Raw genomic sequence first — 72,089 nt, forward strand, 5'->3', positions numbered from 1 at the left:
ACAAAAAGATCTCAGTTCTTTAGTTTGCAAACAACAGTAACTCATAGTGAGATTCAGAATCTATAGACAGTATAAATAGTGCAACAAAGTGCACACCTTTAAGTGGCAGAATTAACAAGCAATTACATCAACACGTCGGAATATTGCCATTATTATGATGTGAATTGTTTCATATTGTAAATAAAAATGATCTTGGTTTTATTGTGAACGATATGATCTTGCACACCCTACTAATGTTGTGTTGTACGTACAGGTGCAGCTCCCTGATATCGAGTTCTTTGTAAACCTGGGTGACTGGCCGTTGGAGAAGAGGAAACCCACTGAGAAGATTCATCCTATCTTTTCCTGGTGTGGCTCCAACAATACTAGAGATATTGTCATGCCCACCTATGACCTGACCGAGTCTGTCCTTGAGACCATGGGAAGGTAAGGCTGTGCATCCATAAAATAGGATAATCCATTTAATTGAAATTAAAGTAAAAGATTTGTAGTTGGTAGAGTAAGCTATGTTATCAAGTCTGTACAAAAGTCTACACAGTCACCGCTGTGTAACTAGTAGCACGAATCACACCTGGGCACCCTTAAAGATAACACTGTCAGTGGAATGTTCCTTTAAGTTTCAACTTCTCTCTGCCTGTAGGCCTGCAGGCTCCAAAAAGTTTGTAGCTTGGTTCCTTATGAAGGGCAGGAGTCGTAGTCAGCTTGGACACATTGCAGTCCTGCAGTCATAAAGATGATTTAAAATGTGATCTTCCTACACAAGCAGATGGCAGTGGGGGCTTGTGTACACAGACTAAACCGTGGCACTGTCACAGAGCAGACTGAATAATGTGGAACCAAAATAAACCGGTGTCGGGACACTCATTATATCCTCAGCATCGCTTCATGCATTTTTATGCACTGCATGATGGCCAATTTGTGTGTGACAGACAAAGAAAAAAAGTTTGCTAGCAAATCTTTATTTTACATTTAGACTACGCCAACACCTCTCCATATAACACATACGTTAACTTTTTGCCCTGCAGAAATTCTCACTTTGTAATGAGGGATACTCGCTCACCAGGTGTGTCCACTAACATCTGTAGTTGTTATTCTATTTACTGCAACAATAAACTGGTGAAGTACTTTTTTATGAAGCGAAAGCAAATGTGTGGGGGCAAATTGTAAATGGGCACTGAAGTTTATGATTCTGCTTGTCATTACCTACATATATGAGTCTATAACTTTGACCAACGCTGAGATGAATAACTTCCAATCCAATGAACAGAGTAAGTCTGGACATGATGTCAGTGCAGGCCAACACAGGGCCATCATGGCAAGAGAAGAATTCCACAGCCTTCTGGAGGGGCCGCGACAGTCGTCAGGAACGTCTAGAGCTGGTCAAGCTCTCCAGGGCACAACCCAACATGATAGATGCTGCCTTTACCAACTTCTTCTTCTTCAAACACGATGAGAGCCTCTATGGGCCTCTGGTCAAACATGTTTCTTTCTTTGACTTTTTCAAGGTGAGAGTGCTCCGGTGTGGCTGGTTTCTCATTTCACTAAAACATTAAATATCTCGGCAGTCTTCAATAAGTGATATTCTTGAATAACATTGAAACAAGTAAAATCACGGAAAGGGCAGGAGATGCTAGTGCTACCTGACCCAGTAAGAATTAACACTTAACTGGCTTTGCAGCTTTTAGCTAATTGTATTTGGGAGGCATTTTCAGCAAACGACCTCAGATAAGCTGAGTGTAGCCAATTTGCTTAGCACAAAAGATCAGAGAGCTTAAGTAACTAGTGTCTGTTAAGGAAAGTAAAGACCTAGATATTTTTCTCAGGAGATGATGGATCAAAAAGTGCTCAAGGGCCAGGGAATACTGGACCTATTTACATTATCTACGTTGCTAAAAAGACATCCCTGATGGGATGTAGCTCTCTCTGCTGCGTAACATGACACACTAGCTGTGAGTTGATGTGCCTGATAGTGTGCCAAGGCTTACTCTTTATGGTGTTAAATATGATTTAGTCCTCGTCCGTTGTCATTTCTTCTAGCTGGCCTTACTAAGCAGGTCAGAAGTTAAGAAAAAGTAACTCAATTTGTATTTCCATTTCATGTCCACCAACAGTACAAGTACCAAATAAACATTGACGGTACTGTGGCAGCGTATCGACTGCCCTACCTACTAGCAGGAGACAGTGTGGTCCTAAAGCAAGATTCAGTCTACTACGAGCATTTCTACAATGAGCTTCGGCCGTGGGAGCACTACATCCCAATAAGGGCGGACCTTGGAGACTTGCTGGAAAAGATCCAGTGGGCTCGTGACCATGATGAAGAGGTGATGATAATATTGATTATTGGCATTGCCCATTACGTTTGGCTGTAAATGCTATATGCACTTTGTGCTCATTTATTGGTCTCTTCAAAGTTAACATAGATTATTTTGCAACATTTTGTAAGAATTGAGTATATTTTCTCTTATTAAATTTAAAAGACCAAGTTGCCTGGATTTTTGCTGTCTTTCAGGCACTGAAAATTGCACTGGCAGGTCAGCAGTTTGCCCGCAATTACCTTATGGGAAACAGCATATTCTGTTACTACTACAAACTTTTTCAGGTAACCTTTCTACACTTGGGTCGAGGTCCTCAGGCACTGTGGGGCCTTATTTATGTGATGAAATAGTTTCACATGATGGAAAAATGTGTTATTAATGCAATATTTGTAAATATTTGGATCTCTTTCACTGCCTTTAAGTTCAATGTTCTTCTTATAGGAGTATGCCAAACTCCAGATCACAGAGCCCAAGATTCGTGAAGGCATGGAGCTTGTAGAGCAGCCCAGTGAGGACCTGTTCCCATGTTCCTGCCACAGGACCAAGGTAAGGTTGAGTTTCCTTTGCATCAGAGTGACTTTGTATTATTTCACCTAACCTGAGCTTACAGCATTAGACAAGACACCACAGTAACACCACCAGTGAGAACCTAAACCAGAAGCTATAAGCGGCTGCTTGGTGTTCTTCTGTAGATTTGATATATTTTCCTACACCCCAAGCTTGCATTGTTTGCAAAGATGCACTTTAGAAAACTCAGAAAAAGTGCTGCTTTGCCAAACACAATACAGTAAATCATTGTATGCCATGCACAAGGTGAATATTCCAAGTGACGTCCATTTAAACTGTTAACATGGATGTAGTTAGTGCAAGGTTTGCCTAATGCTTAGAGGTAGAACTCAAAGGCAAAGTAGAAGCTGTGATAAATTGCATGGTAAACTAGTATAGCTTCTACCTGTGGCAAATACGTTGCTGGGTTTGAGCGTTTCAAAGGTAATAGTAATTGGAAAAATACAGTTTTAAAATTAGTACTAAAGACTGTTCCAATTTACAGAGTGGGGCTCCCTCTGGTGTAGGTAATGTGTCACTGCGCCTTATTAAACAAAATATTAGACAAATTATTGAGAGTACTGCACACCCACACTGGCGTTTTCAATAACTCTGACCCATTCAACCTCTTTTCGGGTTGATATGATGGAGCTATGATGGGAATTATGTGATGTCACCAAACGATATGCAACAAAAATCTTTTTGTTTGTTTTTCAGGCAAAGGATGAACTTTGATTGACCTGTCATCCATTTACAGAGCAAGCCTTCATATCTGATGTACCGCCAAAAAGAGTTCATTCTTTTATTGATATGGATATCACATCTCATTTTTAAAATAAATATCTTTCTTTTTGTATGTTAAAAATAAATGTTCTTTTTTCTACTGTTTTTTAATACAGGGATCAATGGTTGTTTGTTTGTTTGTTTGTTTGTTTGTTTAAGCCAAGGACCGCTTAACTGAAAGAGAGACGGAGCAGGGACCCTGTCTGTAAAATTAAGTTGCATATTAAACTTGGTCTACAATAACGTTTAGGGCGTCCTAAAGCCTTTATATATACATTTTTAGTGTAAAGAATACTACGCTACAAAAAGCCATGGTTTTATGAATTGGGTTTTAATGTTAAACATACAGTACAATTGGCACATTGAATTAACATGAACTGGATCTGTGGGTGACTATCTTAGTGACTAACCTTACCTATAGACTAGTAATCCTATCATGAGGGTGTTTTTTTTTTTTCTTCATAAACACGTTGATTTATATTTTCTAATGAAATATTGGATTCATGTTAAGACATTTTACTTTTTGGAAAAAAAACATTGTTTTGGTGGCCCCTCTGCGGTAACTCTGAGGAGCGGTCCCGGACCTCCTGTTGAAGATCTCTGGTTTAATGCACTCACACACGTACACACAACCCCACTGCAAAAGCCACTTTAAAAGGCTGTGGGACAGGGTGTTGTGGGTTCTCCATCCTGTGACATCACACACTCAAGCATTCAGGCATGGGGTCTTTTACTCTGATGTCATTTCAAGCCACTGTGTCAACAAACTGGTCATGTAGGCCTACTACTACGAAGCCAGATCTGTTGTTAACGAGGTGACTTCAGGTCCAGCCCGGGGTTTCCTGTATCCCGACGGTGGATTAGTTGTCACCGGGTTAAATCGCCGTGGTAATTTATGCTGAACACTTAAACTGGTTGGGAGCAGGTCCGGTTGGAGATTAGAGGTCAACTGGTGTAAGAGCACCGCCTCCCGACCAATCAATACTCGATTGATAACAGCGTCCCAATTCTTAGAAGATCCGGCGAATCCGGTATGACTAATGCTGGAGCTCTGTGAGTATAAAATAAAAAAAAATAAAAAATGTAGGTAGCCTAGGCAAGATAAAGAACCTCGTCCAGCTCTGTTCTGGAGCTGACCCCTCTTAAGGAAAACCATCTGTGCCACGTGACTAAGTTGCTGACGTGTGGTAGTAGCAGAAGTAAAGCTGTAATGATCCCTCCTGAACAGTAGATGTCAGTCTCATCAGTCGCCTGTATCCAGGTTCAACTCTACTCATTTCAGAGAAGAAACATCTCATATGGACACGTTTGATGAGGTAAATATATTTCCAACTGCAAAAAAGTGACGCTAGTGAACGTAACTGGATGAATAAATCCAGTTCTACGATTAAGCGTGCGTAGACACGGCTAACGTAGCTCGTTATAATACCTGAAGCTGTTACGCTAAGTTACACTGATGATTACGGTGATGAGTGGTTCTGTTGTATATCTATTAATTACACAGTAGACTGAATCCATTCCCACAGTTGTTGATACCCTGCTTGATTTGAACCGTCAGTCTAGAGATAGCGCTCACTGACTGTACACTGTCTTTCAGGACACAGTGAAGGTGCCATTTGGGTCGAAGTATCTGGATGCTGCCTTGTGTTTCCCTGCTTCACTTACAGATGTCCACACCGCTGTCATTCTCACACATGGGGCTGGTGGAGACATGAACTCCAAACATCTGGTTTCTCTGGCGCAAGCCTTAGCTGCAGATGGCTCCCTTTGTCTCCGTTTCACATGCAAAGGTTTAAACTTGGGTTATAGAGTGAAGGCTTACCGTGCAGTGTGGGTAAGCATCATCATTCATCCATTCAAAAATAGCAGTCACTATTTTATTCTTTCTATGCTACTTCAGATTTAGAATCGGTAAGATGCTGTACACACTTGTGCTTTATCCCTAGGAATACTTGAAATCTTTACAGAAGTTTACCATAAGGCACATATTTGTTGGAGGTAAGCAGTAAGGCTAGACCATGTTAGTTGGTGTGCATGTATACAGTTTTCTCTTATATTCTTTCATGTATATTCTGTTATTTTCTCTATGATACTTGCAGAAAGCTTGTATTGTTGTGATTCTATAGTCCAGTCCTCCACTATTTAGTATGGACAATGTCCTGCCACGTTACATGTGCTAGATTCTAACTATTCAATTAATCCTTATTGTCCCAGTCTGTGCAATGTCTCGTTTTTTATGACCTGACATTTTTCCCCAGTAGTGATTTTGCTTGTTGCTTTCTGTCTTTGCTCAGGTCCTTTTTGAAGGGATGATCAAAGAAATGAAAGGTCAAGTAGAGGTGTTCTGGCTAAAAGGAGGCAACCATGGACTGACCGTGAAGGGAAGGTCGGAGGATTCTGTGTTAGATGAAGTGAACTCACATGTCATCACCTGGTTGAGTAAACAAGGGAAATAAATTCATCTATATTATCGGATGTTTTATTTTCTTAGTTTTGTCATGTTCTTTCTACTAGTTGAATAAAGGATAAATATTTTAACACAATGTGGTCAAGTCGATTTGTGCGTTTTTAATCAGAAATTACATAAAGGAATGACCCAGTGCAATCCAAAAAAAAAAAAAAAAAGTCTTACACTCTTAACATTAAGCCTGTTTTGCTGGTCACCCACACCACCCCAGCCAGAAACTCTTTGCTTGTGCTCACAATCTCACCTTAATGATACCGATTTCCCATTGAGTCTGATTGTACTGTAGGCCCACGCCATGTGAAGTAAAGGCTTACTTCTGATTTTGTAAGCATGTATTTGTTTCCTCACAGTTTACAGGGGATTTAGTGACCTCAGTGAGAACTAAAGCTATTTCATGAAACCAACACACCAGGTTGATCATGGGAGTAACCCTCGTGTTGTCTTCCCATTAAATATGACCTTGTCCTTCCAGGTCAGAATTGAAATTGAACATTCTTGTTGTGCTTTTCTGATGTTTTTGTAGCTTTTTCTGATTTATTTTTTACTTTTTTCATGCTCTTGTTTTTAGTTTCTTTAAACCTGTGCTTGTTTAGTAACAGGTTTTACGCTTGTTCTTGGAATTCAGGGTCAACAAACCATTTAAATCAAATTATACACAAGTTAGTTTAGTTAAAAAGGCAGAAATTATGAATTATTTTGACTAATAGCTAAGATCAGAGGATGTTGAGTGGTTCACAGATGGGTATGTCAAAGTTTAGTCCGGATACTGTTTTGAAATCATAAAAAAGAAAGAAAAAAAAGAATTCAAATGCTATCTGATTGAATAAAACACCCCAAAAAATTCGGTGGAAACCCTTCCAGGACAACACAAGGGTGAAGGTTAATCTCTACATTAGTTGTTTCACTCACTGTTGTCAGAAATGCAACCGAATTCACTGTGTTTACTGTGCCTTTAAGGCACTCTGACGTATTTAGTATAGTTGAATACAATTGGCTGGCCGACATCCGCATGTTTTGTGGTAACTGTCTACGGGAAGTATCCTAGGGAAGCATGGCAGGAGAACCGTGGAACAGGGTAAACATTGCTTTTCCCGGTGCTGTTTCTAGTGTCCGTGTACATTTCAGCTCAACTACAGGTACGATTAGTGTTCGCGTTCTGATTTGGCAACACTTATGTTGATTTTGTTACGTGATGTCCGGGGCAAAACTCTGCGCTCAATGCTCTATACCGGTGTACGATGCTTGCAACCCACGTGTGCAGTGTTGATCTACTTGTGTCGTTGAATGTAACTGTGATGCAAACATGTTTTTGCTGTTTTGCAGATGCAAGTGTTAGAGCCCTGCTTGTGGAAAATGACAAGGTGCTTAAGCTAATTCGGAGTGAGATTCTTCAAACGGAGGTACGAGTTCTCTACGAGCTGCTGTACTTCCTCAACAACAGCTCCAGAGGCAACAAGACGTTCAAAGGGTTAAAGCAGGTGAGGACTCCGGGTCGTTATTTCCACATCTGGCCAGGTCGGGATGTGTGCTCTGTTTGAGCCTGGTCATGCCATGTCATTCTGGATTCACGTGAATTTCACCGTGGAACTGACAAAAGGTGAAGAACTAACTGATTTGTCATTTCCATGTTACATGTTACATACATTGTCTTATTTCTCTCACAGGTTGAACAATGCTTAAACAGGCTGAAGAGCATGAAGCTTGATGTTGCTCTTCAGGAGCTGACAGAGCTGTGTCCCAAAAGAATTCAAAGGTATGTAGCAAGCCGTATTGGTTGCCTGGTCTCAAAGAAGAACAGGACTTCTGCAGTTTGGCAGCATTTGGGGTTCCGACCTAATGAGAAGGGAGAGGAGGTTCAGTCTTAGTGTGTGGTATTCAGTTTCTGAACGCTGTAGGCACAAGCCAACAGTTTGAGTCTTGCTTCATCATATTTAATTAGTCACTGTAATACCGTATACCGCGGTAAAATAGGGAGGAGGTTTGACAGTATCAAAATTTGGATACCGCCCAACTCTACTCAAGAGTAACAAAATGAGTATCAATCTGATAAAGAAGGTTGTTAAAGAAGAGCACAAAGTTACACTGAGAAGTGGTGGAGCCTGAACCATAGGGTGGCCATCAGTATTGATGCATGTGTGTGTGTGTGTGTGTGTGTGTGTGTGTGTGTTACGTGTAGAGGACTGAGCATCAAGGCTGGTGAGTGTGATGTCCCCAGTCAACCCATGCTGGAGTGGCTCAGTCTCAAAGTGCTTGGAGCCGCCCAGCTGATGAGCTGCACATTGAATCGCTGCAGCAGAGCTTTCGTGTATCCTTTTCAGAGGCGCCACCACTCAGAAACCCAAAGAGTAAGCTGATGGTAATCTCTGGAGAGAGACTCTGTTTTGTTTTTGCAACTTTGAGTCTCCTAGTCTGAATTAAGTTTGGCGATCTTCTGGATGTTACCGCTGTTTTTTTTCCTTAAGCAATGTGTGTTTCAGACTGGCAAAGCAGCAGATGAAATGGGAAGAGTTTGTTATCTTGAATATGGTGATAACCAGCATGCTCAGTCGTCTCTGGTGAGTCCTCTTTCTTGTTCATACATCTAAAAAGGCTGAGAAATGTAAAAAGATGCTGAATTAATACTGCACAAGGCAGCTATGCGTGTTTGCATGTCCAAAGTTATAAAAGAACTGAATTTACAGACTGATCTCAGGAAATGGCGTATGTATGACATTCGTATGCCGTTATTGGTGTGTTATCAAGACGCACCCTTGCTTTTTAGCGTGTTTATCAATGGCGTTTAGCCTCCATTAACTTACATTACTTGGCAATAGCATGTGAATTAATGCAGTAGCTAGTAGTATGAAAGGGGGAAAATCCATATAGGGACATTTGGGTGGCAGTAGCTCAGTCCATAGGGAGTTGGGTTGGGAACCGGAGGGTCACTGGTTCAAATCCCCGTATGGACCCAAAAAGTTGGGAGCGTGGATTGGTGGCTGGAGAGATGTCAGTTCACCTCCTGGGCACTGCCAGGTGCTCTTGAGCAAGGCACCGTACCCCCCGACCGCTCAGGGCGCTGGTTCAGCTGGCAGCCCACTCACTCTGACATCTCTCCATGTATAGTGCATGTATAGGTCCGGAGCATGTGTGTGTATTTCAGGCCTGTGTGTGAGTACTAACAAAAAGTGTGTACACAGAGTGTAGTGCAGTAATTTCCCCATTGGGGACTAATAAACAAAAAAAAAAAAAAAAAAAAAAAAAAAAAAAAAAAAAAAAAAAAAAAAACACAGGACTTTCACTCAGGAGACCGGGGATCGTGTCCTGCGTGTCACCTGTCCTAAACTCAACGGGTTCTTTCTTCTGGCGGTAACACCCCGAGTGGCGTGTATAATTATGTCCGCTGTTATGTCTACTTATGTCTGCAGCCTAGACATGTACTCAGGTAGCTCAAGAAGCTTACAGATATCACAGTACTTGGCTTAAGTCAATGAAGTCATGTTGGTATTTGGAATAGTCTGACTTGTGTTTGTTTACGTCCTCTTTCACAAATCTAAATCGACTGTCTTTGTGCTCCGTCAGGGTGATTGTCCGTGGTATCCTGGTCAGCCTGTCCACTCTGTACCAGCAGCTCCTGGAGCTCCTCACACAGGTAGCCAGCGCCCAGCCCATGCCCTTCCTCACAGACTTCTCCCTGCCAGCAAATATGGCCCAGTTCCTGGCTCCTTCTGATGCACATTTACTGACCAAAAAGCCACCACGCGGTGCCCTCGCCAAAGGTCCAAGGCACAAGCAGCAGAGCAAGAAGAAATCTTCTGTCAAAGGGAAGGACCAGGGAGCGTCAAGGGAGGTTAAAGAAGACCTGGGTGTTGCTGTTGAAAGAGGTGTGGAGCTTCTTCATTGTTCTGTGTGACGCATTTAATGCAGGGCAGTAAGATGACACTGCCCTAAAGGACACACTGCTTTACAGTGGGGGGGGTGACAAGTTAGTCAGTCTGTTGTCTGGCTAGTAAGCTTTCTCAGCTACTGATACCAGTAATTGATGATTACACAGTAATCTTCAATAATCTTACACAGTAATCTTCAATGGAGCCGTATGTGATTAACACCAGAAGATTATCTTTTTCTTTATTTTTTTCTTTCAGTTACCGGTCTTGATGCTGACTTGAAGCCTTTTCTCAAGGTTGTCAGGGACTTTTCTGAGGTACGTGAGCAAACCTGATGAAATATTTATTCATGCATTTAGTATTTTCAGAATATGTAATAGCTCAGTGTTGCCACCTTATTGTCCTATGTGATGATTACATATTTCTGTTTTAAATCCCTCCTACAGAAAACATATAAGGATGACACGACACAAAAGTTCAAGAAACAAGTAAGGGAGGCTGCTACGTTCACAGACATGGCGGCCCATCTGGAAGAAATGATCCCATGGTGCAAATCCCAGAAGATGGAAAAGGAAAAACGTCTTCTGAGCTTCTTACATTTAAAGTGCCAAAGGATGAAATGCTTAGAGGCCGCCGGTTACAAGTAAGAGCAATAATGCAGAATATTCACTCAGTGGCCAATTTATTAGGTACAGCTGTGCAATTCAATACAAAAGCTCTGCCATTGATTCTAGCCTTACAAAGTTTATAATGTATGTATAAATAAATTGATATCTTTATTAGTGAGGTCATAGTTGGAGGAGGTTTTGTAATGGACTACAGTATATTTAGAGGTGTTTCTGTTATTCTGTACCCCCTATTTACATACATGAGGGCGGCAGAATACATCTCTGTGGCAGTGTAAAAAAACCTGAACATTATAGGCATAAAAGAAGACTTTTGGGCAGAACAGTTGGATTACATTATACTGTACACGTGTAGCTAATAAATTGACCACTGTGTGGAGTTGTTGAGTTTAAACTACACACTTCAGTATTCAGTGACACAGTTGCTCCTAATACTAATTGTGTATGTCTGGTAAATGTGTCCTGGTCTCCAGGGTCCAGAGGAGGTTGCGGACCTTCAGACAGGAAGCTTGCTGGGCTTCATCTCCTCGCGGCTCAGTGCCAGCAACCTGTCGGGCTGCTGCTGCAACCAGGAGACCTGCTCGCCTGACAACTCGTTTGCAGAAACTCAGAAATCCATTTAAGTCTTCAACGGTAGGAACTCGTGCACCACAGAAGCAGCTGAAGAGACAAAGACAGAGGACTGAGTTATCAGTGTCCCGACTTTCAGGGGACAACCTAAAAACCCGGACTACAAACGAGGCAACATCTACTCAGACCTCCGGCTGTGACCGCCAGGATGACATAGATGATATATTTGCCTCTGTAGGTTTGTGAGACTTTGAAATTGAACACATCCAATGAAACAACCTGCTGTATGTAGCTGAGCTCAGGATTTGACAGATTCCTCTGTTTTGATTGGAAATTGACGTGTAGTGAAAACTAATGGTTGGTCATTGTATGTATGTAATGAAGTGCTAAACAGCAGCAGTTACTTTTAAAGCAGAAAGTAACCAAAGGGGATGACTTTTTTTGGAGGGGGGGCTTTTTAGTCTGTATTGGATAGGACAGTATAGACACACAAGAAATGAGAGAGCAGAGGGGTGTGGCATGCAGCAAAGGTACCAGGCTGGAATTGAACCAGGGACATTGCAGTTTGTCTATCAGGACACCAAGGGGATGACATACCAGTGGGGTGATGTATTTTACATTTTCTGTTTCTTGATGACTGAATGTGGAATTTTAAAAGTTTTCATGGCTACAATCTGCACTGCCGTTTCCTGTTTGACTTTTAGCTATAGCATTATTGGCAAATGTTGATTCAATTCTTATTCTGTGTTTTAGGGACTGAATAATAGTTTTTTTTTTTTTTTTTTTAAAGATTATTTTTTGGCGCTCTACCAACTGAGCTGCCCGGGCGCCCAAATAATAAGGTATATAAACATTTTAAATGGGAAAACTTCAGAGCGGGCAAATCATGGAGCATTGAATGCTTTTTTGCACATAAATACTGTAAAAGCCATCATTTATATAGATGTTTTAAAGTGTGTCTGCTACAAAAAATGAGCACAAAAACTATCAAATGGGACACTTGGTATCTCAAGAATCATAAAATCACACATGCAAGGATTTTCCATATTTTGACAATGCATAGACTGTCAAGTACAGAAAAGTAACTTTTGTTCCTTTTCTCTTGTCACATATATAGCACATATGTGAGTCTTTCTTTGCCAGACCTTCCTCCACAGAGCTGTGGAGGAAGGTCTGGCTAGTCCACACAGCATTCCAGGATGGGGAAAAAAAACGTGCTCTGGTTTATTAGCATTTCTTCAAACCACTCTCATTCTTCATTGGCGATGCTAAACATAGGACAGAGTTTTAGTCCTTCTGCAAAATAACCTCAGGGGGAAACTTGTTTTGGTGGAACGTGTACATTGAAAGGTTGTTTGTCGTGCAGCAGAAAACTAAGATTGGCAGATAGTCTAGCTAGCTGTCTGAATTTACCCTGCAGAGATCTAAGGACCAGTTAACCATAGTCCTCATGAATCCAGCTGAGTTCAAGTTTTCAATACAAAGAAAGCCAACGGCAGTCTAGCAATCCCAGAAGTGGAGCGTTGTGGATATAGACTCTACATATGCTAATAATACATTTTATAGAATTGTACTTATTCATTTTTTATGTTTTTTTTTTTTTTTTTTTTTTTTTTTTAAATACAAGTGTCTGAGCTGAAGTTATTTAAACCAGTTATAATTGTTTTAATTGACCAGGGATTTGCTGAAGGATAAAATGCAAACATTCCTGCACACTGAGGCCAAAGCTTCTGTCCCTTTCAGACATTCTCTCCTCAGATGGCTAAAGCACCAGTCAAATACCATTATTAGAGCTATTAAGTGCACATCTTGTTCAACTTTCTGAAGACACCACAACACTAAATTAACATGTGATTTATTATGCACAACGATATAAAATCAACCATGGGATGCTGCAAATGCCATTTAAGGGCCTTTTTATTTCTGGCTCCACCTGGTGGAGTTCATATTTGAATCAGCGAAAAATCTGAGAATATGGAATGAATCCCTCAACCTTGGTAATTGTAAGGCTTTTGTTAGAAGCAGCACAAAAAATCAGAAGTGTCACTCTAGAATTGAATGTGTGCCTATAAAGACTGAGTACTGATATGAACGGAGAACACTGTCACGGTATGTATTAGTAGGCAGGATGGCCCCAGCTCTAGGCCTTTGATATCAAGTAGAAGAGCTGTACAAGTGCCACAACATGAAGCATACATGGTCGGACAGCCTATAGCAACCATGACTGCTCAGGAGTGTAAGCTGTGCACCAACTTAGAAGCGAAAAGGTTATTTCTGTTGCAGCCTGTGTTTCCACCATCTGATCATCCTCTGCCAAAGAAGAAACAGTCCTCCCATCTGCACAAATACAGCGGTGCAGTTTTTCCTCCCCCGCACTGAGCACTGACTGGGTTGAGTTATGGTCATCGGCCCGCCAGCTTTATTTATGCATACGAGTCTGCAGATTCCTGCTTCCTGTGCTTCCTGGGTTTTATCTAAACCGGTTAGTCAAGGTCAACTTTTGTACTCTCTTGCAGTGAGGGAAAGGAGCAGAAAACCTTGAATATCTGGATTCTGTATACACCAGCACTTAGGAAGTCAGACTCTTTTTTTTTCTCTATATGAAGTTTGAAGGCGTGACTGTGCCAAATGCTATCAGTATCCCAATTTTTACACTTGATTGGAGGTACAATTTGATAGACAAAATGGTGCATAAACATGCCAGCCAAACCTTTTGAACATTTCATTTTGTAACCTTGCATGCAATGCAATTCCTCTGATGTCTGCTCTATTGAGCCATAACAATTTTGCAGCTATTTCAACAAGTCCACCAAAAAGTAAAGAAAAGCAATTATTCCGAGGAGGTGTGCATTGTTGAAAATTGAGTTGAAAAATAAACATTTTTTTCATGCAAAGCCAAAAACAATGACTTTGGCCTTGCTACTTTTAATTAAATACAAAATAAAGTGCATAAATTCAATAGAGCATGAATTGACAGCAATTTATTGATGTGTCAGTGACGCATTCTATGCTGACTGTATGTCACCAGCATCCCTATACAGAGTTTGAGTATGTGTATCTCTGAACAGACTGTTGATGTGATTAAGATGTGTTTAATGTATGTATATACTGGTCTTACCTCAGCCACTCTTAAAATGATAGGCTGCTTAGGGAGGGTCTACAACTTGTTTCCATTAAGCAGTAGTACAATGTAAAATGTTGACATATACAGTAGCTGTTACTGCATACTTGCTAAATATACAGTAATCAGCTCTACAAGTAGTACAAAAAAACCTACCCAGTTAAAGAATTAGTAGGCCAGCTTCTGCAATAGCTTATCTCAGCTTTTTGTCTTTTTGTTCAGCGGTACACCTTAATTATTATCTGGCTGGGGCAGCAAGTCTTCAGCACCGTTGGCAGCTTCAGCTTAGAGTAAGTAGGGAGACCATAGACTGTGGGACACCCTGTCTGTCTACTTCTGTCAGCCAAGGTTCCACAGTGAACACATGTAATTGTGCTTACATTTGTTGGAATGGGTGGTTCTCCTGGGATTCTGTGAATGGATCAGTTACAGCCTGTGGGCATAATGTGACCTAAAACAGGAGAAAGAGTAGAAATGTCTGCAATGCCAATATGCAGTTTTTCAATTTATTTCCCTTTCACTCTCATAGCAGCAGGGGAATGGAGCACATACATGTTTCTGGTCTCAGCTTTTTTTTTGGCACTAAGGGATTCTCTACATTTGCACTTGGAGGTCTATAAAATTAATCACCACCTCCACAGAGACCCCAACCTAGTGAATCAAGCTCTTAGTGCCACAGATTTCTTTTTGCTGGTGTTATGGGGTTGCTCAATATTACAGTGAGGGTGTTCTGAAAGTTAGAGTTTTTACACACGTAACACGAGCACAGAAAGGGTCGCACCTCCCCAGCGGTTTAAGCCAGCGAACAAGAGAGAGATTGATTTTTTTCATGCATCTAAGTTGCTGATACTACAGCACAATGAAACTCTGATTGGTCTACAGAACATATTTGAACTACCAGCCAACAAGTCAGGTTTACACACCCACAGTTTTGAACACATGGGTCTACAAAAATAAGTTCAGATCATCATACATTCTCACGTGGTAATGGTTTGTTTAACCAAAGTCCCACTGATGGTCTGTGTCTTCTAAAACAGCCGGAAACGGAAACATTGCTGTTGGGTTACCACAGAGGGGCTCTGGTCAGCCCCCCCTTCCAGCTGCAAGAATCGGCCACCTGCAACGGAGTGCCTGCATGAAAGTGACATGCAGTAAGATACACAAAGACTGCGGAAACGATGTACAGACTTAAAGAACACATGAGAACATTTCTTTTAAGTGTTTCTGAGACTGTTGGAGCTAAATACATTACACTGTACACACAAGCACTATAAATAAACCAATGTCCTGTGATTCGGTGATCCATTTATTCAGTTCTGTAAAACACATCTTCACTGTAATGTTCTTCTAAGAGACAGAGATAAAAATGAAGTTCTTGCATAGACTCCTATTGGACGAATCCCCCCCCCCGGCCTCGCTGTGCGACCCCCAGGTCTGATGTCATTCCCAGTTTTGTAACGTTAGGCATCCTCAGCATCCATCACGGCTGTGGTCAGGTCATCTTCCTCCCGCTGGTTGGTGACAGGTTCACCATCACTCTCAGGCTCATTTACGGGTCTTTGATGAAGTCTCCACACAATGACGTTTAGGTAGTAAAAAACTTTTAATGTGTGATGCACCCACTGGCTGAATAGTATCACCTGTTTTTGCTTCATTGCTTTTTTTTTCTGAAAATAAATGGTTTGTTTTATTTATGTATTTATTTGTTTTTTAAATATAAATGAACACATTATTGACCTTTTTGGGGGTGCTGAGGGGCTGTTATGGGATTCCTAGGGGTAACTAGAACAACCCCAAGCCCCTCCACTACTTAGCCTGGTCTCTAAAATCCCAGTCCTGCATTTGTACCAATGCCATGATAAAGTGGGAAAACAAGTAGAGGAAACATGCAAGGTCAAAATTCTCATTAAGGCCAGATGGGGACACTGAAGATGTACAGTGCAGCTAATACAACATTTTGTCTAGTTTTAGTTTCTCCTTCTCGCCTATAGGGGCTTTTAATCCCTGTGCATTTATGATTATGTCTAGAAATAGGTAATGGAAAACCTTGTCTACATAGCAAATTTACTAATCCTCAAACCTCATTAGGTGAAGTCTAATATAGGCTGTGCCTGTTCCTCTACATTAAATGTGTGTTTTGTATTCACACTGGAAGGGAAATATAACATAAATTAGCCAAGGACATGTTTAATCAAGAGTGTGGTTTATGATATTTTAATGTCTGTGTCCAAGAATATATGTGAGAAAAAGTTCTAGAGCATTAAGTGCCCCTTCATCAGTGCCATGTACTAAGAGGGCTGGGACCGGAGGAATACAGTCTGTTTCTGCTCTGTGTGCTCTATTCCAGTGTCTCGTCCCCAGCTGTAATTAAGATGGAAAGAAAATGAAGAGTTCACACTGTCATATTCCTTTTCATGTTTGAGGCCAATGTCTACAAACCCGTGCTAACAAAATATGTTGGAAGAGCATAGTGACAAGCTTTTACTCAACTCAATAAATATGGCCTAAAAAGCACCCAGTTGTACCATTAGCATCCGTCCATTTACTTTCTTTACTCACTCACTCTCATTCAGAGTCCTAGAGGGCCCCATTACTGCAAAGTGAAATAAAAAATGTAATGCACTGTTACTCATTTAGACTACATGAGGTTCATTTTACATTTTAAAATGACTTAATCTATTGTATTATCATAACAGTGTCTTCGGCTTCTTAGTTTTCTTAACTGAAAACTGAACCATTTGTCGTCTTTATTTTCTCTACAGCAATGCTTTAAGGCAAAATGAATTTAGTTAGGTGTTTTGTCAAAATAATGTCAGTGTTGAAGGCAGACTTAAATTAAATATGTTTTACCTATTTCAATTGCTGCGGTCATCCTACAGTCACAGAGTTTAAACAATAACTGTTGGATGAAAAAGTATTTTCTTCTGTTATGTGTTTTTTTCTTCTTCTGTGAAACAAATAGGGAAGCATTTAAAACACGCTCTCTGGCTTCCAGTTTGTTTAGGTAGTACAGAAAAGTGCACACAACTTTACATTCTGGAAATTGGACCCAGAACACTGTTCTTACTAGTCTTATTGTTTAGCCAACAATTACGATAGAACTGCATTGCAAAAAAAGTCAAATATATTTAGTCACTACACATTTTTTCATCACAACTAACCATATTGTGAACTGTGGTCTACTGAGTTTAGGAAATTTGGTTAGCCTATATACTATAACATTCCAGGCATGAATTGATTTCGATTCATTTCTATACAATAGTAAAGTTTACAATCTGCAGTAATTTTATTCAAAGTTGCATTGGGCCATGGCTGCCAACTTTTTGTAAAAACAACAACATAAAACCAAATTATGGATTTGACATTTTCAATTTTCAACTGATTTATTTATTGGTAACCCTTTTTCCAAGGAATAGTCTGATGTTGCATTAAACGGGTCAACCTTGTGTTCTGTAAATAATTTCAGTAAAAACTCTATTTAAATGAACGACAGAAGAAAGGCCATGATGACGTTACATCCTGTCATTTGTAGTTTTTACATCCGGAAGGTGGGGCTTTTGTTGCAGGAGCGGTTTGCTTTTGGAGAACCAATGCCCCGAAATGCTCTGTTAATGCAGTCCTCAAGATAACATCAACCGAGGAAATACAAATCCTGCTTTGGTAAGGCTTCAGAAATTTCTTAAATGAGTGGATTAAGGGGGTGTTTTCTTGCACGACTGTGTAAGAAGAGAGTTACAAAGTACCACACCTGTTTTAATGAAGCACGAGCGACCAATGGACCCAGTGGGGCGACCGTTTAAAACAAGATGCGTTCAAATAAACTCTTAATAGGATTTCCTTAACAAGTTACAATGGCTGCTTTAGTGTCGTAGTTTGGGTGTCATGTATGCCTATGTTAAATTGGTATAACGCTCACATTAGACGTCATGTGAATAATCGTTGGCAAGTAATATTCAGGTTAGCTAGCGGTTTAGTTGTCGGTCACTGTTTAACGTTACTGATGTGGACAAGATTTGCATTAATTGTGTGGGCACTCCGTCAATTTGCCTTCAATGTTTAATGTGTGTTCATGAATTTAATAACCGTTGTGGTGCTGCTGTATGTTTAGCAAAAACGGTAGTCGTATTAACAAGGTCTATGTTTATGAGCTTTTGTGTTGATGGTCAGCTGACGGTAAACACTAGTTAGCTATTGTAAACTCAAGATTTAGCCTAGCTATGCTAGCGTTAAGTTGACAGATGTAGCTAGCTAGCTAACGTAGGTATTGTCTGTGGGTTTAGTGAAGCTAATATTATGCTTTATTAGCTCGTAGTTAAAATTAACCGTTGTAATGTAGTTATATTCCCGTCAGGATTTGCCACAACGAGTTTGTTCTGAAAAGTTTTTCCATTGAGAAGATGACACACCCAAGCTGGCTCTTGGTTTCTTCGGCTAACGTTGTTATGATCCTAACTGTCAGCAGAAAAACAGTGGGACTGAGTATTTTTCCACCACACCATTTGGGCATGTATTAGTTCATTCTATGGGGTCTAATGCAGCCAGGTATTGTCACATATTATTTCCTCTATGACCAATCTACCATATGAAGAGGTAAATGTCTTTTACTACATAAAGGCCTAAATAGTACCGTTTTTTATACATAATATATACCGTTATATTGGTTCTGGATAACCAACGTGCATTTGGTGTTGAGTAGGGACTGCTAATTGTACTGATGCTACATTTTACAGATGTGTGTATCTAACGTTTTCAACTCTTATCAGACGTTTTTTGTTAGCGGAGACAGGTTGAGGAGCTTATGGGTGGAATAGTTTTGGGAAAGCAACACACACTTATTACATCAATAATAATAATAATAATACTTTTTGGTATCAGGGGAAAGTGATATCATCATCCAGTTTCATGCATCTCAAGGGTGACTACGGTCTCAATCAAAAGTGTAAAAAGCTGCAGTATATTAAAACGAAAAGGTAAAAGTGTCTTATAGTGTGTGGATTAGCCAACTTCTTCATTATTTTCTTAATAATTGGACTTAGAGGTTTGTTAAGATTACATTTTAAACCACTGATCCGCTTGGGGCCTCTCCACATGTCTGAATAATTATAGTTTTGTCTTGTGGTCAAGTTTGAGGTAAACATTAAATCTCAGACTACACTTTTATTAGCCAATGAGAGCTAAGTACTAATACTGCATCCTAGACCACTGCAGGTTGTGTGATTTAAAACTCACTTCGGTATAACATCAAGTCTAATCGCCGGTTACGTGATTGGCCGCCACCGTCGGACATTCGATTGCGACTCAAATGTTGAATATGTCTTAACTTTTTTTTTTTTCAAACGTTTTTTTCCCGGCAGTCCCCACCGCCTCAGCCTAAATGCACTACCCCCAATCAAAAGAATGGGAAGACTTTTTCCGGACTGCCAGAGGACAGCTGTAGGCTATGTGAACCCGGTCTTGTGTAAGACCACAGTGTTGCTCACCGCAGCATTGCTCTGACGTGGAACGTAAAACCTGCGCTCAATCTCAAAGGTTGTTGTACGCTACACATTAGCTGCTAGTCAAAAGCCTTGGAGAATAATACACAGTTGCATTGAGATCACAGATTCATTAGATCATTGTTGTGTAGGGTGTGTTGCTGAAACGCCTAGTTAAGTGAAATTAGCTGTTGCGTGTGAGGTCTTCCACTATTCCACGCCTGAGTGTGTCCAGAGGATTGTTGAATGGTTCAACCTGTGAGTCGACCAGTCAGCAAGTGTCACTGAATATCAGTTTACACGTCTTGTTTGACATGCTCAGACCCGCTCAGAAAACAACCCATGAGCACGATGCTGATTCCAGCTCAATTTTAGCCTGCTTTGGGAAATCAATTCAGGAATTGTTTTTAGTCTTGTATGGCTCAATCAGTATCCTGCAGGCATTTTTTTTAACTTTTTTTTTTTTTAATCTGATGCAGACGGTTTTGTTTTGGAACTATTGATGGCTGGTATTTTTTATAACTAGATCGTCCGAGTGTCTAGTGTTTTCCCCACCATAGCATATAAATTACTTAACTACGTTAAAATGTTAAGAAAACTGCCAGAAACAACATTAGTTGGTTTCACAGGAAGTGAAATCTCTACAGTTAAATTAATTAACTAAGAAAAAAATAACTAATGAAATAAGTCCAGGGCTTGATTGACATTGACCCACAGTGTAGCGACTCACTGCAAACAACAGCGCAGCTGGATTGTAATTGTAATTTTGGCACAGATTGATTTCTGCATAGTTGTAGACCGATTGCAAGAAAAACGACGTTAGAGGTGGAGAAAGGTCTTGTAATTGAGACTTTGCCGGCCTTGCATTCCTCCTCTTTCTCCATTAAGACTGTCTGGGTGTTTATCCCTGTAGTTCCAAACATGTTATTTTTTGACTTGAATTTGTTTTGTTAACGGTAATCCCTCCTGTTTCATATTACTGTGACTTATCAGACAAGCATTTTCTGAAAGACTTTCCCTAATTTTGGACCCAACCTAGTAATCAAAGAGAATCTGCTGTTTTCATTTTCTGATGAGGTTCCCAAATAACCTGGTTTCGTGGTGTGTATTAGGACAGGAGTCGGAAAACCATCAGCTAATGATTTTGGCAGCGGAAATGGAGTGAAAGGGCAGTAAACTGGTGTAAGATATTTTTTTATTTTACAAGACCTGGAAAGTGAGTGATTTATGTGCAGCAGATAGTGATGTGGCGTAGCTAGCCGCCATCAATTGTTTGCTTTCTGTCAGCAGGGAAGAAGGAATGTCAGTTACTATATGAACCACGTCTGCCTTGACAAATTAAAATGCTGTCCATTTGGCCATTGCAGATTAATCTGCAAGGAGCTGTCATTAACAGTAATCGGACAAAATACATGTACGCTGTAAATCCCTCCATACTACACATTAAATACCTAGGATCAAAGAAAGAATTAGATCCTAATGTCTGGGAAAGTTTGACAATGTGCTTTTGCTGGGAATTCCCAACTCTTTTGGGTATGTAGTTTTTTATTTATTTTTTATTTATTTTTTTAGGGTGTGTAAATCAGACAGTGTACCAATATATTTCAATTGCATGCTCACATGACTTTCTTAAATACTTTAAGTAAGGGTTACTGGGGGGTTTTAGTCAGATTTTTCTGTGACGCTGTCATGGAATACAAGCCCCTGTATTGTAAACCATGATAGCACCGCAGGCCCCAAGCATAGTGTAGGTGGTATGTAACTGAGCCTATTCTTTTGTCAAGCAAATTAAAATAATATATAGCAAGTTAGAGATAAGCAGTGGGCAGTTGGGAGGAACAAACAGATTTGTTTCTGAATAGATGCCCAGATCTGAACCTTTTTTTTTTTCCAAGAACCAATCCAGTAGATAACTTAAGTAATGGGAAAGAAATGAGTGTCTGGATAAGATCATCAGGGTCGGCTGTTGTTTTTTATAGACTTGACCCCAAAAAGCTTTTTCATCCCAATGTCATCTTGTAGTGCATGCATATGCTTCATAAGGTACCACAACATATAGGATTAGTGAAGACCGCTCTACATTTTCACCTGGACGATAATTTCCATATGAACAATACATCTCTTTTAGAAAAGAGATGTATTAGCTCTGTTAGTGTTGCTGAAGTAAGAAGGATTGTACCACAGAGAGGATTTAGTTCCCCGCTGCCCGGTTTCGTCAAAGGCTCCTCTGTGCACTCTCCTGACCAAGGGTTGTTAGTATGCATTGTGGGATGCTTTTCGAGAACTTCTTTGCTGTATACCTTCTTTTCAAGTAGGCCAAATCTTTTTCCTGATCTCAACTGACAATGACCGTTGCAACTGCCGTATCTTGACTAAACACATTTCGGCGAGGCCTCCGTTCACTGTGGTTTGTTGTTAAGTTTTGCATTATTGGTTGCTCAGTGATAAACAAACCTTAGGATCTTGAATCCCAGTTGCTGTGTGTTACAGATACTCCTTCTTACACTAACCCCATGACTGAGGTGACTCACCAGGTTGTATTGTTTCCTCCACAGTGGGCACTGATTATGACTAGTTAGATGTTCAGAACCAAGGGGGCCAGTCCCCCCTTCACATTTGTTAGAGTACTGATGAAGAACTTTTTCAGTCTAAGAGCAGTAGAAATTGGATGAGACACAACAAGAGTTTTGCAGCTGGTGCTTTAGTGAGGGAGTTTTGTAGTGCTGGCAGCAAAACTATCTCAAACAACAACACATCCTGTTCACCGAGATAGCATCTGTGCAACATTAGAATGTTTAAATTCAACAGCAACTACTCCACCTCGCAATGTTTGGGTTGACTCATTTGACCCACTGATGATGAGAGAAACAGCCGCACGGAGCTCAGTTTGCTCTCAGAAGGTTGTGGGTTGCTTTTTGGCCAGAACAGCCCCTGCTTTCTCCATCAGATGGGGAGAGGAAATCCCCTTACCTCTGTGGCCTCAGGAATGCTGAAAGAGAGAGAGAGTCATCAGGGTCTCTTCCACTGTGGCAATATCTTGAATTCACACACACACACACACACACAATTTCACGTATTCTACTTCTATTAGAGTGGAATCTAGGCACCTTCGCAGAAGATGATTAATTTGGCCGTCACTATGTAAAACTTGGTTTGTCTGTACCAGTTCAACCCCTAGCTCCTGCAAATGGGGAAGAGCATTTTTTTAGTTTGAACTTTTAGTGTCTGTAGTCCTGGCGAACCTTGGAGCATATATGCCAAAATGTTAAGATGAGCAGGAAGGGAATACTGGGCCGTTCTCCAAAGGGACTCTTAATGAATTCCTGTAGCCCACACTGCACTGGTGTCATCCATATTTCAGGAGCTTAGCAACCAGAGTGGTCTGTACCCCTCCTCCATAACTTTACACCCGTTTAAAAAGGACCCGCACCAAGCAGACTCCAGTTCCATATCTGGGTCAGGCCTACATATGAATTCCTCTTTTGCCAATGTCCTCCAATATAATGCTGCATGCAATGTGTGTAACTGCAGCTAGTGGAAATATGGTGGAGCCCCTGCCCTGAGGTCTGAACTTCCTTTTGGAAAAGTTGCACTAAGCACTTTTTTTGCTAAGTATACCTCTTTGCCTCTTCAGTTAATTACCTGTGGTTGCATTATTTACAGCATCAGGATCTGTGTGTGTGTGTGTGTACATGCACACAGGAAAGTATGTCACAGGGAAATAATTTAGACAGGGATCCATTTGCATAATTGCTTGATTTTGGCATAGGTTTCTTCTGAAGGTGTGTGTGTGTGGGTGTGGGTGTATGTGGATATCCTTCCTATGAGTTCTTTCACTGGCCTGGTTGCTGATAACAAAGACAGGAAGATCACAGGTCAGGCTTCCTTGTCGGGGAAAGTGGAACCATGGTGCCACATCCTTAGTAGCCACAGCTGTCAAACTATAGCTGGCAAACTAGTTGTAGGTTAATCATAAGCAAACCCTTGTTACCTTCTGCTTTTGAATGTTGCAAGAATGTGCAAAAGGACATATGCACATTTATCTAGAAGTTGTTTGTATTGGATCTATTTTCATACCAGGAGTTTTTGATTTTCAACTATGGAAATCTTACAGGGCGTGTACCTGGTTTATGTGGGGTTGTTACTGTATCTGTACATTTATATTGAAAACCCTAATGTAAAAACACACAAATCCCCAGATATGGAGCTATGCATTATTTTCCCGGCAGCGTGAATGTCGTCTCTCCTCTGCCTTGTCTGGGTAACTCTCACAGTGCACCCTGGTCTCACTGTATGAGCTGAAGTGAAATATTTATGTTAGGGAGGAGCAGTTTGTGAATAATGCTATGAATCAGCTCAGTGCTCCCATTAGTGTGACATCCCTAAAGGAGGGACTCAGACATTTTGTTTCTACAGATGGAGATAAAATGATGGTGGGAAAGAAGGTTAAAAAAAAAAGAGAGACTGGTTGCTGTGATGTGACAGCAACAGTGTTGGCTCATGTGACAGACAGACCTTAAGGATAATTAGTCAAAGGGTCTGTCACAATCCTTGCTCTATTGCTTCTCTGCTCAACAAGACAATCTGTACATGTATATGATGTTACATAATTGCCAGATGCTCAATTTTTTATTTGACTGTTCATAGTTGGTAGGGAGAGGACTAAATGGGTGTTGGGTTACTGGTTGGTTACTGACCGATACAACACAATAGCCAAGGGTGGAGCCCAGATAACAACAGCGAGTGCTGACACCTACAACTCTGAGTTCAGGATTTGCCAAAGACTGATGCAAGCTGAACGTCATTCATATGAACTTGACACAAGGCAATAGAATACATCTATCGATTTACAATGAAAGGCAAAATGCCAGACCCTGTCTCTGAAGGATCAATTGATTATTAACAAGCCCTACAATGGCTTTGTTAATGGCCGTTATAAAGCGGTGTACCATTACAGTTAAACTTGCCAATATCCAATCATTGTTTATGGTAATGTCCGCTAATACACCTATAAATATTCTTAATTTCTTTGCAATACAATCACAGGTCAAACTCCTACAAGTCATTTAGATATGTGAGCCTGTGGTCAAAGATATAAAAACCAAAATAGCTCTTGTAGACTTGATGAAGTGTTCTGCCAATAGACAGCGACTGATGGCATATTCACTTGTTTTGACTTGTCTTTTAATGAATCTGTGCTTATGTGCCACTCTTGATATAATCTATTTAAAGGCTGTGCAGGTTAAGACATGGCAGGCAGGCACTTACAACTTAGTCAGTTTGCACTATGTTGGAAGTTGTGTCTGACAGAGATAGAATATATGGAAGTCAGGTGAAAGCAATCAACTCTGAGCTTTAAACTTCTGAGGGCAGGGCCCATATAGTGCAGATAGATTGCCCATGGCATCTCCCTCCTTTTTAACAAGGTTAGCACATGACGCCCTATTTTAATGCATTCCTAAATGGCGCCTCGCAATGGAGAATGATAGCTTCATTACTTCTGATCAGCTGCAACAGCCTTTTAATGGCAATTTTTATAAAGTTCTAGGATTCATGAATAGGCTATTTGGCACGTTAATGGGAAGGGTGAGGGTTAGGATTCAAGATTTGTTGGAGCAAAGCCTAGCGCCTTGGCACGGCGAGTTACTGTCGTGGTGAAAGCTGTTAAGTATCAACTGTCCTCTGTCCGCAAACTTGTGTTCTCTCTGTGTAAAGGTTTTTTACTGTACATATCCATATGTTTGCACTCTTGTCATTCACAGGTTGTGTCAAAGAGTATCTGGGTGCAGAGGAAGTGTATGCGTGGGTGTGTGTGCGCATGTGTGTGTGAGTGTGTTAAAGAGACACAAAGAAGAATCCAGTGATGGCTACCGGTAAAAGTAAAAACCTGAGCTCTCTGGCACTGCATAAGGTGATAATGGTGGGCAGCGGGGGCGTGGGGAAGTCAGCCCTCACCCTGCAGTTCATGTATGATGAGGTGAGTCAACACAGCCCTGTAAACAGTTTAACATTGCTACATAATAGAGAAGTCTGGGTTTTAACAATACGTTCAGTTCAAAAGCACCTCTTTGTCTAACCAGTTCACTTTTTATTGTGTATCCAATGTCCTAATCTAGACATCACCTATTTGCTAAACATGTTGACTGGGTCAGCACTTCCTCTAAAAGCTTCACGTGTAAAGCAACGGTTTGTCACACAGAATCATCTGAGAAGCAGAACTCTTTGGAAAAGGGCAGGCACTTTCAAAAAGATACCAGACAGACGATTGGATGGACCATCTCTCTATCATGTCCACCGTTGTTGTTTAGGGGTTGCTTAACAGATTCTTGTAAAATTGTCACTTTTCTTCAGTCCTCTACCTGCTTGACCACAGTGTTATTTACTGTAACAACACTCAATTGAGGTCAGAGATGGTCATGTACCAGGCAGCATAACCGCTGTCTGCTGTCTGATTGCTTAGCAGCATTTTAACCACAGTATCTGGCTACAAATAACTTCTCATGCTTTTACGATTCTCTATGAATGTAAATACTTCTTGTGGCATGTTTTATGCTTTGAAATCTCCAAGGGAATGTATGTTTTCACCCCCAGTTTGTGGAGGACTATGAGCCCACCAAGGCAGACAGCTACAGGAAGAAGGTGGTTCTGGATGGGGAGGAGGTCCAGATCGACATTCTGGACACAGCCGGCCAGGAGGACTACGCTGCCATCAGGGACAACTATTTCCGCAGTGGGGAGGGCTTCTTGCTGGTCTTCTCCATCACAGAGCATGAGTCATTCAGTGCCACTGTGGAGTTCAGGTACTCCATCCTGCCTACATCTGTTTGTGTATGGGCCTGAAGACATGTAAATGGTGCTACCTTAGGCTGCAATTGACCTTTTAGTAAGGTAAATATCAGCCTGTACATGTTGACCAGTGCTAGGGATGTAACGATGAATCGTGAATCAGTTAAACATTGACTTAAATATTTAAATGTGTAAAGATTACAACCGGTTGAGATCAAATGAATCGCAATGCAGTTTTTAAACAGCCTAGGGCATGAAGCTAGTTACCATACAGCAATTAACGTTAGCCTACTGTTAGCTTGTAATGTTAGCTGGCTATAAAACGGTTAAAGTGCTGTCAGCTAAAAGGTGTAGTGTGACTGTATTTTATTTGAAAGGACAATAACACCAGGACACACAACAGTCTGCAGCTAAAGACAGAGGAGACTGCTGCGCTTGGGATCGGCTCTGTTAGACTGTGTTGCGTTCATTCTCAAAATTGTGGAAGGAACACCGTGGAGAATTTTCGATAACAGGCATACCAAGAAACAATGGGTTTTAAACAAGTTTTATGAAATAAACCGGTTTTATTATGTTATAATTTATTACGGTCAAAAAACAATCACTTAGTTACAAAATGGAAACTGGTGGGGTAAAAATGCATCTCTGCTCTGCCGACAGGGAGCAGATCTTGCGGGTGAAGGCGGAAGAGGACAAGATCCCTCTCCTTGTGGTAGGGAACAAGTCGGACCTGGAGGAGCGTCGGCAGGTGTCTGTGGACGAGGCCCGAGGCAAGGCCGAGGAGTGGGGCGTCCAGTATGTCGAGACATCAGCCAAAACCAGAGCCAATGTTGACAAGGTGTGTTCACACACACACACATCACACCCAGTACATTACTATAAATTAATGAATTTTAAAATACAGGAGATTCATTGTATCATAACTATACCAGATTTGACTGTTAAAAAGTGTTCTTTTTTTTTCTCCCCAGGTATTCTTTGACCTGATGCGTGAAGTACGAGGCAAGAAAATGTCGGAAAACAAAGACAAAAATGGAAAGGGAAAGAACAAGAAGAACAAGAAGAGCTTCAGAGAAAGATGCTGTTTACTTTGAACTCTTCATGGACCCCAGCAACAACCCACAATAAATCTGTTAAGTTGGTGAACCTAGCAGAGCCTACTTGCCATTGTCATTCAAATGAATTTTTTTTAAATAGCTGGTTTTAGTTAAGTGTTTCATCTTAAACACGTTTTTTGTTTGTTTTTAATGAATGACATCTGAGTTGCTGTTTCCTTGGAAGATAACCAGTGTTGTGACTGTGACTCAGACTGCAGTGCTTGATGGCTCAGAGTAAGCCAACGACCAAACTGACACTAACTCTGCTGCTCAAGACATTCTCCACTGTTAAAGTTAGCAATTATACTGCCTTTGACTTTGGTTCAGTGTGTTTTACACCAGAAATGTTGAGTCTTTTTCAAGTCAACAGTGCTCTTAATTTCTTTATCTTAGCCTGCATACTTCTTTTCTTCTTTTTACGTCTTTTAGTATAGACCCCTCTGTTCATCAATTTATCACGAACTCTAATGCTGCTGTCTGTCTAATTTGTGATAATTTATGTCATGTCTATTGAAGATGTTGGCCTCATTCATCCATCTGTCCAGACTCTGATCTGTGTAACTTCAGAGCATGTTTGGAATAGCTGGACGTTTTAGATGTTTTCATTTTTGAGCCCTTGAGGCTGCAGTTTTTTGTTTTTTTTGTTCCTCCAAGGATTTGTGATTTTCTGACTACAGAAGAATTAGTGGAATAAGATGACTTGTTGTCAAAGAGGGTTATTTTATTTCACGGTTATCAAGCCTTACATGGTTGCTGCAGTTTTTCAGGCAGACTGCATCTTCATGTAGACATTTTAACATGTGTTAGATATTTTAAGGCTGTGAAAAGAAGGTTGTAATGGGGTTTTCCCAACGTTTCCTTGTTGGTATTATATAGTGCAGAGAGTATTATTATATATTCACATAATCTGGCCCTTCTCACAGTGCAGATTACTTCCTGTTTTACACAACTGTTGATGTTTGGAGTGTGTACTGTGAGACCGGTGATGACAATCCAGGAGGCCATCATGCTTCTGGTCCACAATTGCATTATAATCAATACCATCTTATTACTCTAAGCAGTTCTGATGTTTTTTTTATTGCTTTGTCATTTTAATTACATGCACTACATTGCCAATACCTAAGAAGTGGACTTCATGCTGAATGGAGTCATGCTGGAGATTTTTAAACAGTTTGTGCCAACAAAATCACAAAAAAAAAATCTAACTTATGTTTGTGGATGTACAGGTTTGTATGTTAATAACTGAGAATATATGCATTAACCAGAAAATCCTACTACCTTTTTGTGTGTGTGAAGCTTTGAAGAAGGTGCCAACTTCTTAACTTGTTGTTTAATCAAGTGCTACAGTGAACAAGATGTTTCTACCACTGCCTAAACCATTCTTTGTAACATGTCCTCCCTTTTTCTTTTACTTACTGCTGCTGTGAGTATGCTTCAATCTTTACAGCGACAGTGTTGCTGAATAAATGTTTGTTTTTTTCTCTTTGTAAATACTGGACATTATTTTTTGTTATATTCATATGTCACAAGTTCACACTGAGCAATCCTTTGATTTTGTATTACACCCATAGAAAGATATGTTTCACATTTGATTTAGAATTTTGAAAGCGATTAAGTTGAAAGTGAATTGGTTCAGTGCTGTATATTTCCCTCTGCTGGCGGGTGGAGGTACTGGAACTGCTCAATAATAACCGTACAGTTACTTTGACATTAGCCACTGAAGTGAAATGTTATGGTTGTTATTTGTTTTCCCTTTAGGGCATTCTGTGCCCCAGTGTAGTCAAAAATCCCTGCAGTTACTCATTTTGCATTGATTGTTCCTCTGCCATCTAGAAAAGAGTGCCAACAGCCTGTTTTTCTTGAATTTGACAGTGATATACTACCTCAGTTTTTATAAACCTCCTAGGCTTATCAAACATGGCAGGATGAACCAGTCGCAGGCTTTCATTGCTAAGGCCCCTGGGGTGGCTGGGACGGTGAAACTCATTTCACAACATGAAAACGGGTGACTACATCACCAGGTAGAGACAAAACATATATCACATATTTTTCTTGTGAAAGATGGCTGGAAGTGTCTTCCCTCTGTTATGTAAAAGGAAAGAAATAGCACTGACTTTTATGACTGCATGTCCTCTATGCACAGACCTTTTTCCAAACAGAAAGAGGACTATAATGTAACTTAATGTTATATTCCTGTAGTATTCCTATAGGCTTGTTTGTGTCTCTCTTAATCATAAGTAATTTTGTAGTGACCTTAATCTGCTTTATTTGGAAATCTCCTGCAGAGATCAGGGTTGATGATTGGTTATAATAGTTGTATTAGGAAAAATAATCTTCTGGTTAGACACTATTTCAGCATAAGTCCCCTTTGGTGTCAACACAAATATCCCTCATGGCCTCAAATTAATCGCCTTTTTGTTGGCAGTGCAGCAGCGATAAGACCGTTCCTTCTCTGCTCCTTTGGAGAGAATTGTTTATTCAAGTATTGATCAGACAGGCAGACACCAGGTGAATTCTTTAATTTAGTGGTCACCTTTTTAAATGGCAGAGAAATGTACGGGGACGTAAGCCTGTTACATTACTGCATGCTTTACATGAATTATATTAAATATAAATGATATTACTGGAGAAACCTACCAGGTATTAAAGCGTGTTGCAGCATTTCCACCAGAGGAGCTAAACATGTCACAAGTCTGACAAGCACATTTACCTGCCTGACACTCACCTCTCCGGATTTTTACTCTTCCCCTGCTCCTCTAAGTAGGCAGATTAGGTGGTCCGTTAAACCCGCAGGAAGGCACTTATTTAGAAATATATGAAAGGGCAAAGTGAGCCAGACTAATGACCGATGCAGTGTCACCGGCGCGCTCTCTGGTCTTTTATCATTCTGTAGAGAGGCCCCCGTCCTCTGTGTAACCCTCATTATATCTGAGCTAATGTTGGGGATGAGGATGTTCATGTGATAAAGCACCATCACAGTCCTTCATTATACAGAAAGAGAAACAGACTCAATGGAATTGCGCTCGACCTATAAGATAAATGCAATGGACAGAAAATAACTCCTATTTTAGCGACTGTGCCATATCTTGCTGTCTACGTGGGGCGTCTTCAGAGGGAAGATGGCTTCAGTCTTTGACCATGGGATGGCAGTCTTGGTATTCTGTAGACCCAGTCTGCTGTTCTGCATCATTAGTGTTCTCACAGTACTTTCCACTGCTTCACAGGCTCCTTTCAATGGTGACTCTTGACTGACTAAATGGCACTGAACAAATGTTTTCTAAGCCTTCATAGCATGGTATCCTATCATTAGCAATAACCTCACTTTCATTTTTCTACCATAAAACAACTTTTCTTTGGGAGAAATTAACCTTCTGTGCACATAAAACATCCAAGAAGATATAATATATATGTATGTATATATATAGATAGATATAGATATATAGATATAATTATTATTTTATTATTATATATATCACACATTATACATTCATGTGTGTTCAGTAAATCATTTACTGACATGAGTGACAAAAGAAAATCAAAAACATAAAACCTCACCTTACTACACCAACAATGATCTTTAACACTTAACTGTGACACTGGATCACATAAATGTCAAAGTGGACCATAGTGCCATTGTTGGCAGTACAGCATGTCTGTCATTTAATAACTGAGCAGTGTATTGCTACTGTTATTGCTGTCGGAAATAGAAAGCCAACCTATTTGGACTGCCATGAAACCGCCCCTACTTCTTCTACCTCCACTGTGCGGCTGTAAAAGCAAAACTATGAGCAGGTCCACATTTCAGCACAAAGGCTTGTCAGATGCAAAAAGAAAGATGAGTCTATTTGAAATGTCTTGTTTTTTTTTTCTTTGCAATTCTTGCCTTTATTTATTATTATTTTTAAAGATTATTTTTTGGGGCCTTTACCTATATTCGACAGTATCAGTGGATGGGGAGAGAAAGAGAGGCGATGACACGCAGCAAAGGACCGCAAGTTAGACTCAAAACCAGGCCGCTGCCATGGACTCAGCCTACATGGGGTGCACTCTCTTACTGGGTGAGCTAGATGCCGCCCCCATTCTTGCCTTTTAAAAAGATGGAGGCGCTCCCTCAGCAAACATTCAGTGCAGATTGTGTCTCATGTGTACAGTATCTATGTGTGTGTGTATTTGTGTAACACCTCCAGTGGCCTATCGACAGTACAAAAAAGACATACTGTACAGTACATGTTGAATATCTTCTTAATTACTTAACACTTAAACAATTAGATATCAAGTGTTAATGGTCAAACCAGGGTGTGAATTAATTAGGATTAAATGGTAAAGATTATGTGTGTTCATCCTAATGGGTACATTAATCTTAATGGATTTAGCAATGAGAAATTTTCCATAGTTATTTACCTTAGAGATTTTTCATATATCTATTCTCCCTGACTGATTCTCTTGCTAGTATTTCCATTCTGTCTTACAGCTTGTGAAATAGTTTTATTTGTAAAGCTGTGGAAGGGTATGCCAAAAGTTGCCAGGGAAATTGATTACACTATCCCATGCAGTACATTACATCAGTGCCTTCAGTTGCTGGTGAATTGTTCAATAACGCCCATCCCATCTCCAGCAGACCTTAACAGACCTTCACTAGGACATACAATAACAACCTGACAACTGAAACATTCTGGTGGGAAACATCCATTTAACCTGTCAGAAACTAATTTCTCCAGTAATAAGTGGCAAAATTGTAAAAGGTGCTATAATTACTGTTGTTTGTGATTTACAAAATAACTGTGCTCACTCTACTGGCTCTGTAATTAAGAAAATGCCCACCAAAACCTGCCTCCCAAATTGAGCTACAATGCACCTTCATTGTGGGGACAGTGGCGGATGTTGAATACAGACTGAACTTAATCCTTACACTTTTCACAGGAATGCGTATATGTTGCTGTCCCTTTTTACTAAGTGATCAAGCTTTAAGCAATTTACGTAGTATTCCATTTACGGCTTGTGTTGTGTGGCTGTTTCCTGGGAACAATCTCCTGGTGCACAGGATGTAATGCTGACAATTACCATAAACAGCATAAGCACCACAAGTATATTTGCATTCATCATTATATAACAACATTTGAAATAGACATGTACTTACTAAATGTATGCTGCATACCTTATCTGTTTTTCGGGGGATTAAACTTTTTTTGGTTGAGGATTTCAAGGCCTTCTTGCCATTTGAAAGCAGAATAACAGTGAGAGTGCTCAATATTTTTTAACAAAACCATTAATCCCTTGCATTTAAATGAGTAGTTTTACACCTTGTGTGTTTCATCTTGAGCTTCGGTTCTCTCACCATCTGCAGCCACGCAGCTTCAAACAGGCGGCAGAATAAATAAACTAAATATTGTTTCACTGAACCCTGTTTTTATGTTCCGTTTCCAATTATTCAGATTATGTGGTAATGCCAGAAAGGCCAATCTTTTGTGTTTATGTATAATTCTTGCCAGCAAACTGTGCTGCTTGTTACCCTCAATAGCTTGCATATATGAAGGCCTTCCCTTTCAGCTGATTCGCTCGTTATACAGCCATAGGTAGCTGTAGTCTCTAATTTGTCGTATTTGTCATAGTGTAATTATAGACTCCGTATCCACTGTGGTTAGTTTGATTAAATCCACGGCTGTTGCAGAATAACAGAACTGGTTTACATTGAACTCAGGTATTTGAGTGGATCGGAGTAGGACCTACTATCAGCACTGATTACATGTTGTGACAATTATCACAGAAGAAATGTGTGTTTGTAATGCAGATGTATTATCCTATACGGCTGTGGCTGTGTGTTGATTGATGGTGTATCATGCTGTGGGCCCTATTGCTGCCAGTCTGTTCAGGTCAGCCAAATTCTGAACTATTTGGATCAAGCCTGACTGTGGTTGGGTCTCTTTCTGATTAGGTCTCTTAACTTTTCATTTTGTTGGGTATAATTATGTTCCACATGTATTATTTTAGGTCAGTATGACATTTTGGACCCTTAAAGTAAAGAGACTAGCAAGGAGTAAAATAAGTGGCTGATTATCTTTATAGCAAGGAAGTGGGCGGTGTTGTGCTGCAAATGGTAGATCTCAAAACACGTCTTTATTATTTAGAATCAATATTGTAGCAAACACACAAATCGATAAAGTAACATAAAAACAATTATGCAGAAAAATAATATACTATTAGTATCACTCTTTTCGAAGCCGAGAGTGCAAATTAAGTGCGAGGGAGAAAAAAACAAAACTTTCAAACACCTCCACGCAATCTAAGCTCAACATGTAGGGCTGTGGCCAAACCTGATTAAACTGATAGAAGCAATAATTGCCCCATCTGATGATTCCTGGCAGTGTGCTCTCTGAACAATGATACCACATAACTCATGTCAAAGTGTGGATGGGTAGATTTCAAAGTAGCGAATCATTAAAGGCTATTTATAATAGGGAACAGCGGGATGCAGAAACACTGCTCACATTTATCTGCATGAGGTCTACGGGCAATAATTGCATCAGCAACGTGTGTGTGTGTGTGTTTGTGGTTGTGTGCGTGTGTGCGTGCACCCACCTCAGTTGTAACACATGGCTGTGAGGGTGTGTTATTAGAATCTTCAGCACAGCAGGCTTACTCTAGCCGCAACTGCATCTTTTTGACAGGTATGATGAGATATGAGCATTGTGGCAAAACTGATATTTTATAAAGTCCAGCACCAACTTTAGTTTATTGTAGAGGAGATGCTATGAAATGTGTTTTTGAAATGAAATGCATGAAATTATTATTATTATTATTATTATTATTATTAATATGTCTGTTTATGTAAGTTCATAAACAGTTTGCATCAGCTGTTTGGTACATGGATTTTAAATAACAGATTGTGTATGTTGGTCCTTTGGGTTGACATTGCATCTCTCACTTCTGGGATTCTGCTCTTTGACACATATGTACATGCTGTAAACGGTTCACTGTGGTCATCTCACTGGTGTCACAGGGAAAGCTAAACCGCAGGCTTCATCTATCGTTCACAGCTGTTTAACCCTCGTGTTGCCTTCCCACCGACCTGGACATTTAAAATGAAAAACCTTTATCAAGGTTATGGTTGTCGATTTTTGACCCTTTTGTGGCTTTCCCACAATGAATATGTCACTTTTTTAACATTTGTTGACCTTTTCTGAGCCTTTTGAAATTTTCGTGGGTTTTTCCCAACATTTTTAAAGCTTTTTTTGACATTTGTCACTTTTTCAACAGTTTTGTTACTTTTTTTTAAACATCTTTTCACATTTTTGTAACTTTCTAAGACAGTTTTCTCTCTTTTTTAAAGTTATTTTACCAATTGTTCCAAATGCTAAGAAATTGACAAAAAACACCCAAATTCAATGAAAGTAGTGAACTGATGAGTGAACTTGTGAGGAGCGTCTTTGGGAACCCTCCATTTCGTGTTTTGGGAAGTTTTGTTGGAAAAAAACCAAAATTTTTCACATAAAAAGTTTTTGGAAAGGGGTCAAATTTGACGCAAAGACAACAGGGGGTTAATTATCTAATCTCGGAGGAACAACACGTATTTATTCCATCCATTTTGTATGTGCTTTATCAAATGTGTGAACGAACGTGGTTCTGCTTCCATTCTTTGCGTTTGATTGGTGCTGACCCGACTAACCACTGTGGGATCAGCTGAAGTTTGGCTCCACCGCAGCACTTACAGTCGCCGTGCCAATCAGCAGGCATTCCGTTTCCCAATTGCTTTGCTGCTGGATGGCCTTTTGTACACCTACATGGCAATTTCCCTCAGGTATTAGGGTGGACTGAAGGAAGCATACTATTTACATACCATGTGCCCCACGGCTGGAAAATTAGGTGGCAATTATGTAACAATGGGCCACGTGTAAGTAAGATATCCAACAGTTATTCAGATAAGACATTGCTCTTTCCCAGGTAAAGGACTATCCATTCAGGTCTCATAGGACTTTGATCAAAGAATAGGCAACCTTCTGCTCCAGTTTGTATTGTAATGTCCAAAGTGATTTATCTTTTCCGTTGGAAACGGCATCAGCTGCCATGCGCTACGGTGTAGGCCTTCGAATGTTTCAAAGGATTAAGATGAAGTCAAAGATGCAGCAGTAATAGTGGCCAGCTGAGGGAGGCTTGGTGCTCAGCCTCAACGGCAACCTGGTCACTGCCAATCAAACCCAGCCATATGGCTATGGTGACCTTCAGAAAAAAGTGCACACTTTCACAAATGTTGCTCTCTACCTGTTTCTGCTGCTTGGTAGCTATGGACAAATAACACTCAAATTTTCTCTTTTTGGAAAGTAGCAGTATCCATATCTGTCTGTCATGTAAACACAGACACTGTTATTTTTCACGAGACAAAATACTCATTTATTGTAGTTACAGATACAGTATTTCAACATGCATAAAATCATTTAGGACATGTTGCATTGCAACGCTAACCTGGACGTGGAATGGCCACTGCAAAACAATAAGGTATACTTACTGTTGGACATTGTTATTTTTGCTGTTTTATTCTCTTTTCAGTGCTGTAAGTTGCTTAAATCATCAATTGTTTCTCTATTATTATTGACACCCACAACAAAGACTCAATGGGAATTTTCTTTTACCACAGAAATGGAATGGCATATATTTAATCGTGTACTTGTATTAAGAGGTTGACGAAGGTGAACTCTCAATGGTGTTTTTTCATCCTTATTTGCCATTGGTGAATTGGTGACATTTCTGTAAAATTCTCCGAAAAAAATCTTTCCTTTGCTACCATCATTGCCCCTGAATGTTTTTTGTTACCCCCACAGTCTATCCATCCATCTACCCTTGACAAACCTTTTTATATCGGTGTTGTAAATGTTGTTCTGTTGTTGTTTTTTTAATAGCCTGTGCATTTATTCTTCGCTCTTGAGAGGTTATCTATGGAACCAAAAAACTGTACTTATTGGCACATCCTGAAATGCACTTTTTTTTTTTTAATCTGGTAACTAGGGGAAGCACCACCGTTTTTTTTCTTCTACCTGAGATGCTAGAACACATTGGCTGGTTGCTATAGCAGATTAAAATATGTGTGAAAGAGTGCCCTCAGAGAGTACTGATTTGAGTTAAGGAATTAAATTATCAGGTATGAGCCATCTTTTATCCCTACTACTTCCACCCTGTGTGTGTTGTAAGGCCGGGGACGTGTCTTTGTCACGGAACAGCTATGGGCATACTAGAAGTAGCTACTTTTACCTTTTTAGCCTTGCTAGCGGCATGGCTTCAGGGATTCTGATGTTGGTCTGTCAGTCCATCTGTTTGAATGCTAATCTATCAATGCAACAATTTGCTTCACATCCCAACAACTATTAGATGGATTGCCTTGAAATTTCACAGACATTCGGGTTCCCCTAAGCATAAATCCTCAGGATTTGATTTTCATCTAGCACCAGCAACAGATCAAAATCTACACATATCAAATACTTTATTTCATGATAGCGTATCGGATTTCCTTACAGCCTCATTTGCACTTTGTGCTTCATGTTACGTTAGTATGCACTTTGAGTTTGATGTTAGCCATGCTAACATGCTACGTGTTGATCCTTCATCCCAGAAACAGCCAGCTGTCAGTGCAACAAACAAATGTTAATACAGTTTAGGATTAAAACAAGCACTGTGCTGGTAGACTTGCAACATAGGGACAAAGACTCCAGGGAGTCACGGACATGGTGAATGAGATTTAACACTGGTGGATTCTAGAGTCTTTAGACCGAGCCAAGCTAGTTGTTCCTATCCAGCTGTCCCCATTCTATAATCTACATTAACTGTTTCTTGGCTGGTTCCCTGTTTTGTCTCCATGGACAAAGCCACCATCATACCAGTCTTGTGAAATTAAGAGGATTGACTAACTGGACCCAGACTTTACACCCATCTTTATAATTGACATGTGCACCCTATCGCGCCTTGTTTTTACCTATCTGACATGGTAACTGTAACAAATCGTAAAATAATATGTTGGACACGTTTAAAACCTGTGGAGAAAGTAAACCTAAAAGTATGTGTGCCACATTTGAGGTATTTGGCAAATTATAGGTTACATTAGATGGAGGTGAAAAATTCAAAACCTTTTATAGGACTAAGCAATAATGTCTTTTGCTGCAAACAGAAACATTAGAGGGAAGTTAGAGCTGAAAACTACACAAACTTTATCCCAAACACACATGCAGACTATCACTCATTATTCAGGAGGAAAACTCTATTTTTCTGTTAATCTCACTCTAAATTGTGTCTGACAATCTAATAACAGCGATGGATTTCTGACAACGAAAGTGTAAAGAAGACGCTCATTGTCACCTTAAGGCAAGGCAAGAGAAGTGACAAAATGTTCTCATTACAGAAAATAAAGGCAATGACAAAATTCACAGCACAAACAATTGACGGTTCTTTATTAATCTTTTTCTTGGGTGTTTCGTAGCCATGATCTTTACATATTATATGCTGAAGGAGGAATAGAGGAAGAGCTCCCCAGTGCTGTTGTGCCATATTTGTAAATGTAGAGTCGGATAGTCGGGAATGGCAAGAAGCTTACCGATCCAGATCCTGGGACAATGGTAAGAATAAAAAACGCAGCAGACTCTAGCTTATTTGTCTAGTTGCATACATAAGTGAACAACCTAAAGCCAGTAACCTATACTTTACCAGCCCTAGAGAATACAATATTGAAATACTAGTATAGTTGTGTGATCTGGATTTATACACTTCACCCTCTCCAGAGGCAGAGGTATGTTTCCACCATTTTTTATTTTATTTTTGTTTTTTTGAATTAGATACATACAGAACCAATGTTCAATGCCAATGTAGAATGTATCATTAACTGACCATTCATTCCTCATTCGTTCCTCATTCATTCCTCAGTAACTACCTACGTTTTTGTGTACCTAAGTGTTACCAATAAACCTAATTCCATGATGTAGGCACGTCCGTGACGTTACGTCCTCGTTTGTGGAGTTTTACGTAACTAATTCTAAAATAATCTCTGTTGGTTTCCTAACCCTAAGTGTTTTTGTTGCAGAAATTGAAGTTCCAATTTAGCTACAACATTACCTACATGTTTAAAATTGTCTGTTACCTTATAGAACAGACATATATTAATGAACAGATTGTTAATATTGAGGTTAATAAATGCCCAAGCAGTACTTTTCAGCCGTAGCTGGTTAAAAAAATCCTTTTTGGGACTGATCTTGCTTCCGGTGAACTTTTGAATAATTGTACTAAATTACTTTCTGTCACTACTGAGTGCTGAAGACAAGAAGTGACCTGGACAAAGTGACCCAAAAATGATCACAAATCACTTCAAATTCCCTAAATAAATGTATCCCAGATGAGAAGGGTTTTGGAGCTGCAAGTTGAGTGTCTGCCACGTTGTTTTGACAGGCAGCTATTGCAGCTGCTTGGCTTGACTGGTTAACATTTAACAATGGGTCTCCTGAGCGACTCCGGCATTTTAGATCTCATTTTCTGGCTGAGTGAGAGTATGGACAAAGGTAAATCAGGAAATCATGACAAGGCCAAGCCTTGTCAAAGTGTTAGTGGTTAAAAAAAACTGTGCATGGAAGATGGTCAGAAACACAGCAGCTCTTCTTCAGAAACGACATTAACCACCAGCTGTTTACCTGTCTGTTGCACCGCTGCCATGCAATCTGCACACCTTTCATGTGGAATAACCTTGTTTATCCTATCTCTTTCAATAAGTTCACAGCAGCTTGCCTAATGATTAAAAAGAGATTGAGGAATGAAAGTATAAAATGAAATGTGCCATCTTGACTGGTTTGTGACTATCCCCACTTTATTCTTTCATTAATCATACCAGTTGACATTTTTGCAGCAGCTGTGTGGCGCACAAGTCTTTAAAATCAGTTCAGTTTCAGGTCAGAGAGAGACCCAGGAAACACCAACACACATTTGATGGGCATTATTTGTTTATTCATTTATTTATTTATTTTTCTGCTTAAGTTGACATGCTTCTAAGTTCTTTTGTTTGTGAACTGGAGTTTTGGAAAATGATCTTGTGCAGGAATATTTCACCATTTTGAGAAAGTAGCTTATTTGCTGTCTTAAGCAAAACATTTTCAAAATGTCAAACTGTAAATAAACAAGTAGTATCGTAAATTAACATGAAATAAGGCACAGTTATTATTAACAGTTTGTGAATATACACGTTTTACTGTGTAACAGTTAGAGTATCAAACACTATCATAACAATAGACATCAATTAGCTAGTGTGCTATGAAATATTACAGCAATTACCTAGTCTGGCTCAACAGATGTACACTGCTGGAAAATCCAGCAGGTCTCTCACATGCTAGATGTCCCTCGCCTCTCACTTGTTTAAATGAATACCAGTCACAAGTCAGTGTTTTTTCTCCTATCCCAGATTAGATGGGCGGTGTAGTCAGACCGAGCTCCAGCGCTCACCCAGCGCTGTGCAGATAGGTCTTGCTGTGTGAGACTAGTAGTTACCTAATATTTTACAGATAATCATATTGTTAGCTGTATTTAGCCTATATGAATTACTGAGGCAAACATAGATGATCAATTATTTGACAAGTACTGCAAGCCACTGTTACTTTGTACTGCTAGCATTACTGCCATGGTCCTTATACACAATCGGTGAATTATTGCACATGTGTACAATATCATCGCCATCGTCATCATCACCACCAAGGTTAAATCAAGATTTCCTTGATCAGCTGGTACCTTAAAAGCGTTAAACATAATTTGCTGGATCAAAGTGTTTCTAGAACAACATGAAAAAAGAACTTCTATAAATAAGAGTTCTCTGCAACATGGAGGTGGACTAGAGGGTTCCTCTCCAAGGACCACAGCAGAAAATAAGGGTATCCTGATGTTGCTTGTGCCTTTGCTTGGCAGCACTGTCATGTCTCTCTCTCAGCACTGAACAGAAGGGAGATAAGAAATAAAAAGTCTTTAGCTGTGAAAGATATTTTTTGTTTTTGTTCATGAAGGACAGTGCACAGTGAGTGCCGTGATGTGTACGTCTGGGAGTGCTGTGTTGTGACCAGTGGGGTCTCTCATCGATTCCCAGCCATCTTCACTAAACCACTAATAAGACACTTGGCATTTTCCTGAGTGCTGCATTACTCCCTTTGTGAGCTTCCTCTACCTCTTTTAGTTAGTTGGAGAGGCTGGAAAATGTGCGTGTGTGTGTGTGTCCCTGCAACTGCGTGTGATAGCATTAAGTCTGTCATGTCAATCGTGATGTGTGTGCTCATGTACCCAGCTTTGTGTAAGTACATATGTGCACATGTCAGGAAAAGACAGATGACATTGTGTGAGGCTTGATTAGTGCACCACTGTTGGCAACAATGCAGACATCCTGATGGGGACAAAGACATCCACAGTGAGTAGGCGGCTCAGATGAAAATGTCACCTTGGAAGCCATTTGGGGCTTAGTGAAGTTTGGTTCTCTCGCTGAATCCCCGAATGTCATCTGACTTGGAGGCAGAGATGGGAAGTAACAAAGTACAATAACATCATTACTCAAGTAGATTTTTCTGATATTTTTACTTTTTGATTTTTTTTTTGGTGGCGAATTTTTGGTTTGTTACTTTAGTTTTGTACAGAAGGTCGTCATGACGGAGAACAGCGCGGACACACGTCTCATACCGCGAGCGGGCACGCAGGCCCCACAGGGAAAATAGTGAGAGAAAAGAAAAGGAGACTAGCTGTCTGGAGGATAATAAGTTGAGATTGTTTGTGTGCGTCTTTGAGAACTGTGAATTGTGTAACTTATGTTGTCAGTTCATTTAAGCCTGACGTATTGGTCTATAGTTCTTGCACATTTAAAGTAAGTGAGCTTGTGATTTAGTTGTTTGGGTTCTTCACCTGTTAGATAGATTGCACGTTGCATTAAAAGACAGAAGTATCTGTCCGTGCTATTACAAACACACCTGGGGCAATGTTGGAATCCAGAATCAGCTTTAAATCCAGTCCTAATCTAGACCTCACTAACAAGTTTCAAATAATTTCACTTGAGTTACCATTATTTTTTTTTGCATCATCAATACCATATTCAGTCTAATTGGATGGGAACATACTGTACGTTGCACTTGACACACCACTAATAGGACTCTACAGATTTAGTGGCATTCTGCATTCATTCGTGGCAAATCATTGGGGCTTGATGGTGGAAATGTTGGCACATGGTAGTATGGATGGCGACATGATTGAAATTAAAGAAAAAGACCCGAAAAATGGCCAATGTGCTGCGGACCTCTAAAGGTATGGGAAAACTTCTTAATTGATGTCTGTTTAGTAATTCATATTGTATCCTTATTAAAATTCAACGGCATATGAAGACCCTTTTTATGAGGTTTTGCAGCTTGTAGGCCTACTCTAATAACATTCATGTGGTCCAGGTAGCTTTGCATGAAAAATGGTTGTCATTTGCAAGGCTACTTTTATTTCATACTTTAAGTAAGTTTCCAAGTCTGTACTTTGTTACTTTTACTTGAGTAAAGAAGTTTTTTTAAAAGTTAGTACTTCTATTTTTTAACACAAGTATCTGTACTTGTATTTGAGTACGGGAAGTAGGTACTTTTGCCATCTCTGCTTGTAAGAGAATCAAATAGTAGTATTTAGTAGTATGGTCACAAGTAGTATAGTGTTTGTCTAAGGAGTTGGATTAGATGCAAAGTTGGTGATGAGATCAGCTCAGACAGATGCAGTATTTACTCAAGCGAGAAGTTTGAGAAACCAAGTCAAATTGACATGGAGGCTTACTGCACTGTGTATTCATTCTTAACTTTGCTTCCAACTGGTAAGAAGCTGCTGCAAGCTGGAACTGCTGTGAAATCAAAGACATAACCAAATTAGGTATCATGTGTTTAATACATTCTGCAGGGTTGCTAATTTGCACTCAGCGATATTCAAACTTTGTGGAATTTGTCATGCAGCCCACTTAGCATATTAACAGTTCGTCCAGTGTGCCATATTCCATTTTGTTTGCGGTTCCTAAGTGTTTTAGCGTGGTTGTCAGAAAAGCAGAGTGCTGCAATTATCTGTGTTATCACCAAATAACAAAAGTGCAAGTACAACAGCATGTCAACAAGTTTAATAGCCAGAACATTGCTTTCATTCAACACAATACAAAGACATCTGCATTTACAGAGTCCAATCCAGAGCAGACAGAGCCACTGACATGAAAAAGATATACAATAACCACGGGTTGGGTGTCTCAAGGCCAGCGACCTCCATGGTAATAAATTTGTCTCAGGAGAAACGATGACAAATAAAGGCCTTTAAATGTTCCTATTTTCTCTACACAACATGCCAGAAAGAATTGATGTCTCACTGTTCTGTGCCACAAATTACCCCCTGAGAGAAAAACAGCTCACTGCAGACATCTGAGTGTGGGGGATCCACTCCCTCTGGAGAAGTCACACTCAGACTGATAGGCTTGTGTGGAATGCTGTGAACCTGACTGCACCTTCTATCCACAGGGCTTGGCTTCTTCCTTATTGACACAATGCAGACACCTTGGGGGATTATTGCTTCCCAACCATCGTTTTTCACTTATCACGTGTCAGTTTAGAGGTCTTGCTGCCAAATCAATTTCATTTGTTTTTACATTTCAGCACATGCCGCCTTTGTGCCCACGCTTGTTACATACAGTAAATCTGGTGGCAATCTGTTCTATGACCATATTTAGGTTTTTCCATTTGGTATGAAGAGTCAAAGATAGACTGATTGTAAACTGTAGCCGATGCCCCCCAAACAAACTCCCTGTGAGTGTCTCGCTGTCCACAAATCAAATATCCCCCTGCTCCTCATGTGTGGCCTGCATATTGGTTTAGTGCTGCTTCACGCTCCACACTGGGCTTCATTAACTGATAGCAGCAGAGATGGAGATATCATGGAGACATGAGAGTGGAGAGAGAGCAGCCAGAAAAAAAAGAGTTTGTCTCCGGGGATACAACACATTGCACCACCTTACCTTGCACATCTCAGAAGTGACACATATTTCTCTTCCTCCCATGCTAAATAAAACCATACCGATCATTAAAGGACATAAACCCAGATTAATCTAACTGCAAAAGGGGCTAATAGGGTTACTGATCAACAGTGGTGACTTAATTACCTAGCACAGTGTTGAATTTCTGGGTTTTCGACTAACTCGCTCACCTTCCTGCTTGTAATTTACTCACCCAACTCACCCAAACATTTACAAAGCAGCATTATTCTTCAAGCATTTGCCACTATGACATATTGATGACATTTTCACCCTTGCTTTTGTAGAGTTCCTGCTCTAAGTATCAACATTTCTTCTCTTTCTTTGGGTCAGGCCACTGGAAGCTGTTACACAGAGGTACTGTTGGCATTTTTGAATGCCTGTGTTTTGACCCAAGTTAAGACTGTTCTCTATCCAAAGAGCACCCAGCAGCACAATCTTTAACATTACAAGTCAAGATGCTTTCCAGCCTCCTATCTTAGACAAGCAGTAATTTCATTTGCCACCCGAAGGTCATGGCACAGCAGCTATGTCACTGAGGAAAATATTGATTCTTTAAGGAGTTTTGAATTGAGACATTTTCCCACAGTGAAGAGTTCCCTTTGTGAATTGAGATGTTTGTGGAGAAAATGTATATGTATAATCTAGTTGTTTTGACATATGTCTCTTACAAACATACTTCATATTAGTCAGAAATGGCAACTTGGTGAGTTTCAGAAATCTGCACGAATTATGGGGGTGGGTTTTCTTCCCTGGGGTTAAATAGCTGACTGCAGATAAGTCATTAGTCAAAAAACGGATAAAAACAAATTAGAAATGTTGACACATGTATAAAATCTTTATTTATTCTTTGCTCAGAACACATAGCCCCCTCTCTCTCTCTCTCCAGTCCACACTCTGTCCATTAGACCTACTTTATGCACAAGGGCATTTGTGTGATTTATCAGGTAATTGGTGTGACTCAGTTTGTCCCCTTGGACCATTACAGACCATTACCTTTACTAGCTGCAAGATGTGGTGTCATTCAGCATTTAATGCATTTAAATCCAGTATTTCTACCATGCCCAGCCTGTTTCAAAACGGTACCTAGTTTCTATGGAGGAGATATTTCCAATTTATGAAGTTGCTCTTTATTGATTTTTGGAGCCTGCAGTGTTCCAGAAGAGTAGCTGATGCAGGAGGCCGATATCAGGCTAGAAGAGGACCCAAGGAGGCTTTATTACATTTTCAAAGCCATGCTTGCTGTTCAGAAGAGGCAAGTTTAGTTTAATTAGGGAAGTTAAATGTTGTTTTTTATAAAGCCCAGAGAGGCTGTTCTGTTCCTCTTCCTTCTGCATACTTAACATTCCAACACTTGTGGAAAAGGTCATGGGTGGGCGGTACTGTGACACATGGGAAAAACGGTACGGATGGGTTTAGGAAAAGAAGAAAGTGACTTTAGGAAACATTACACTTGGGACACGACCCTCTGTCTCCAGGGTAAAAATCCTGTATTTGACCCATCCACCACGCCAATGAACCTTCTTACACAGATATTCTGGCTTTCATACTACTCGCTACCAGAGCTGCTTCTAGTGCTACGTGATCATCTTACTGACTTTACATTGGCATTGTTTTCTGTGGTGGCCACACAGAATTTTTACACATTTTATGCCACCACCACGTAATGTGCTGGTAACAGTTTGTGATCATTAAACGGAATTCTGTGAGACCAGGCTGGCTTTGACAAGGGCAAGCATCATCATTGGCAGGACGATTGGTTGTCTGATATCTTCAAAATGCCGGTCCGTGTTTCAAATAACTTGAAGCAAAATGTGGCCGTAAAAGCAAGGATCATAACCTCTCAACAATGGCAACCATAAAAGCTAGCACCAAATAAAAGGTCAGCTTTAATTGCTGTACAATGTTTTGTCATTTAAAGTGCCCAGCCTTGATGGTAAAACTCTCTAATAGGAACACGCAGTGACCAAATACCTTACCTCATTTACTAAATACCTTAAAACGGTTGTGACATCCATATACATTTTCCAGTTAATCTGGACTCTGAAAATACCTATTTCTAGGAACGTATCACTTATGGAAAATACTTGCTGGAAAACACTCTCAAAGAGCTCTCAAAGCATCAGAGCAACAATGAGGATTCTAGTTAGAGGATTCATTGGCTCTAAATATACATAAACATTAAATCTTTGTAAACTAAACAATAAAACAAAACTTAAACTCAATATGTAAAAGGTTTAGCTGCCTTGTACAGTATGTATCAATGTGATTGGGTGTTATTAGTCGAACAGCTCATGAGTCAGAGCCAATGGAGAAACATGAATGAAGCAGCTGATACAAGCCAGCTAATCAAATGCTCCATTTGCTTACAATCAGTTATTTTAACAGCAGTACTGTTGTCATACATTTTAAATGAAACAATTTATTTGATAGCATAGTCTCAACTTTTCCATACAACTAGAGAGGATATACTGTGTCAGCCACTGCAATTTTCCCTTAAGGGTGTAGCCTATTGTCACATTCATCAGATGGAAGGATTAGGTGGATATAGAGAAAAGTCATTTCCTAACTGGGTATTTGCCAATTTAAACTTCTTTTGCCAGCAAAAATGTGGCAAATAACAGAGATGATTCTGTTATTAAAGATGCCAGGGAATCTGTGGTTGTCAGAGGGAGTTACCAACTGTCAGGCTGACGACAACCCAGAAATGATTGTAATGGATGCCAATGACTTTCTGGGATTTGTTTTTAATCAACAACAGAGTACACAGGGTCCCTCAGAACGATGCCGATCTTTTTTCATAATCGTCAATGTTGCATATAATGGCTATGTGTGACAGAATTAATAGGAGGTAGCGAGCCCTTGGGTCTGGCAGGAATGCTGCAAGAAAAGTGCCAATTTCATTTTCAGGCTGTGTGCAAGCATCTGGCGACTGACATTCATTACTGACAGCATGTCATTAGAAGGCCAATTTTCCCCACTTTGGGAAACTTTCAAGTGCACTGTGAATGCAGGCTTTTATACACACCACAGGGACAGTGACAGGCATTGTACTTACCTGGGATAAACAAAATTGCTTTTTGTATAATTTGTTTTTTAAACATTCTCATTGGTTCTTTACTTAAAGACGTTCTAATCCACATTTACTGTATATGTTCACAATGTGTCACATGGGAGACTTGGGTTGCTAGGGATCACCAGACACAAATCTCCAAACGAATGCTAATGTTGCTCCGTGTTCACTGGATGTTTGAGGTATTTTTTTTACTAGTGTGTCACTTTTGTCACTACAACTTGTTTCACTGCCACCAGGTGGCCAAATCATCCATGCAGATTCATTAATTTCAGTACAAGGTGCACACTTTACAAATGCACTAAGGCTAGAGTGCACCAGATTTGTAGCATTGTACATTGTTGGTCAGAAAAATTCAAGGACTCAACTATCAGAATTATGACTTAATATTCAATACCTCGACTATTATTAGATTAGATTTCTTTTCTTCTAACTGAGGCACAAGACACATTGTCTTTAGCAATTCATAGGGCTTACCAGAGGGAGAATGATAAATAATATACCATGAAACATAATTAAAAGATACTTTATGAAATGTATCAATGTATATCTAAAACTAATTAAACAGAAAATCCTGTTACTGGAGACTGAAGCTCATTAGCTGGAAGTGAAAAAGTGAAACTCATGACCTACAACATCTGTTGTACAGAAACAGGAACATTTGTCAGAGAAGATGAGAGAGAAGAGAGAATTCCACCCTTTTCAAAATGTGATAAAGAGACATATTTTTAATTTTGTAAGACATGTAACAGCCATTAAATGCACAAAGCTTCAGACACATTTGGTAAATATGGGGAAAGGATTAAACATTTATTAAGCACGGAGACATTTCAAACACATTTGTTCAATATTGGAGACAAATCAAATATTTACTGGATTAGGAATAGAAACATCTAATTTGGTTGTTACAAAATTGAAAAGAATCAAACATTTATTCACTCACTACTTCATTCCACTACAACAAAATTAATGAACAAAATGATAGATTTTAGCTTTCTGATGGACATAAAAATGGAAAACAGGCAACAAAAATAGCAAATACTGTGATGACAATGACGTTTCTCTGTGTCTTCTCTGCTGTAGGATGTTGTTATAAAAGTTTTTACATTCAATGGCATTGATTAATGTGTAACATTATATAGCTATTCATTGATCCATCCATTTTCCAAATTTGGAAACAGATATGCCTTTATGTACACTTCATAATAATTAATTATGATTGAGAAATTTCTCTCTTTCATTCTACATCCTGGTTCTGCAAATGGGGATGGGATGTTGTCCTCCATTGCAGCCACACTTTATGACTAATTCATTGGACCTTGACATAAAAATCTTGCTTCACGCAAGACTTTACTGTCAGTTCTATTTTCGTGCATAGAGCGGACTGTTTTAATGCTGTGTATAATCGACAATCATTTTTGATTTTCATTAGCTTGGACTGCTGTCACACGTTGATTAATGGTTGTGTTTACTGCCTGTGTTGACACACTTTTGCAATTTGGGACACCAGGTGGGAGATAAAGAGCTTCCAAACAATTCCAACATCATGCTTTTAATTACCACTATGAGGCTGAGTTAAATGTTTTTCTTCACCAGCAGCTTGTGCACACATTGGATCATATGCGATGTGAATGTAACATACAGTCTTTGCATGAGGGTTAATTATAAGCTTCTACAGTGCTTGAAAATGCCTTTGAAAAAATATTGGGACCCAGTGTGGTAGTGTTCTTTGTAGCATTTGCAAATGATCCCTTCATCTGGATGTTGTTGTCTCTGCGATGGCATGCACACTGATAACAAGGGGCTGATGTGCACACTGCACTGTGTCACAAGTCTATATGTAACAGCAATGTCCTCCAACAAACAAGTGGGGATTTAGAAACAGCTTCAGCGGTCTCAGTGGGGGTCATTACAATGGGGATGAGCTGTGCCTCCTTACAGTGTAAAGTGCATCCACTGACAGAGGAGCAGAAGAAAGTGAGGACAGAAGTATTAGTGTGTGGAAAGGGAGGCCATGAGTGTGCATAGAGAGTGAGCCAGTGAGGGAGACGGCTATAATTGGAAACCCACATAACAGTGTTGAGAGCATTGGGGACATGAAAAGAGGTACAAGGTTGGCTGATGTCGCAATCAAAGTCAAGACTTTCAGAGAAGGCAACGCTGGCTAGCTCTCCAGTTTGTATGCAGAGCAATGAATACCCATCTGCTCCCATGATGAGTGGAACTGATGCTCCTCATCAAACCATCAAGTAGCTGTTGTTGACCACAATGACCATAATAGATTGTTTACTGATGTACTATTGCCGGGTTCTAATGTGCTGTGGTAGGCAGTAAGTTAAAGTGAATTGAATATTGCTCCGATATACTGTATGTGTTAACCTCGCATTAAAATTGCACTCTCATGTTATTGTCTCTACTTGAAATATTGATGGACTTATTGATTACGCTCTGGCCTAAACTCTGCACCAGTCCATGTGAATCTATAAAGCCTCTTTTACTTCCATTGACGCGGTTTTGGTGCAAGCCTTGGCTGAGGCTGGTGGATTGGCAAGTATCTTACAAATGTCAATTTAAAGTCATGGAAATTAACTCTTATTTAAGTAGTACTGATTGCCACTGCTAATATTACTACAAGATGAAAGAATACAATGTAGAGGGAGAAGGAAAGAAAACCAAAACCTTGTGAACAAAAAGTAGGTGTTTGATAAAATAGTAAAATAAAATAGAATATTCCACCTGTGCAAAACTATTGGCATGCTACAGCATTGAAGTGGATGTTCAAACATGAAAACAGGTTCATGTTAAAAAAGCACAGAGATGTGCTAATGGGAGTTACTTAAGAATCAATCAGAATTGGCGATCATTTTATCTTTTGTTATCTGAAGACAGGCTAATGCTTGCAATCCTACCCACATTACTTCCAGTCTTGCTTTGTTTTTCTCCTTAGTGAGTAAAATTGACCTTGCAAATTCTACACTTACTGCAACTCAACACTCAGCTGCAATGACCTGCAAGGTAGTGACATGAATCTGATATGAGACATCATTAATTTATTCTCAAACTTATTAGGAGTACAGTGGTTTCATTTTGCACTATTGTTTGCATCTTGAATATCTTATTGTGAAATATACTTTTAACTACAGACCATATGTGTATTAAGGGATCTGAGTGTCAGTACTGCTTTATCTTTGTCATTTTTCAAAGGATTATTCCAAGGATAATCCTATACCAGTTTTATTAATTTGCATTTGATAATTAGTTTGCAGAGGTGAATACGGTATGCAATTGCCAGTAACCAAGCATTCGGGCTCCCAGTCAACTCTGACACATACACAAATAAATAAATTGATGGCGGAGTCATTGGATGTGACTCAAGGTGAGCATTCCACTTCCCAGTTTGAGCATAATGCATGTACTGTATGTGTGGAGATGCAGAGCCAAAATACTATCTGTGTGTGTCAGACAATGATTCCCTGTTGAGACCTTAATTGCATTTCTCACTAAGCCCATCGCTTGTCAGGGCTGCTGCTGCCAATGACCCTTTACAGAGGGATAATCGCCAGGCTGATTTGGCAAAACAGTGCACACCTGTCTCCCTACCACTGCAGCAGCAGGCTGATGCCTTGTGTTGCAAGAACTTTAACGCCAGTTTGAATTTAGATATCCACATTGCTGGGATAAGATGAACTGTTTAAATCATTAAAAAGCTGAATTATCTAATTCCAGAGGTGATGACTGTGTTGTAAGGGTTCAGCGGATTGTTACATCGTGGCGGGTGTTAGTCCGGGGAGGAGTTCTAGGCCAGAGTATCTATACAGGTTGATGAGTGAAGCTCATGTGTGCCAGATGGCTTACTGAACAGTTCTGCCCTACAGCCAGTGAACAACTTGGTGAATGATTAGTACAACTTAATTTTACATGGTGTCAGAAGTAAAAGAAGATGGCAAAGTTTTGGCGCAAGCGATTTCAACGCTTCAGGAAAGCAAGGGAACTACATAAAGAAGCCGGATAGGTACAGTTCTGTACACTGCTCTACTCGCTGGGGAAAGAGTAGGAACAAGTTTTCAAGACCTTCAATTTTGATGAAAGAGGAGATGAGAATAAATACGAGACTGTGTTGGGCAAATTGGACAATTACTTTGTACCTAAAGTTAATGTTATCCATGAAAGAGCCCGCTTATGCCAGCGAGTCCAAAAACATGGCAAGAGCATGGAGGAGTTGGCCTAATACGAGCAGAAACGAGTTTAATAGCAGAAAAGACTTTAAGCCTAATGAAAATTAGCCAAGACTGAAAAAAAGTCTACACATCGCTCAATAGCCCGGGGAACACGTTGAGCTGCTCAAAACTCAGAATCAACTTCAAGGTGCATGTGATTCGTGGGGATGGCTGCCACCTATCTTGCAGATGTTGGATTATTAAAAACAAAACCAGTCAAGATAAAATTAAAAGAAGGCGCTGTCTCATACATTGTCAACTGCAAGATGTGTGTCAGTGTCCATTCTTTCTAAAGTTAAGAAAGAACTTGATCACATGGTAGCCAGTGGCGTAATCACTGACATTAAAGAGGCAACAGAGTGGTGTGCATCATTGGTACCAGTACCCAAGAAAAACAGATTTGAATAACTTAAACAGAGCAGTAAAGAGGGAGAAATACATGCTGCCCACAATTGATGACATCCTACATTAGGATGGCTCATGCTAAAGTGTTCTTCCTGCTGGATGCTGCTAGTGGATTCTGGCAGATACCACTGGACAACGAGAGTGTCAAATTGACCACGTTTATCATGCCATTCAGAAGATACTTACATAACAGGCTTTCTTTCTGAATCACTAGCATGCCAGAAATGTTCAAGTGCAAAATGACAGATCTTCTGAAAGACCTGGAAGGCGTGGTGACATACATGGAACACATCTTGGTGTATGCAGAGATGGCTGAACAGCACGGAGAGAAGCTCCAGAACACCCTCAAAACATTGAGGAAAGCTGGGCTAAAGCTGAACCACGAAAAGTATCTGCGCAGCCACTGAGGTGTGGCCCATCTCATCCAGCAAGCTCAACATGGTCAAACAGCAGACGCTCCAGGATGAAGAGCTGCAGTTGCTCAAACACAATGTGACTGTTGAGTGGCCCAAGTACGCAGCCAATGTGCCACTCAAGGTAAAAGCCTTCTGTACACATCGTAACCACCTCATTGTATCACAAGGGCTGGCGTTGTACAACAACAGGATGGTGATTTCCCAAAGAAGGACAACTGAGATACTAAAATACACAACGGCCATCAAGGGATCGTAGAGTGCCGTGAGTGAGCTAAGTGCATTGTGTGTGGTGGCCAGCAATGAGCAGACGTTCAAGAGATAGTCAGCATTTGCCGTGCATGCCTGGACCCCAGTTCTCAGGGACTGTGTTTGCAAAGTGGATTTGTCTGTTGGGCAGACAAATCCACACTTCCTACCCTGGAGGTTAACCTGCAGCCCGAATGGCCAGATCTTCAGAAAGTGTAATCTTACACAGTATTACTTAGCTCCAGCAGCAATTGGTTTGAATTGTTTGTGTAAAAAAACAATTCAAACCAAAAATACATAAAGAGAATCCTGTGTATCTTGCTTGACCTGTTGTGTCTTGTTGAGAAGGAACAAAAAAATAGGTTAATTAGCGGGAGATATCACAATGTACAGAATATGTTACTGAAATAGAAGAAATGTTATGAAGTAAAGTAAGTTGAAGGGTTTTACGGTTTATTGGAATTGTTAGACATGTACTGCATGTCTTAACAGACTCAAAGAAAGGGAGATGTATTATACTGTAAGGGTACTAGTTTGTTTAGCGGATTGATACATCATGGGTGTGTAAGTTTGGGGAGGAGTTCTAGGGTAGAATATCAATACGGGACAGGTTGATGAGTGAAGCTCATGTGTGTCTGATGTCTAACAGAACAATTCTTCAACAAAGCCAGTGGATAACTGAATGATTTGTACAACTTAATTCTACAATATTTGGTCCCATACTGAAATTTCATATTGACCAAAATGTTTTAACAGTGTAAGGTAAGCTATCAGTTGGTTAATCAGGTTATCTGATTTCAGCTTTGTTTTTCTTTAAGACATCAAATTTTCATGAGTTTGTTGTGTAATCTAAAACCCCTCAACTTAACTGAGTTATGCCTGGTTAGTGAGGCCATGTCGATATGAGAAAGGTACTCTCCTAACAACCTCTGTTTGTGACTGTCACACAAAATTCTTTAGTTTATGTAACTTTTGTGAGTATGTTCGTCCAAACTTGTAATTCATTTTGTTTCTGCTTGGTTTGGCTCAAAGCAATGTATACAGAGACAGTACTGTTGCCAGAGTTTTTCTGAAAAAGACTTTTACTTAGTGGCTCCATCCGTATAGTCTAGTCTGTCCCCATATTACCTGATGTTAAGTGAAATGGAATCATGAAGGATGATGGATGAAGTCAAAACTGGTTTTCAAACGCCTACTCCTGTCATGGTGTGGGACAATCTCCTTTGAGTTTAACCTTTGACAACTCACACGTACTCTTCATTAGCATTTTTTTCTCAAATTGGATCTACTGTTCCCAAAACATGAGTTATTGTGGGGATTACACTGCTTTAACTCAGCTCTTAACTGATACCAAATCTGAGAACAAAACCAAAGACCAAACGCTGTTGTACACCTGCCCTGGACACCGGAGACATGTTCTCACCCCCCTCTGCAGCCTATGTCCTCAACAGGAGCTCATGTGCTTGGGACCCATCCAACTCTTCCCGGGGCATATTGCCATACTCCAGTCTGAGTCTTGACCCTCTAACACACAGGTCCGCACTGCAATTTCCCCCACTATTGCCACCACTCCATTCACAAACTGTCGGGATAAAAATTTTAAACGCGTACTGTGTCTTCAGTCTAAATAATAACATGTAAGAGTTAAGAGAAAACGTCCCATAAATTCTGTTAAACCATCTGGATGATGACACATTTGTCCGCAAGGGATCAACTGGCATTCCCAAACTACAGACGGAGCTGTTAGAATTGGACTTTATCCTTCTGTTGAAGACATCTCCCTTCCATTTCTTGAAGCTACCTTGCAGAATTTTTGGCAGCACTCCCACACCTCAACCACACCTCATCTGGCATTCTATAAATGTCCACCTTACCCTCTCCACTAATTCGCTCTTGCATTTTCCTTTTGGTGCTTTGAAGAGGGTGAAGCTCTACATACACAACAGCATGAAAAATCACACAAGAAATGCTCGAACATGACTGTTGAGTGTTTAACATTTGTCTGATTCATGTAGATTAATTTTCACTAAGTGAAAACCTAATTTTAACATTGTGCCCAAACACGGATGCAATAGAATCATAACGGTTTTATGACAAAATACAGCTAGAAGACATGCGTAGAATCTCTGCATACTCCTATTAAATGATAAAGACAGTAAAGAAACATAGAAATGTGTGAGAGAGAGAGAGCACATTTAGGTTTTTAAAAAGCTTCATAAGTGCCTTGAGAACATTCCTATCTTTACAGTTTGTCATTAATTTTCAGTTCAATCATGATTGCAGTAAGAATAGGAGCAGCTTAGTTTCTAGATGTAGGCCGTCACAGAGGATAGAGTAACGTGAGGAAAAGTCCACAACAGATAGAAGTCGGTCATAAGTTTACCAGTTTACTCGTAAACGCAACATTTTTTCCCGTCTGTGTTGTTTTCAGCAGTGACCAGTGCTAGTTAGTGTCTGGTAGCTCACAGGGCTCAAGGGTGCAACTGACATTTTTCCTAGGTCGCACCTAATGTCCTCGCATCCGCTACCTCTCCATAAACAACCAATGTTGTTTACATTGATATGGTTTAATTTTGCGTTACATGACCCATTTCTTCTGGAAAGCTATGCCTGTGTTTGGATCTGTCCTCTTACTCTCCACGCAGCCCCGCCCCCATTCACTCACATACGGCTCCCCAGCAACACGGAGAGACACAGTGGCGTAAGAGACGGTCCATACTTCTTACATTTGTCCACAGTTTTAATTGTTGTTAACACAGTTTTATATTGTTAAGCATGAGAGGCCAACTTGTATTTGTACCAGTGTTTTTGCTGGTAACTCTGCTATTGTGGCGGCCACAAAGAAAAACACAGAAGTTATTAAATGCAACTAACTTAAATTGGTAGAATAACAGCGTATGAGACGGAGGCTGCTGGATGGCCAGAATATTACAGTTCATGAAAATGCGGTGACAGTACAGACATTTCATACATTACATACAACGTGTGTAACTCTGCTGACCCGCCATTCGACCCATGCTGGACCCGTTCATAATGAGTCAGCCGTAACTCTGTGAGTGCTTCCATCACTCCCTCTCTCCCTAGATCTTTTAATCAGTTATTGTTGAAAACAAGTGAAGGAGCTTTCTCAGAGATACATTTTTTTAAATGCATCCTAGGCTAATTATTTTAGTTATTTATTGGGTTGCAGCTGTATGTACAGTATGTACAACATATAACTTCAACATAAGAAGAATGTAGCACAATATGGATGTGAAAGCAGTTATAAATAGCCTTTGTGACAATAAAATTAGTTTTGGTTAAAATCAATAAATAATTGTGATACTTACTCATGAACTCAACATTGAGGAAAATAATCGTGAGTATCATTTTAGACATAATCGTGCAGCCCTAGTTTAAAGGAACAGTTTGTCATTATAGGAAACACACTTATTTGTCTGAGAGTTAAGAGAAGATAAACACAGCTCTCTGTATAATGAGTGGTATCAATATTCTCACCTTGCCCACCAAAATAAAGCAAATACTTTAAGAATCTTTGCCAAATTGTCAAACCATTCCTCCAAAGCTTGACTCAACGCTGTTGCCAGTGTGACTTGGTGGGGCCATTGGTAGAGGGGTTACGCTCCCCATCATAAACATAACCTTGTTGAGCTACAAACATACATGATTGACCTCAAGTGTCCACCATGATAAAGTGTAGTTACAGCATGGATGTGACAAATTACCTTTGGAGAGGTTTTGGTCCCTACTTTGCCCAGGACACACAACAGATCGATATTAGCCATGGCCTTGGGGTTTCCGCTCAATGGCTGGTTCAAAGGTCATGAGTCAAAGTTCACACTGTCACCAATAAACAGCAGTGTGACAGGTCAAAGGTCAAGTGGAAAGTGGGTTTTAGCTTTGGTTCTGTGTCAAACGTACTATTTATTAAAACTTTTACGAAAAATATTTTTTTCTAAATTTTTGCTTTGACATTTTATGGCTTTATAGAACTTTGGACCCATGAGACTGCAAAGATGTCACTGGATTCTGAAATGATGTTACTGTTATTCACTTTAGCCCCAGAGGACGTATGCCAAACCATTAAAGATTTTAAGCCAAATAAAGTTAGGCCCAATAAAAGTGAGGTGTAGTAAAATAAATGTTTTTTGGTCCACCCCATTAATGTATCAAGAGGCGCTAACTGAATATTTGAAACAGCCAATATGAAACAACACAATAGCACCACAGAAACTGATAAACAACAGCCTTTTAAGCAACTTGGAAGGTTAGATTTACTGCTGTTGTATGAGCCAGGTGTAGCTAATAAACCGGCAACTGAGTATGAAAAGGTTGTCAGTGTTGATTATGTTGAGTAACTACACTGATGACCTTTTAAGATTATGAAAGCCATTGTATTAAAAGAAACTTGAAGAATGTTTTTTGTCTCATTGAGTTGAAGCTTAATTATAAATCATCATTTCTACTTCAAAAACAATTTTGCCACCAATATTGGCTTTTATAATTAAGACAGCAGTCTGACTTGTCATCTTACAAGTCTTTTCATCCATTGCATGTTCCCAGCTGTCCTTGGCCACAGGCTAATGCAGAGGTGTATATTTTAGTGTTCAGTAGACTGTATTAGCTGTGGATAAGTGCCATCTTGAGTGTCTGTTATCAAAGCCAAATCTTCAAATTATAGAGACAGAATACCATATCCCGGTGGCTCAGTGTCAGTTCTTTCAGTTCCTGTCAGCCCACATGAAAACATTTACAAAAACATCATCCTATTCAGCTTGTTAGTTGAAAAAAAAACATTTCACCATTTATATGAAACCATACTACAGAGATTAAGATGCTGCTAAAGACTGAACGTGATCTCCAAAAACAGATGCGTGTTGGGAATATATGACACAAATGTCAAACATTTTCTTGTGTAGTATCTCAAGTGGCAATTGTGTATATTTTTAGGTGCAATAAGCAGTTTTTTTCTTAAACGGTCATCATTCCTTTCGCACATCCTCTCAGCTGGGTTGTCAGTCTTCATAAATTGTTACCTCAGCATATCTCCTGAGAAGCTGCTCAAGCTGCTTGATTGACACCAGAAACTGAACATCAAAAGCTTTGTGGTTTGACTGTGAATTTCTACGTTAATGGTATGTCTTATGCACTACTAATTGTAGACTTCAAGCGAATAAGAGCAAAGTCCTTTTAAGAGCAAACAAGGGAAGTCTTCTGTTTGAAGCTTCACAAATTGTGCTGGGAATTTTATATTAACTTTTTTCTGAAGGGATAGCATTCTGATGGATTCTTTGCAGAAACATCCTTCTTTAAAGCCTCCTCAATATTTAGCATGTAATGAAGTAGAGTATAATGAGTCCGAAAAAATGACAGGGATGTTAAAATGGTGTCACAGTTTTGGGCTGTAGATGTCCACCTTATGTGTTTTTAAGGCCATTACCCACCAGGGGTTTTGACTATTTGAATATTTGACTATCACAAATACTAATCAATTCAGCTCATTGTTGTAGATTTTTCCTTCATCTGTGGTTATGGTTCAGTAATGAAGTAGTTGCAATGTATCACAAGTGCATTTGATTACATCAGATATGCAGCAGGGGGTGGTGTGGGTAAACAAGATGTAACTGTTGATGTGAACAGTGGACATTTTCTTGAACGTTAACCAGGAGTGCAAAATGAAGAAAATATACGAGGACTGTAGCGAGAGCGAGTGAATCTCAGTTTATCAGGAACACAGTCATTTTTGCACTTTCATTTTGGCATTTTCGTGTGAGGAGTGGGCTAGGTTTTGAATTTATATCTATTTTCTGTTTACACTTTCCATCTAAGGGAAAACTGTGTTAATAATCTTTGTCCTTATGTAAGCCACTATTGATGTTTTTTTTAATTAAAAGAATAACATTTATACACTTCATGAAATCTAGGGGCAGTAAGGCTTGTTGACATGATTGCACACACACACACACACACACACATGCATACATATACTGCATATATACACACCCACCGCACTCATCAAGTGATGCTGTAACAGAATAAACAGAAGAACAAAGAACAATCAATTCTTGCCACCTACATCTACACCCTGGGGTTGCACAGCTGGGCCTCTACACATGTCATAAAACAAAAGTGGTGAAATGCAAACCTGGATTTTGTAAACCACAACTGCAAAACTATAAATATTCTTTCGGGTTGAATTAGACTTTGATCTTGTTAACTTTCAGATAAAGAATGTGGCACCCACATCTAACCGCTTTCACCATATAACTGTTTAAAAAAAGGTGACCTCTCCAGGGGAGCACAAAGAGAAAAGAGTGGATTTTATTTTTTCTTTCCATTTCCTGCATGAGTGGATTTGGGTGCAGGCTTTGGTCTGCTTTTGTCTCCTCTCTCTGCTATTTCTCTCATCTGCTCCCTGCCTTACGCTTGACATTTCTTCTTCATATAGGTCAGTCTCCATATAAGGCAAGTAGAGAAAAGAGAAAACACCAGGGCAACAACGAGAAATAACTATTTAGGCAACCTGCGATGTTCCACCAAGGAAAAGGTGCTAATTGCCTCTACTCAGAGGACAATCCGTGCTTCATCTTATTTTCTCTCCTCCACACGCCCGTGTGTTGGGAAGAATCATGTTTTTGTCTGAAGAAAAAAGAAATGAAAGACAGAAACACACAGAGGTTTCTTGATTACACAGAGGTGTCTTTTAATAGAATAACTGAAACACAGACCAGATCAAATGTAATTAGCGGAAAGTTCTATTAGAGTTGGCAAGTGCAGAAAAATACCTGTTTTGGAACTAATGGGAGGATGCTTTCTGAATTTTAAGTGTGAATTACAACAGACAGAGAGAAAGAGTGTGGAGATCAGATCAGTTCTACACCCTCTCAATCATCCAGCTGTGAAGTCAAACACCAGCACCTAGAGATAGAGTCATTTGTAAGATAAATAAAGCTAGGTGCAGCGGTCTGCCCTCTCAACCAGACAAAGTAAGAGTAGCTGGGCGCTTCTCTCCGTCATCTGTCTCAGGGCCGAAGCTCAGCCTAGAAACTATCAGGAAGATGATGTCTCTCTGGAGACAAAGACGCCTGGGGAAAGAGGCAGCTCTTAATCATCTGAGACCCACTTCTCTGGCATTTCTCTCATTGTTACGGGACACTCTAGCTTAAGCACACATACAGCATCTCCTTCTAGTGCTATTTGCATACTTGCAAATCCTTACAAAATGCCATTCTGTGCTCCCATTTATTTTGGACTTCAAGACAATGCCATCTCTAAACTGAGAGTGTTAGTTATTTCCTTTCAAGACTTTGCAGTAGTTGTTATAAGCAGTATTATAGCTCTCCAAACAAAGGCCTATGCGGCTAATTAGAGACGTGGACTCAAACATGGCTCATCTCTTCAAATAGAGTCTGGCATGCTCGACTGGAGAATGACAGAAGGAATCCATCTCCAGTCGTCTTCCTCCTCCATTAGGTCTGTATGGGAGCAGCAGCCAGCCACTGTGGGCTCTTTGAGCGGGGCTGCAGAGAGCAGCCAGGAGGATGATCATTTGTTACCAGACAGAGGCTCCAGACCACACTGAGACAGGAGGTAAGGTGGTATGACCTCAAGCAAATCTGACAGACACCAACTGTGAGAGAAATTGGATATGATATGTGATCAATAAGGAGCATGTGTTTGAACTGTCCATGTGCATAACACTGAAATACAGCTTGTAGAACTGTCTGTAAAGTGTGGTTTATTGCACTTCCTATGTGATATTTTGGGGTTATTATTGGTACATAATCACGCTGTTCTCTGGAGCCCGACCGATATATCGACGGGCCAATATATCGGCGGGTCGATATCAGGCAATTCCCAAACTGTTATTGGTATTGGTGTCGGTATTGTCATTTATAATGGCCGATCATTTTTCTTTTCTTTTTTTTATATTTATTTGTCAGATTCAGACATAATGACAAATACATGATTCTGATAAATAAAAACGGGCCTAACACCCTTCAACCATGTTATGAGTGTTGGCGTTGCGTAGTGTGTCTACTAGAAGGCACACTACAAGGTCTTTGTTGGCAACACTTTGATTTTTTACTTTGTTATTGTGTTGTTGTTCAAAGGACTTTAAGGTTAATATCTTAAGATTGTATTTTTATACATTTTATTTATCAGAACTTTAATATATTTTGATGTTCCTCTGTTCTGTGCAGGATATCATTCGAAATGGGTGTGTATACATTTTCCTACAATATCATAGGAACCTGTTAATGAGAATATGTTGCATTGATATTAAATTAGTATTTGCTGTGACATGTGTCATATCATATTTCATGTAGTTCACTATAGTTATGAATAAATCTTACAATGTTCTAATCAAAGAAACGCAGTAAATGGGTGCAACTAAAATTGTGTAAGGCAAGCAAGAGTATACAACGAACATTTTATAGATTATTTGACACTATCTTTGTATTGTAAACAATGGATTTTTACAATCACTTATTTATACCACATAGCGCATGTAAATTTGTTCAGTTACAGCATTGGGATCTTTTTTGAGAAATTTGCTTACATTTATTCCGACTCCAAGATAAAGATACATCTTTGTGCAATTCCATTATCTTCAAATGTAGAAAGAGCCAGACAACCAAATGAGTTCATTGTATTTTATGTTTTGGTTTTCACGTGATGGCCTATTGGGGGCAGTAAGCCACCAGAAACAGACGGTATTCAGCTAGTGAGGAGCAAGGATAAGTATAGGGCAACCAGTCTCTCTCTCTCTATGCCCCCCCCCCCCCCCCCCCCCCCCCCCCCCCCCCCCCCCCCCCCACACACACACATACACACACACACACACACACACACACACACACACACGCACACACACACACACATGCATACATATACTGCATGTGGGTGCAGTAAATGGGTGAAATAACTAAAATCTGCATTCATTGTCAGTTTAGGGACTCAATTAATAATGCCTGAGATGAAGCCCATCTCAAATGCTAAATGTTAGACAAACAATCAATGGGTGGATGTGGGAAGGGAAAAAGCTGCCCTCATTTTAGCTTGTTAGGGAAAACAAAAGGATCCAATAAAGCTCCAGACACAAGGTGGAACTGCAATTAATATTCCTGTGCTGAGAAGTGGGCTTGATTTTAGGCTGGTCACGAGGACCTGCCGGCTGCCTCTCTTATTCTTAGCTTCACACAAGTCAGATAATTACCTATTTAGATTTCACCCTGACAGCCTTTCTACTGCGATTGAAGAGCCTCAGTGTATGAGCAAGATTAATCACAGTAATAAAGTCAAGAGAAATGAATACGCCATTGTTTAACACATGTAAGGAATGACTGTCTGTCTTCATAGAGATGCATTTTTTATGTAGATCACAATGTAGTGCGAAAATTAAATTTTAAGCTTGCCAGCGTTTTAGAGGACATTTGTTTTGCCACCAAAAGACAGCTAACAGGTGTACTTTGATGAGTGGAGAGAAAGCTAGACCAATTGGATGTTGATGGCTGATTCATCTAAATCTGTGGTAAAAGAGGGGACATTTGTTTTCAGTGGAGAGGGCTATTTATCAATGGTGATTGATGTCCAGCAACACTCGACTGCTTCAGGCTGGACTCATCCATCCGGTGCCAATCACTGAGCTTTGCCAGAGAAATTCTCACCGCCCACTTGATTCTGGCTACTGTAACAGTCCAGGCACACTTCTAAGACTTTAGTCATATAATGTTGATATACTGTGTGTTGAGGTCTGATGTATTGACATACATTTAAACATACATATATCAGTTGTTTGTTGTGTCATATTTAAAATTAGAGTTGCAATATGCTGTACAAGTTGAAACCATTAATCATATAGTATTTTGTAAATTACGTTACAAGGCTAGTCCGGCCTCAGTGAATGTGCTGAGGGCTTGGTGATATTGCCAAGAGTGTTACAAAAACCAAACCATTTTACAAATCAGTTCATAATTATAATCAAACCTAGTCAAGTCCAGGCCAGCTGCCTCAAGAAAAAATATGGCCACCATGAATCAAAAACAATGACTGTTTGTGTGCCGGCCATGTTGGCTGCCACCCACCAATTAATGAGAAGAAAAGGAAGAAAAGAGCTTCCTCTCAGTGTACTCTGTTCTCCTTTGGTTTGCTGGTCCAGTCCTTTGTGTTTTTCTCTTTTTGGAACTGGGTCAGGTAAGTCTACAGAACACTATGCAAATGGCTCCGGTTTGAAGATGAGCTTAATATTTACATAATAATAATAATAATAATAATAATAATAATAATGATAATATATACTTTATTAATCCCGCAATAGGAAATTACAAAATTGAAACATTGCCTAGTGTGCATACTCTATATTTCCTCCTTTTACATGTTCTTCTGTCACGTACCTATAATTTCTCACAATTGTTGCTCTTGGTGAACCTTTTTACACTGTACACTGTACATTAAATGCACATTTAAAGGTTATGTACATTGAGTTTTAATAAACCAGGAACGTGCACAGTTTGCCCAGTTGGCTTAGCTACCCTTCTGGGGAAAGAGTCTAAATAAACTTTTCTTTCTTTCTTTGTTGTTGTTGTTGTTGTGGCTGCAGCAATACAACAATACGCCCATCTTTACTAAAGTCAAATCAAAATAAAATTGCTACATCAGTCAATCTTGCCCTCAGCAATGACCTCTGTCCCCAGTCACGTGACTTTGTTAATTTATCACACATGGAGCATGTATATCAAAGTGAAGTTAAGCCAAGCCCTTCTGCCTTCGCTTGAGTTTTTAAAGTTATGGAGACTATGACAAATGCCCTGTGAATAGTAACCCCAAAAAAGACTTGAGCTTTAAATAAAGGGCAGCTTTCGCTTGTAACGTATGCATCACGTCACGCAGCATTGCCTTATATGAACGTAAAATGCTACGTTAGCAACCAAAGCTAACAACAGCCTATGTTGCCGCAGCAGGCCGATGTAGCTACGTAGCTGCGAAATATAAAATCATAATGGAATACATTGCAAAAATAAAGTTATAATTGGATATTATAAGAATAAAGTCACTATATTTCAGAACATAATCTACTTGCACCATAGCCTGCTGTGCAGTACGTGAGTGCTCTGCTGATACGGTAGATCTCTTACCTTCTGACAGACACAGAGCCCAGTTTGGGTCTCTGGTGTCTGAATGAGACAGTTTAGGGAAGTGGCTGTAAGCTGCTCTACATCAGAGGTGGGAAACCAAAACTACGGCAGAAATACATGGACCTTAAACGTGACACATCTGCCACGACAGTGCGCATCCATAAACCTGAAGCTGCACAGCTTTTTACAGCGAGAGTGGACACTAAGCGACATGAGATTTTATTTTTGTCAGTCAAATTTTCAAAATAAATACAAGGGTACACTCAAAACATTCTGGGCAAATGTTTGGTGCTGAAGGAGACGGAACTAAGCTCTCCCAATTTAACCTCTGCATCGGTCAGTGGACACAGCTATCACCAAGGCTAGCAAGCTCCCCAGCTGGCTACATAATCTGTTATTTTTTCGTAATTTAGACCATATATTGTGATTATACCTTCTTTAATGTCCTAAGGCGTAAGACAGTTGAGGATTGTTGTTGATTTTGGTTAAATATGCCAAACTGCCATTTTATTGGTTGTTGTTTAGCTAAGGTAGCTAATGCTAGCAGCATATGTCTCTTGTTGCCATGGAGACATTCAGAGTGTGCATTCAGCAGTTTAATACATAGACAGTTAAAGAAAGGTTTAATGCAGCAAGCGTATGGAGATACCCCGTTTACCACACAGTGGTACAGATTGTGTGGACTGAAGTCGAGCAGACTCAGCGATTTAATGAGGTCTGTAAAAATAGAGGGAGGAAGAACGCAAGGGTTGGTATCCAATCCTGCGATCTCCAACTTCTCCAAATACTGTGATGGTTTGGGGGTTTTGCTTTGATTTCTCCCCGGTCTTTTGTTGTTGGTCCAGTCTTGTGTTCCCCTGAGTGTCTGTTGGTTCTGTTTCCTGTTTTATTTTGAAGTCTGGTTTTTGTTTTGTCTTATCTTTAGCTTTACTTTCTGTGTCTTCCCGCTCTTGTGATTACCTGATGTTTTCCACCTGAGTCCCTGCCCTCTTTTCTCCTGCTTCTCGTTACCTCATTACCTTGTGTATTTAATGTTTGTGCTTCCCTTGTCTCTTGTCAGATTCTTTTGTCCTGTTCCGTTGTCCTGTCTGAGTACTGCCCCGTGAGTGGTTCCTGTTATTACTTGTGAGTTTTTTTTATTTTTTATTTTTTCATTTGTCCTAATGTTTTTGGGACTTTGTGTTTTACCCGGTGTTATTGTGGACCTCCTTTTTGTTGGAATAAAGCCTTTTTGAAACCTTCATCTTGCTGCGCTTTTGGGTCCTCGTTCCGCACCACAAACAACACCTTTCTTTGAGAGAACCTACCAGATACCCTGCCTCGACCAATAATGGCACAACAACTTGTTATTCAATAAAAGAAGCCGTAAAGAAGATAGAATTATTTATTTTTAACTAAGTGAAACATTCCGCTCGTCTATTACTCTGTTTAGCTTGTGATTTTACTGTCTAACATGGCGTCGTCACCAGTGTTGCCAGATCTCGCGAGAAAAACTGCCCTGCTCTGCCCCTGATTGGCTGGTACTCGTTCCCATCTGTGTTGGAGCCAATTAGATGCAGAAAGTGGGTGGGGAAAACAGGGGGCCTGTTGCACAAAACTAGGATAAGGGATTAAGCCGGGATATTCAAGTTATCCTGGAGAAATTTATTTTTGACTCGGTTGCACGAAACCAGGTTGAATTAAACCCAGCTAAGTTACCATGGAGATTTATTCCTTGCGGTTAGCCTGGTCCAGAGCAGGCTAACAGCCAGGCTAAGATTAATCCTGGAGTCTCATGGGCCAAATCAGATGCCCTCTGATCCGAAATAAACGTGTTTAACAGTTATTCCGTTGTCTTCTGCATGTGTTCTGCTTTATTTTTTTTAACATGCATTAGCCTACTTGTCACTATTGTTGCCTCGAGTTGGATTTAAACCCTACTACAGCTGTTTAGATGGTTAGAAATGGTTGCACTGGCACCCAGATGCGGAGTGGGACTTTTCCCGGTGGGATGGTACTGTTTTGAGGCTGCCTGGCGTGCGGTCACTGCCCGGTGGCCGGTGGTGCAATCATACCTGCACTTGTCTCTACGTTAAGTTGATAAATAGGTGCCATTGAGTGCAGCAGTGAACTGGCAGTAGTATTTTCAGTGTTAAGTCTTTTTAGCAGTGAAAAGTACACTATACTGTGTAAATTATTTTATTCAGATTATAATAATTCTATCTAGAGAATGAGGGAGAGCATGCAGAACATCACTCAGCAAATCAGACGGCTCCATAATGGCCCTTGTTTACAATTGTAATTTAAATGTTACCCTCCAATATATTCTCGGTTTTGAGGCCTCGCCCCTACTATTTGCGACATGGCCAGACATAATCTGGCTAAGAAGAGGCACTTTTCAGAGGTGGAGATTGAAACCCTGACATCAAGTTTATTTGCAGTAACCTGTGTCCTATTTGGCAGCCTAAAAACTGGTATTAAGCTGTAGGAAGAATGCAGAATATAAAAAGATCACTGATGCGGTCAACCGTGTTGCTGTATTAAATCAAACTCCTGCTGAAGTTTACTTAATTTATCTGCCTTGACATATGTATACTCCTAATAGTAACAAACAGGCTTATATCACAATCTCTTAGTCCTACAAGTAGATGTACCTATATTTAAATTAACGCACGGTAGCAGAGTTTATGCAGTGTTTTTTATTTTACTTTCCATTACTTTTTTGTTTTTTTCCTGAGTCATAACCAGCAATTTGTGCAGAACCCCACAGACTAAAACCACGTAGCAGACTTTTTTTCTGGCATGTAAAAAAGGGTTGGAGTTTGTTACACCAAGTTCTTTAATTTGTCATCCCCTTTTCATTCTCTCTGTCCTGTAATGCAAGTCAATTGGATACTAAAAAATACCATCTCTTAAACAGGTAGACAATCACTTAATTCTCACAATTAGAAAACGCACGTCACCTCTTCAACTCCCTGCTCCAATCTTGATATTTTAAAAACTCACTGGTTAGTGTCCTAGTTTGTATGCACAGTTTTTTTAGGATACAATTAGAAAATAAACAACAAATCTATACATACTGCTGTTTTTGACCAACAATGTAGACACAGTTGAATGCAGACTTAACTTGGACCAAATGCAAGCGCGTTACATTGATTAGAGCTTAGGGTAAGAAGGGATTGCACCTCCAGAGGACTCCTGAATCAATTTTGGCCTTCATTGTGTGTGTTGTTAATGACTGAAACTTTCAGCTTGTCAGTAAAATAGAACTGAGGCAGTTTTCAAAAATAAAACTGACAAGTTATGGCACTGACTTGTGGATGATTTGATTTTAACACAAAAAGACGGATGAAGTCACTCACATAACTTGAATATTTAAAGACACATTGCACCTAAGAAATAATACATTTACATACCTTCTTTTTTTCTAACTTCATCATTGTGCTGCAAGGAATTGTAGACTGTCCTTCAGTAATAGTTGTCAACGTAGCAGCAAGCTCGAATATTATTTCAAACACATTAAGGATTTAAAGTCAAGCTCTAATAGCATAAAATTATTTTGACCAAATGAACAAACTTCAGAACAGGCAGTTTTTGAATGTGGAAAAACTACAGCCCTTGCATTCTTAGTTTGTAGCTGCGGGCCTTGTGTTTTCTTTTTGTGCCATGGCATTCATGGGGATGTGGTTGAAAGCACAGGTGCTACAAAGGAATGTAGCAATGCTCCAACAAAATAGCAAAGTCCAAAATGTCTAAAAAAAAAACTAAAATATGCAGAAGAATTGGTTCTAGATTGTTGTTTTTTATGAGAAAGGAAAGGCAATAAATGAAATAACTTTCCAGAACTTTATTCAATAAGACCCCTATTGCGCTCAGCACACATAAGCCTGTCTTTGAGTAGTTTGAAAACCCAGACATGGTCTTTTGCAAACAATGTTAACTGAAAGCGAGCACAAATCACTTTTGGACGTCCTGTGACCCAATTGCAATCGAATTGATATGCAACAGTACATTTAATATCATCAAATAATGTAAGCTGGCTGCTGTGTAACAGATGTCATTTCATATTCAGAGTGGATAAATATTTAAATACAACCAACACTTAGGCCGAATAACATTATCTCTGATAAATTAAAGCACAATGGGAAATAAGCAAAACTCCAAACATGATGGTCTTGGGAACAGCCCTTTACTTTATTGCATGTCCCTGTCCTTTGAAAACACTTTTCTTGAGTTTTGGCACAGAACTGTTGCAATAAAGGTTATATAACAAAAACTGAATATCCTCTGGGCATCTGAGCTTGTTATCTATACCCACTGCGTAGAAGACTGACTGTTGTTCTCCACATAGTGTAATGTATTCATATAGCTTTTGCATAGTTTTGAGTGGTGAAAAATGTCTTGTCTTTCAATACCAAATGTTTTTAATACCTAAGGAATAAATCTCATCAGCATCAGTGAGCCAGCTGGTATCAGATTTACAGTATTAGTACCATGATTTAGTTGTTTTCAATGATACTCAGCTCCAATCATCACATATTGTAATTCATGCCGAAATCATGAAGTATTTTTAGAAGCTGTATTTTCACTATATAAAATCTAATGCCGTTATTGCCAAGTTAGTTCAGTGTGATGATGCTCCCTTCTTATCATTTGCCATCATGGGATCAAGACCACTTTGTATCTTTATGTAAAGTGAAAGCAAATAGTTTACAGGCACAGGATTCAATAACATTGATGGAGAACATTGACCAAGATGGTTTGCTCATTTTAAGGTAATACTGTAGTCTCCATTCAAACACTCTTTATGTCACTTGCAAAGTGATTCAACTGCCTTCATATGGAGATTGGGCATCTGCCCATTTGATTTGTTGTCCATTTATTTGATCTTATTTAGCTCGGAACAGCAGACGAAGGAGAGTTATTATTTGCAAGGCTTTTTTTGGGCTCTGGTCCCTTTTCAAAACTCTCTGTCTCTGAATTTTGATTGGCCATGGACTTTGTTCCTGATCCACTGTCAGGACCCAGCCCTTGACCGGGTAACTGACCTGTGTTCATAGATGTAACCTTCTATGCAGGGCACATCAAGGACTTATGTTAGCACTTGGAAGCACCTTGGTTAAAGACATGCACACAGCATTTGTTTTAGTGTAAATACTGTATGCTGTTTAGCATTAAGTTTAACATAATTGGTTTCTGTTGCCTTATTTTTTGTATAAAAGAGTACATGTATGCAAGCAACATTTATCCCTTTATAAAATGAGTCAGGCACTATCAAACAAAGAAACAAATGAGCAGGTAATTATCTTTGCACTGCCTGTGTCCAAACATTAAATCAACAAAGAGAGAAATTACCTGCACAGAATCCACACACAATGTCCTAAACCCATTACTGCTGTGGAAGGTTATTTCTTGACTGAAATGGACACTTTCATTTTCTATCACTGTGTTTGCTCATTCTATCAAGTAGATTTCGTCCTCATTCTTTACACAGAAAAGCAATCCCAGAGCTCCAGTGCTTTTTCAGCTTTTGAAAAAATGTTCAGGGAGTCTAAAGCAGGTACCCTTCAGCCACATTCACGTAGATATACACACGTACATATACATAAATATATATATATATATATATATATATATATATATATATATATATATATATATATATATATATATAAAAATATAAAAAACAAAAAGGATATCAAGTGATGCCATTGTAATTACAGTGGCTGGATTTGAGTTACCTAGTGCTTTGCAAAGAAATGTTATGTTACTTATTAAAGCTATAGTGCATAGTTTCTGTCGCCCACATTGATTCATTTGATAACACAATAATCTGGATCTTTCACTGACTGTTGTGTTTTCCATAAAACTAATTACACTACCACAAAATGATCTTAAAAGCACACAAATAAATATGGTATTGAAAATAAACAAGACCCATTTGATTTACCCTGTGAAACATGAATTGCTTGTTGACAGAATGTACTGAAGAGAAATACGTGACAGCATAGCACCTTACTTACCCAACAGTTACTGTGTACATGCCCCTACCCCAACTTTGTGGGGTGTTCTCCTTTTGATACACAGTTTTGTGGTTAACTGAACTGTGTAGCATTTTCAGGTTCATACTGTCATTTTGTATGAATAGAAGAAGTGATACAGTACGTTGTTGGTATTTTCGGGATTTTGATTGGCTAATGTGGGCTTGAGCTTCTTGTTACACTGGCACCTACAGGTTTTGCATGCTCTTGACGGCATGCGGTATATACATGGGTTTGTGTAAACAAACACTTTTCTGGAAACTGACAGCTGTGCACAATGTTATTTTTGAAAACGGAGAGGCAAAATTGTCCGTTTATGAAAATTGCCAGCCACTTGCAAAAGTAGTCTGAGTCTCTGATCCTCCGCTGTGTCTAGAACTTGAGACTGACCGCAACGGAGAATATAGCAGCGAAATCTACCGTAAAAAATTACAGATAAACCAAATCAAATACTACACAACCGGACATGTTCCAGCTGTATTGTGGTCCCATTTTGCCAGACCCTTCTTCAAAGTGTGCTGGAGAAGAGTCTTGCTACTCCACATAGCATTTGGTGATGGGAGGAAAACGTTCTCTGGTTTATCGGCATGTCTTTTAACCAATCACTATTGTCTTGTGCGGTACTAAGCACCAGAGAAAAGTTGCGGTGCCGCTGCTAAATAGGCTCAAAAGGAACTTGTTTACGTTTCATAGTTGTTTTAGTCATGCAATAGAAAGTTACAATTGGACAGATAGTCTAGGTAGCTGTCTGGATTTACCCTGCAGAGATCTGAGAAAAGGTTAACCATGGTCCCAAGGCAACGGATATCTGGCCTGAATGAGTGAAATCTGCCGGATTTTCCAGGGGCAACAGAGGAATCCCGGAAAAGTGGAACGTCAAGGATAGAGACTAGCTGTAATGTTACTCAAAAGTAAGGAGACATGACAAACATTGGCCCTGAGATTGTAGCTATCTGGCGTTAGCACGCAGCTACTGTTGTGGGCAGCTGACTGTCATGGCTGTTCTAGTGTTATAAGTAAAAATGTAGAAAGGCTGATACTTGTAACCTAGTGAGTTCCCACTTCGAGCACTGGTATTACATCAACCCATTCTCACTCCTGCTTGGTTGGTGGCTCACAAAGTCACATACTTACGCAAAGTCTGGCACATGGGACTGCTGTGATTGGTTGAAGTTGCGGGAACGTCCTGTCATTGGTCAAATTTGCAGAATGACGGTGAAATTTCAAGTTGCACCAAATTCAAGGTGATTGGTTGACTTTGTGTGATTTGTTGCGATTACGACATCACAAAATCCTGGATGGACTGAATATAGCTTATTCTACAGTATATTGTTCATGTTTTTTATAGTTTTTACGTTTCAAAACAATGAACATGGGTACTGTAACTAAAGTTTTCAGCTGTTTATGAAATTACTTTTCCTTTTTCCAAAATCCAACCATTTGTTTGTGAGTTGTTTTTGTTGTCTTTTAAATATTTAACGTCTTCAGCACTCACAAACAGACAAAACAGTGTAGACTTATCAGAAAGTATTAAGAGATGGACGTGATGCCATTTGGACGTTCTTTTATAGAATTTGAGACAAATATAGAATAAACCAAATGTTATATTTTGCAGAAGAAAATAAACAGTTAGCCTCTACACTTTACTCGAAGGTATCTACATAAGAGTGACATGACAGTGTCATGAACATGTCATAAACATTATAAACTAGTCATAAACATCAATGACAAAACGCTTCTTTTAGTAAGTGTTATTCGGTTTGTCATGCCAATTCATGGTTAGGGTGAGGATTAGAGTTCTTGTGTCATGACTAAGTCCATAACAGTTTCATGCCACTCTTATGTAGGTACTTGAAGTAAAGTGTTACCAAATAAACAAATCAAAATAAAACAAAAACAGGTAAAACTCTGCATGCCAAGGACTGGATAAATCCATGCATCTCCTGCTGGTTTATACTTTATGCTGTGATCAGTGCATCAGATCTGTGTTAAATGGACTTTATGCTACTGTACAAGCTATGACAAGTTGATTTTCATTTCAGAGATGCAGAATATGAAGTGTGTACAAACAATGATCTTCCACCCAGTTGGTTAAATTACTGTTTCATTATCCATCCATCCATTCATCCATCTTCATCCGCTTGTCCGGTATCGGGTTGTGGGGGCAGAAGCTCCAGCAGGGGACCCCAAACTTCCCTTTCCCGAGCCACATCCACTAGCTCCGACAGTGGGATCCTGAGACATTCCCAGGCCACCTAGTCATGGGTCTTCCCCGAGGCCTCCTCCCAGCTGGACGTGCCTGGAACACCTCCCTGGGGAGGCACCCAGGAGGCATCCTTACCAGAGGCCCGAACCACCTCAACTGGCTCCTGTTGACGCAAAGGAGCAGTGGCTCTACTCCGAGCTCCTCTTGGATGATTGTGCTTCTCACCCTATCTCTAAGGGAGACGCCAGCCACCCTCCTGAGGAAACCCATTTCGGCCGCTTGTAGCCGGGATCTTGTTCTTTGGGTCATGACCCAGCCTTCATGACCATAGGTGAGGGGAGGAATGAGCACTAACCGGTAGACTGAGAGCTTTGCCTTCTGGCTCAGCTCTCTTTTCGTCACAACGGTGCAATAAATTGTATGTAATACAGCACCCGCTGCTCCAATTCTCTGATCAATCTCCCGCTCTATTGTCCCCTCACTATCGAACAAGACCCCAAGGTATTTAAATTCCTTCACTTGGGGTAAGGGCTCATTCCCTACCTGAAGAAGGCACTCCATCAATTTCCTGATGAGAACCATGGCCTCAGATTTAGAGGTGCTGATCCTCATCCCAGCCGCTTCACACTCGGCTGTGAACTGATCAACTGTTTCATTAATCAAAAAATAGTAGCGTACCTTTAGATGGTCACATGATGTAGTGCA

At 39.9% G+C, this 72,089-nt stretch overlaps 4 protein-coding genes and 1 long non-coding RNA gene across 6 annotated transcripts in view; all 5 read left to right on the plus strand.

Annotated features, from left to right (window-relative positions):
• The window catches only part of poglut2 (protein O-glucosyltransferase 2), a 7,612-nt gene extending 3,871 nt beyond the window's left edge, over positions 1-3,741 (plus strand). Inside the window, exons 5-10 of the mRNA XM_034886117.1 lie at positions 254-426; positions 1,268-1,505; positions 2,112-2,321; positions 2,510-2,599; positions 2,757-2,861; positions 3,579-3,741. Of these exons, the coding sequence (XP_034742008.1) occupies positions 254-426; positions 1,268-1,505; positions 2,112-2,321; positions 2,510-2,599; positions 2,757-2,861; positions 3,579-3,596 (834 nt within the window). The 3' untranslated portion in view covers positions 3,597-3,741. The remainder of the gene's footprint in view (positions 1-253; positions 427-1,267; positions 1,506-2,111; positions 2,322-2,509; positions 2,600-2,756; positions 2,862-3,578) is intronic.
• Positions 3,742-4,744: 1,003 nt separating this feature from the next.
• On the plus strand, positions 4,745-6,187 carry tex30 (testis expressed 30). The gene is made up of 4 exons (XM_034886073.1): positions 4,745-4,960; positions 5,242-5,478; positions 5,591-5,649; positions 5,908-6,187. The coding sequence occupies exons 1-4, from the start codon at positions 4,943-4,945 to the stop codon at positions 6,098-6,100; spliced, it is 507 nt and encodes a 168-aa protein (XP_034741964.1). The 5' UTR covers positions 4,745-4,942; the 3' UTR covers positions 6,101-6,187.
• Positions 6,188-7,000: 813 nt separating this feature from the next.
• nepro (nucleolus and neural progenitor protein) lies at positions 7,001-12,643 on the plus strand. Of its 2 annotated transcripts, none has more exons than XM_034886118.1 (9): positions 7,001-7,247; positions 7,435-7,589; positions 7,776-7,864; positions 8,288-8,416; positions 8,589-8,666; positions 9,670-9,971; positions 10,233-10,292; positions 10,404-10,617; positions 11,074-12,643. In XM_034886118.1, the coding sequence occupies exons 1-9, from the start codon at positions 7,163-7,165 to the stop codon at positions 11,414-11,416; spliced, it is 1,455 nt and encodes a 484-aa protein (XP_034742009.1). In that variant the 5' UTR covers positions 7,001-7,162; the 3' UTR covers positions 11,417-12,643. The 2 variants fall into 2 exon arrangements, with proteins under 2 accessions (XP_034742009.1, XP_034742010.1); XM_034886119.1 differs by having other exon boundaries at positions 10,233-10,291; positions 10,421-10,617; positions 11,074-11,416.
• A 5,170-nt stretch (positions 12,644-17,813) lies between these two features.
• Positions 17,814-28,848, plus strand: ralba (v-ral simian leukemia viral oncogene homolog Ba (ras related)). Its single transcript, XM_034886121.1, has 5 exons — positions 17,814-17,951; positions 25,528-25,742; positions 26,357-26,565; positions 27,212-27,389; positions 27,523-28,848. Exons 2-5 carry the CDS (start codon positions 25,629-25,631, stop codon positions 27,643-27,645), a joined length of 624 nt encoding a protein of 207 aa, XP_034742012.1. The 5' UTR covers positions 17,814-17,951; positions 25,528-25,628; the 3' UTR covers positions 27,646-28,848.
• Positions 23,439-29,139, plus strand: LOC117953266. Its single transcript, XR_004658585.1, has 3 exons — positions 23,439-23,453; positions 23,548-23,557; positions 28,945-29,139. It is a non-coding gene; the product is annotated as an uncharacterized LOC117953266 (long non-coding RNA).
• Positions 29,140-72,089: the final 42,950 nt, after the last annotated feature.

This window comes from Etheostoma cragini, chromosome 11 (genome assembly GCF_013103735.1).
Source record: "Etheostoma cragini isolate CJK2018 chromosome 11, CSU_Ecrag_1.0, whole genome shotgun sequence".
NCBI classification, from domain to species: domain Eukaryota; kingdom Metazoa; phylum Chordata; class Actinopteri; order Perciformes; family Percidae; genus Etheostoma; species Etheostoma cragini.

Coding starts and splice junctions, on each gene's coding strand:
- tex30 (XM_034886073.1), top strand. Junction 5,479..5,590: donor AGGCTTACCGTGCAGTGTGG/GTAAGCATCATC, acceptor CTTTATCCCTAG/GAATACTTGAAATCTTTACA. Junction 5,650..5,907: donor ATATTTGTTGGAGGTAAGCA/GTAAGGCTAGAC, acceptor TCCCCAGTAGTG/ATTTTGCTTGTTGCTTTCTG.
- nepro (XM_034886118.1), top strand. CDS start 7,163: ATGGCAGGAGAACCGTGGAACAGGGTAAACATTGCTTTTCCCGGTGCT. Junction 7,865..8,287: donor TGTCCCAAAAGAATTCAAAG/GTATGTAGCAAG, acceptor TGTTACGTGTAG/AGGACTGAGCATCAAGGCTG. Junction 9,972..10,232: donor GGGTGTTGCTGTTGAAAGAG/GTGTGGAGCTTC, acceptor TTTTTCTTTCAG/TTACCGGTCTTGATGCTGAC.
- ralba (XM_034886121.1), top strand. CDS start 25,629: ATGGCTACCGGTAAAAGTAAAAACCTGAGCTCTCTGGCACTGCATAAG. Junction 25,743..26,356: donor TGCAGTTCATGTATGATGAG/GTGAGTCAACAC, acceptor TTTCACCCCCAG/TTTGTGGAGGACTATGAGCC. Junction 27,390..27,522: donor CCAGAGCCAATGTTGACAAG/GTGTGTTCACAC, acceptor TTTTCTCCCCAG/GTATTCTTTGACCTGATGCG.